Here is a 72,089-nt window from a genome sequence, read left to right on the forward strand (position 1 = left end):
GACTCCAGAGACAGTCTTTTCTAGGAGTCTAGCAGTGGCCCATGAGGCCACTGTTCTCCCAAATTGGTCTTGCTAAGTTTACAGAGGATCATTTCCAGAAAACTGACCATAACCCTGTACAGTAGTGGAATACCTAGTGTTAAATCTGGAGAAAGGAAATCACTGTAGAGACTTGAGGAACTTTGTGTTTCAAGGTTTTTTATCTTTGAACCAAATGAAACACTTGGATGTTTACCCAGAAAAAGAAGGAAAAATTATTCCAGAAAAGAACAACACCTAAGAAAGAGGGAGAATGCATACCAGTGAGATGCACAGAATCTCCTCTGAAGAGCATGCCATGTTTTAGAATATATCTATGATCATTTTTAATTAGTAATGCTCTTTTCAGATTTTCTGGTCTGTCTCATGTGGATCTTTTTCCTTACCTGGAAAATCTTAAATTTCTCTAACCCTTGATGTTGATTTTGTCCATATGTGTGATGAATATCTCTTATATAGGATATAAGATAGGTTCAAATCTCAAGTGTGAATTATTATCTCTGTGACTTTGTGGAAATCACTTAGTCTTTCTGGTTCTCAGTTTCCTCATTTGTAAAATGAGAATGTTGAACTAGATAAACATTAAGGATCCTTAAAACTCTCAGTGGTCCTTCTATGACATTGAGTGACAAATTATAGCTATCACAACTTACCAACTCAATCTACTAAGACATGGAAGGGTTGTGATCTGTTTGGTAGGAATATTTTACAGACTGAGAAAATCATATTCTTGAAGTATTAGAGACTTTGCTGGTCACACGGTAGATGTATGGGTCTTTTAGTTTTTGGTGATTGCAAGTGACAAGGGACCCCTAGCCTCAGAATGCCTGTACTGAGAAAGCAGTCAGTTAGTTCATTAGCTGGTGGTTGTCTCGTCCATTGACAATTTGAGATCACATCTGCCCAGTATCTTTGTATCAGACAGTCACATTCTTCCAAGCCATCTCCAGAGAAAAATGAAAATGTTATCTAGGTAATTGAAGAAATAAAGTACCCATTCATTTTATTGCATGGGAAACAGTGGTCCTGAATTATCCATATTGCCTATCTGCATTGTCCTAATTAACCAAGCTTCTGTGACCCTCCAAGTGACCAGTGCTCTCTCCCTTCTATCTGCTTTGTGTTATATATATGTGACCTGTATGTGTACATGTTATCTCCCCTGCTAGAATGTCAGTTCCTAGAAGACAGGGGGTATACCCCTAGTGTTTGGAGCACTGTGCCTGGGTCTTCCTTATCTATAAAAGGGGGATCATAAAAAAGTGTCATACTTATTTGACAAAGCAGTTGTGAGTCTTCTATGAGATAATGTTAACAAAGCAATTTATAAGTTTTAAAGTGCTAGATATATGCCGGATGCTCCTATGTCATTAATATTAACAATAACCAACATTTATATATTTCTTTAAGGTTTGCAGAGTACTTTACATTTGTTAACTTATTTGACCCTCTTAATAGCCCCATGAGGTAGGTGTAAAATTGTCCCCATTTTACAGATCATGAAACTGAGGCACAGAGAGGTTATGTAACTTGCCCAGAGTCACATAGTTAGTAAGTATCTGAGGTGGAATTTGAATTCAGGTCTTCCTGACCCAAAGTCCAGCTCTCTATCCACTGTACTTCTTATCTATATTATTATTTAGCCCCTAATTCTGTCTACATGCCCTTTCTTCTCAGAGAGTTATCTTTAAGGAACTCCAACAAATATCGAGAAAGAACATTGGTTTGAGACTTCTTTGTTCTGTCAACATAATTGATTTTTTGGTATTTGAACATTTTTCTTTAGAGTTTATAATTTCAGATTGAATCAGAACTGGAAGGTGCTGAATACCAATGTCTTTGCATATTGCAACCTCTTGCATATTCTGGTAAACATTACCCATGTGATTTGACTTAGACTTAACTCACCTCTTATGAAACAGACCTGGATTGTCACTCAGGTGCTCTCCGGTGGCAATCTTGCAGTGCCTTTCATTAACAAAGAAGAAGCATGCTTTTGAAATGACGCTAGGCCTCTCTAAAGGCCCTCGGAAAAAACTGTCTAACAGAGAAAACTACCACAGTGGCCATCCAAGTGTTTCCATTCAAGGAACTACCACAGTTAAAGGTAGTACAATAGTCAGTTTTCCCAGAAAAGTGAATTCCAATTTCCCCAAAGTCAAGAATTCATATCCCACTTCTATGGATGACATTGTGACTTTGAGTAAACAAATATGACTATTTCCTAAAAAGGTCCAGAAATACTCAGCTATGTTTATTGGATTGGGGAGAGGACTTTAGACAAAGGTAATTGTCCAGCCATTGGCATTTCAACAGAAACAATTATTGAAATGGAGAAGACACTAGGTGCACAGAGAATTTCATGCTCTCTATCATTAGATCATTGGAGCTTGTTGGTCTGGTTCTAGTTGCCCTTTCCTCCTAAGAGAAGCAAGATTGCTAAGCATTGCTGACTTTGCAAAAGTAAACATTACAGATGTGCTCATGCTTGTAAGCAAATCACAGTAGGGACTTGAAGAATTTTGTGTTGCAAAGTTTTATCTTTGAACCAAATGAAACTCTTGGAGGCTTAGCCAGAAAAAAAAGAATAAAAAATTATTCCAGAAAAAAACAACACCTAAGAAAGAAGGAGGATACATACCAGTGAGGTGTACAGAATCTTCTCTGAAGAACATGCCATATTTTAGAAAGTGCAACCTTGATGAAAATTTATTATCTTATTTTATAATATATATTATATAATTAAAATTTATTTTATAACAGTTTTATTTAGCGATGTTCTTTTTAGGTTTTCTGATCTATCTTATGTACATTTTTTCCCCATTACCTGGAAATATCTTAAATTTCTTTATTCTATGATGCTGATTTTGTCCATATGTATGTAATATATGTATGTCCATATGTAAGAGATGAGTATCTCTTAGGTAGGATATAAGAAGTAAAGTTAATCTCTGTGAGAGCAGAGATTGTTTATTGTTGTCTTTGCCATTATCTTCAAAATGTTTTGAGTGTAGTGGACACTTGATAAAAATAATAATTATAGCTAGTTAGCATTTGCATAGTGTTTTACATTTTGCAAAACATTTTACAAGAGTTACCTTTACATATGATTCTCATATCAGTCGTGTGAAGCAAGTGCCATTATTCCCATTTTAGAGAGAAGAAAACTGAGGCAGAGCGATTAAGCAACTTGGCCAGGGTCATACAAAGTAGTAAATATCTAAGGCATGAGATTTGAACTCAGGTCTTCCTGACACCAAGTCCAGGACCATTGGCTAAACTGCATTCATTTCAGTTAAAATCTTGTTCAAGAGAATCATTTGATTAAATTAAATAAAAATTGCATTTTATTAAATTTGTAGTTGTAATGTGCAGCTTTTGCTGACAAGAAATAAAGAAAACATTTATTTTCTAAATAAATAATAGATACTTTTAAATGACTCTGGGCAAATAACTTTCCCTGTCTGGACCTCAGTTTGCTCTTCTGTAAAATGAGGGCTTTGGATTAGATGGAATCTAAAATCCTTTCCAGGTTTCCCATTTTCTGTTTCTAGGTATTACCCTCGAAAAATGATGATTGGTATTTCAAATTTATTAAAGTTGGCTGGTGTTCAGCATGACATTAGGCCTTCTCAGATAGCGTTGTCAAAGTTTCAGGCTCCAAGTCTTCTATTCCGTCAAAAAAGAATTCTTTGAGCTTTCCCTATACTTGGATGGAGCCCATAAGAACTATCTTTGACTATAGAATCAAGGTAATTTTGAGGATAATTTATGGTTGAGTCTCTTCTGTACAAGCACATATATACGTATACAGGTAGACACTTTGCTTTATTTCAAAAGTTTATAGTTTCTTTAGTGTGGGCAATGTTACCACCAGGCCCAGTTGTAGCTGTTCTAGATTTCTGTAGGTAATATGGGAGAACTGCAATGAAAATATCTAACGTACTGGTGATGAGCCAGCTGAGGTGATTGACCTGAATAGACTAGTCTTCAGGCAGAGGACATAGAATTCATGATGAGACCTGTCATTGGAGCTAGGCCTGTGGTAGGGTTTGCTGGAGCTCACTCTCTATGAACTGCAATGGCATCAGAGGAGCTTTATTATTATCTATTCTAAAAACAGCCTTGCACTATGTCTCTTATTTAACCTTTGTAATGACCCAGTGAAATAGGTAGTATAATCTTGATACCAAGCAACAGCAACAGCAACCGCTGTTTTTGGTGGAAGGGGAGGAATGGAGCTCAGTTCTCTTCATCATCACTTAAATTCTTTACTTCACTAAACATTGAGGCTGTCTACCTTGTGCTAGAACATCCAGTTACCACAGTCAATAATTTAGTCAGTCATTACAAGCGGCACCCACGAAGAACACTTTTGGCAAGCATATGTCTCCCTGCTTTATGCCTCCCTTGATATTGGCCATCCAAAAATCACTGAACAAAATTATTTCTGTGGTTGAACCTACAAAGCAATCTATGGCTTAATATTTGCATGAGAGATTTTTTTTTATTAGAGGAGAGCTGTTAAGGGGGCTTTTTATATTTACAAATGACATTCTTCATAGCAACCCAGTGAGATAAATATTACAAATATTATTAGCTCTGTTTGACAGATTAGGAAACTAAGGCTTACGAAATGGCTTAATCAACAACACTCAGCTACAAACTCAGAACCCACTGAAGTTTTAGAGTTGGAAGTTAAACTAGGAACTCTGGGGGACTGGGGAGGTACAGGAGAAAACTGCTGGGTTTGGAGTCAGAAGACCTGGCTTTGAATCCTGGCCCTATCACTTATGGGTCTGGTTTGGGGTAAGTTAGTCAACCTCCCCAAGCTTGTTAGATGAGGGGTTTGGACTCAATGTTTAAGGTCCCTTCTAATTCTCACATTTCGTATCCATAACTCCAAAGCTAGTGCAGTTGCTGTTCTGCCATGTTGCTACCCGCCATATCTCTCAGTCCATTTGTGTGTTTGTGTGACTTTGAGGACATGGTCTGCTGCAGAGAACTCTCTACAAAGGCTTGCCTGTTTCCTGCTCATGCTTTCATCAAGATTACTCTCAAGGGTTTATAGATCATGCTGATAAAGATTGGATAGAGATAAAGAAGTAGGGGTATAGATAAGCACTTATTAATCTTGTTTTGTGTGTATAACTTTGGGAAATTTCTAGTCATCGAGTCATTATTTGAGAGTATATCTCTTCAAATAAGTGCTTAGGAAATTGAGTAGGGTAAGAAAAAGGATGCTATATTTGTTGCCAGAGACCCTGGGTTCAAAACCATGCTCTTATACTGAGTAGCTGTGCAAATTTTTTCACTTCCCCAGGCCTTGGTTTTCTCCTGCAAAAATGAGGCAGGAAGGGAGAAAGAAGCTGAACTACATCATCTTCAAGGTTCTGTCCATCTCTGACCTGTAGTCCAGGTGCTTCTTGGTGGTTTTTGATCAAACCTTCATAGTCATTCCAGTGGTGGAAACAGTATCTTTGAATGTACAAGAAAAAAAAAAATCCCGCGTGTTGACAGTCACCATATCAGTTTTTCTGAGAGGTTTTGTAATATGTCCAATTACAAGTTTTCATTTAATTACTGTTTTGAGTAGGACAATGTTCCTGCTTACCTGGTTCCTGACAAAAGCATGTACCTTATATAAAAGCCATCAGATATTTTTCCAATTAATTTCATTTCCTTGATGTTGTTCCAGAAGAATGACAAATGTGCCTGAAAAACAGAGAAGCTATGATAAAGTCATCACTCCAAGACTGGAGATATGGATCAATAAAATAACAGGATGTCATAACAATGCCATCATTTACAGCGATGCAATGAGAAGAAAAGAAAGAGCAGCTGCTCACCTCTGGAAAAAGGAAAGTGTTCATGACTGCATCCAGTAGAGTATATGAGCAACCTGTCTAGTGTCAACTCGCTTCCCTATTGAAATGCATCAAGAAAACATTCCAATCATTGTCTCATTACAGTGACAATAAATACGAATGAACTCATTTCAAAAATGTACATCCTGTCTCCTTCCAAAAGGATTGGCATCTTCCATGATTAAACAATAATGCAAATCAGGAAAATTAGAGATAAAATCAGGATAGACACCACCTAGAAGGAGCAGAGGGAATAGATATTATCAGGCACCTGAGAGGAGCTCTCCGAGGTACTTGGCAATAGGGATAGAAAGAAGAAACCCAGGGAAGGGTTACATAGCTTTGACTGCGTGACAAAAGGAAGCAGACAAATTCATCCGCTGAGATAAACCTCTTCCTGGAACTAAACTGGAGGAATGATTTATCATTTGAAGCTTTGGCTAACGGGTATTGGATCACATAGTGGATAATGTCTTGAACTCTGATTTGCCAAAGACACAGAAGCACTGCTCAGATGGGCCATTCTGGTATCGACCGTCTATAAAGGCTGAGGGCATAACATTAAATCGTAACTCAGTGAAGACATTTCTGCAGACAGTTGAGATGATGTGGCCCAGGTACTTGGCTTCCTAATAAGCTAATATAATAAGGCCAGAGATCTTGGAGAATCTAGAGAAATGACTAGTTAACATGGTTCAGATATCTCATGTATCAAAAGCAAGCTTTTTGCAGATGCTGAGTGTCAGTTCAGGAGTAGATTCTGGAAGGAGTAGGCACAGTACAGATAGGCTGTGTTGTGGATGAAAATGGGCTATAGGCTTTTTCCCCTCAACGTTTTTTTAAATTTTGGTTTTCCTCTGGACCTGTGATTTATTTGATGTAAGATCTTTCTGCTAAGGAAACCTCCTCAATCAACATACTTCAGTAACTACAATTTTCTTTCATTCTCTTTTCTTTTTGGAGGCAATTGGAATGAAATGATTTGCTCAGGGTCAAACAGCTAGTAAGTGTCTGAGGATGGATATGAGCTCAGGTTCTTCTGACTTCAGGGCCAGTACTCTATATACTGTGCCATACAGATGCCCCATTTTCTACAATTTTTAGTCTTAGAGAATTCCCTGGAGTCACTGAGAAGTTAAGTGACTTGTTCAGAGTCTTACAGCCAGTATGTTTCTGAGACTGACAATGAACTCAGGTGTTCTTGGCTTCAGACCCAATACTCTCTGTACTGTGCCACAACATGGCTCTGTAGAACTCATTTATCTAGGAAACTGAGGGACAGAGTGGTGACTCTTCTCATTCAGTAGTCCTATCTGTGGCTCTGAGAAAGTTGTAGGATACACAATAGCCACACCCTAGTAAACTGTCTCAGCAAAGGGGCTAAACCACGTTGAGGGTAATCAGTGGACCAGAGACCCATTGATGAGTTAAGGGGATGTCTACCCAATGCATGTGAAGACTTCCTGTGGTGGAATAGGCAGATGAGAACAATTTGTTCCAGTGGCTATGCGGGGGCTGAAGCAGGCCCTGTGGAGCATTTAGAGCAGACCTGTACAACATGCAGGCTTCTCCAGGCAGCAGATAGGTTAGACTAGAGACAGACTGACAATGATTGATTGCTACGCATCATATGACAAATGGGAGAGAGTGCGCAGTGGCAAATCTACATTTTTCACAAGGCACCGGAAATTCTTTGGCAAGTCACAAGTGACACATGGGCCGTATGTTGTGCAGGCCTTGTTTAGAGCTTTCTCAGACATTGAAAACACCGAGTTCATCTCCTGCATCCACAGCCATCGTCAATTGCCTAGAACTTTGTTTGCCACTGGACTTTGAGGATTCTGGAAGAGTGAGACTGACAACTTTGTTCAACTGTCTCAATTAAATCAGATTCATGCACAAGTCAAGACATTACCTCCTGATGTCATTGATCCTCTTTGAAAATGAAGGGCAAAGAACAAGAACAACTCTTTTCATTGTACCAAAAAGGTCTGAGTTTGAATCCTGCTTTTAACACTGACTATATTATCACGAACAAGTCTTTTAAATTATCTGGACTTGAAAATGAGGGGAGATGGTTAATAGTATCTGTAGTACCTCCCTCATTCATTGGTTGTATGTAGAGTGTTCTTTGTTTCCTGTAAAGCACCACACAAATGTCAGTTATCATCAAAAGTTTTACAGAAAATAAAGGACACCTAGAATTTTAGTTAAAGGATCTGATAGAGCCAACCCTACAAAATCCAAAGAATTTGACCTTTTGTGGAAGGTTTTAGAAATAAAATAAAGATCTGGCCCAGAGTCACAGCTTTCTGAAACTCAGGAAATAGTAACAGATTTACCCCATGTATGTGAGCTCCGTGTAAGATGGACAGTTTCTGTGATGAGTCAGAGCTACACCATCGGAAACTTACTAAATTATGAAAACCTTAAATTTCCCCAGGTACACACTCTTAGCTGGCTTAAATGACAAGAAACTGGCTTAAGGTCACCTTGCTAGGTTAGTGGTAATTGTTCTCAATTAACTTGGCTGCTATGTTTGTCAAAGACATTTTCCAAGTGGCATGAAACACTCAAAGAACCTTGAGTTGACTTGATGATGGAAACCAGAAATCTGGAACTGTGTGCTTTCAACTAAATTATGTCTAAGTTTCTGTTGAAAAGGGGCAGACTCATTTTTAGAAGGATAGTCTACACTGTCCTAGCTCTTTCTCAGAAGGAAAATGAAATGGAGATGACTCAACATAGTCACTGTCATCCAAAGGCAATTTTTTGTGATTGTTTCAGTTTGTACTGTTTTATACATTATGTAAAGCAAGTAATTATGCTTTAATCTTAGATAAGAAAAAACTGGTTTCTGAAAATGTAGTAGAATTAAGGCAACTGTTGTTTCCTGAACTCAAACTAGGACTTGCATTCAAGTAGAGAGCAACCTTGGCATATTCCATTGAAATATCAACCCAAGAGCTTTACTCCATTTCATTTCAATCACCATAGCTCACTTACATTTTGTTTGGTTCTGTATTGAGAGTCAGTGAAGGAAGTATATAGAAGGAGTAGGCATTCCATGGAGTCTACAAGTCCTGAGTTTTGGAATCCTATCTCTGATCCATACTGGATGTGTGAATCTGGACAAGTCAGGTTTAACCTTTCTATGTCCTAGAAAGCCTTCTAAGCCTTTGAGGTTCTAGATTTACATTGAAGGAAGGAGTTCCCTCTACCAGTGAAATCAGAAGTCTGTGTAAAATTACAATGTCTGTATTTGTGTGTATACACACACACACACACACACATAGAGATAACTAAATAGAATCCCACCAGCATTTGAGGGAATGGGTTCTGGAATTATTGGGCTAGAAGAAACCTTGGAGACCTAACCCAATCCCTGTATTTTACAGTATAGGAAACTGAGGCCCAGAGAAAGGATGTGACTTACTTAATATCACATGTGCACAAAGGACTTACTGCCAAAGTAGGGTCTAAAAATAAGGACAACTAACTCCTTAAAGTAGGGCTCATTCCATTTGACTACATTGACTCAGTTTCTGTATGGCCAACTCCTCTCATCCCGTGAAATAGCTCTAACCCCCAGAGGTTTTATTTTAAGAATTTCATCACATGATACTCACTGTGCATCTTGATGATGAGTTGGAAAGGCACACTGGGGCTATAGTGGCATCCTAGGATTATAGATTTAAAGTGGGAAGAGGCTTTAGAGACCATTGAGTCTAACTTTCTCATTTTACAGAGGAGGAAAAATGGGAAAAGAGTGACTTGCTCAGGGTCACAAAGCTATTAAGAGTCTGAGGTAGGATTTTAACTTGGTACACCTTCTTGAGTCCAGTTACTCCCTGTACACACCATGATTTGTATGCTGCTTCTGTCTTGGAGTTTAGTACTCAAATCAGGTTTACTGCATTGTCAGTCATAGTTATTAACTTTTCTCTTCAGATGTCCCTGTTTTATACAGTTTTCCATAATGATTATTAGCATGAAAAATATTTATAATTGATGGCATTTCAGATGTAAAGGATATTTTAGCCATAACCACACCAGTACAACTCAAACTCCCAGAGTACTATAGGTAAGCCATGTGTGTGTGTGTTTGTGTAGGTAGTACATTTCTACTATTCACCACTTTAAATCCTGAGCCCCCACCAGTGTGGGAGGTAATTTACGTAAATCAATTACAATAACACCATTGACCCTTAAGCATGAAGTATTTAATAAATGAGAAGGCAAACAATTAGAGTTATAACATTTATTCATTTGAAGTCATAAACAGAATAATCAGAATATCACAATCCACCTATAAACCTAGCTCATACTTTCCTACCAATGTATGCAGTATATGCTGGGGAGGAGTTGACATAAACTTACAGAAAGTTGGTGGAGAGGTACCCACATACCCTTGGGGCAGCTAGGTGGTGCTGTGGATAGAGCACCAGTGCAGGAGTCAGGAGGACCTGAATTCAAATCTCACCTCAGACACTTGACACTCACTAGCTGTGTGACCTTGGGCAAGTCACTTAACCCCAAGTGCCTCATCCTGGGTCATCTCCAGTCATCCTGATGAATATCTGGTCATTGGACTCAGATGGCTCTGGAGGAGAAGTGAGGCTGGTGACCTGCACAGCCCTCCCTCACTCAAAACAAAGTGAAGGGCAAGTCATGTCATTATTTCTCTGATGGCATGGTCTTCTTTGGCAACGGAGGATGAACACACACCCACATACCCATGGCAACTTACCCTTTTGAATTTCAGTCCTTCTTACCCTGATTTCTTTAAGGAACAGTCTATACCAATTACCACCTGTTGAGCCAAATTGCTTCTCTGCTAGTCCCTTTCCTTCTAATCTTTACAACTCTTTTACTGGCCAAAAGCTTGTGGGGCCACTGAAGCAGTGTTAAGCTCTTTTAGCACACAGCTTCCCTGGGCAGTGCACTGAGAATGTGTTACACTCTTTTAATACACACATACACACAAACAGACACACACACATATAGTTCTCAACAAGCCTGTCTTCCTTCTCTTTCTTACAATATAGAAGGCAATAAAGGGAAATACCATAAGAGGTTTTTCTTCTCTTACATTGTAGTTAATGCTAGAGGGAAATAAGTCTAGACAGGTTTTCAAATAACAAAGGATTCTCCTTACCTCCAATCAGCTTCTAACTGCCACAGTGCTCTATTCTAATCAAATAACTCCTCATTTTAGCTTCATAGCCTGCCTATAAGTTCTGCTGAGCTGCTATCAGCGTGTGTTCTATCTAATGTAGCCAGCTTTTCTCACCGAATTTTGTTTCCTGTCCCTAGCTTCTTCTTACTCCTTATGTAGTCAACTTTTCCAGTCATCATCCTCACCATCTCTCTGTATTCTACAGAGCCTTCTCATTCGTCTCTAACTTGTGATGTGAAACACCACCCTGCTGATAGGCCTAACCCCAATGTTAGAGGCAGCATGATATCCAACTCTAATATAAATGAGGGCCACTAAACCATATGTAAGGATTCCTGTGGGTTGCATATCAACTTAGAAAACCACATATTAATATTATCCATGTTCTATTGTATTTTTATTTATGACGGTAGTCAAATGTAAATGAATTGATGGACCACAATGAACTGCAGTCCTCTTTACCGTAGTCAGTATTCTGCTTTCAAACAGGTCCTCTCAGAACATTTATCTAATGGACAGCATTCTCTCAGCTACTCAAAACTACCTGCCTCTCCTCTAGCACTTTTTATCTGAAGGACTATGTTTCTTCTCAAGATGAATTTATCACTTTTCTTTATGCAAATATTCTTTTCTTCCACATTATAAAGGGGTAAGTACTTTAATTTGCTTAATTGCCATCTAGAGACTGAGAGGTGTATGGAGCTAGGGAAGGGATGAAATTCCGCCATTGGTTGATATAACTGTACCCAGTGTTTGGGCCATGAATTCAATTCAGTTTAAAAAGTGTTTAATAAGTGCTTTTATACAAGGCACTGAGTTGGAGTATAATTGGAATACGTGGGGGGGTTTCTTAAAACTGTGAGGAGCACACTTTGTCACAGGAAGAAAGAAACAAAGTCAAGAGGAGATTTCCATAGAGATGAGTTAAAGTTCACCTAGATCCTAAGAAGGGACTTGAAAGCTGGCTTTCAGGCAGCTGCAATGAGGGGAGCATCTCTGTATAGGCTGTCTAAGTCTCCTACCTTGGATATGGTTCTTGAGCATCAAAAGGAGTGGGGGTTAAGCTGAAGTTGAAGGTCTGGTAACAAAAGGATGTGAGGAAGATGATGCTCACCATACCATCACTAGACTTATGTATGGCCTTCCTCACTGGGAAGAGAATAGTTTACCAAAAGGGACAAGGACCTACAAAAGTTTAAGAAGCTTAAGAAGGGGAGACTGAGGGAGTCCCAGAAAAGAAAAGGGTCTTGAGCAAAGTCACACAAATAATGAGTATGAGAACATGTACTCCAATTCAGCCTTCCCCACTGTAGGCACAGGCTTCTTTCTCCAGTACCATGCTGTGAAGAGTTTCAGCCAGAGATCCTCCCCTAATTGAGACAGGGTGACCAGCAGCACTGAGTGCTGTGGCAACCTGCAAGAGATTTGCCAGAGAATTTATCAAATTAATTGATCATCTTAGCTTTTTTTTTTTTTAACAAAATGGTCATTACTAATAAATGTGGGGAGAGCTGTCCAGTTGAGAGATTCCTACCCTCTCCCAACCCCTACAATTTTTGGACTTGGAGTGTAAGCTAAGAGAAGTATAACAACCCCTCACTACACACCACACACATGCATACACACACACACACATATACACATGGTACAATTAACTTAGGACCCTTGTGCCAGAGGCATCTCTGACATAAAGGTTAGAATAGCTTGACAGGACACATCCAATACTTAACCAGTCAGTCCTGATGGATTTTATGCCATTTCTCCAGCAAGCTCCTGACTGTGGTATAATTAATCCAAAGTCTAGCCTTCTGCTCTCAAAACAGTGTGTGTATCCAACAGCTAAAGGGTGCCTGAAAAGTGATAGATGGCCCTCTGGTGACTCTGCATCTCTGAAAAGAGGCCATCGAAAGCTACATAAAATAGGACAGAAGGGAAAAAAATATCCATGTGCCTTCCTAGGAAAAGTGTAGGAAATGAGGCACATGAGCGTGTGCTGCAGGGGGAAATGGCTGAAGTGGGAGAGTCACTGATGAGCTGCATGACCTTGAAGCTGTCCCTTAACCTCTTTCCTTGTCTCTCAAATGAATGAGGCAGACTGAATGATCTCTAAACACTCATCCAGCTCAAATGTTCTATGAGTCAGGCTAGACTAATTTTTTTTTTTTTGGTGTTTTAAGCTTACATAGCTTAAGATCTCCTAAAGCAGAGAGAGACCAAGACACGGAGAGAGAGAGAGAGAGAGAGAGAGAGAGAGAGAGAGAGAGAGAGAGAGAGAGAGAGAGAGAGACAGACAGACAGACAGACAGACAGACAGACAGACATAGAGACAAAAGAGAGAGATGAGATGAGTGATTTGGGAGGAAAGTAGAGCAGAATTTTATGTATTTTCAGGTCCGGTCAGAGTTTTGCAGTTGTGGCTGCACCATTCAGATGATAGGTGGTACCCTAAGTTTGTGGTTGGAAAACAGCAAAATTCAGCTGGAGAGGCAGTGCTTAGGTAAAGGACTTGTCAGTACAATTTTTCCCTAGTGCAGTACTGTGAGAGAGATGGGCCTGAGATCAGGAAACCCTGGATTCAAATTCTACTTCATATACTTATCAGTTGTATGACCTTTAACAAGTCTCTTAGACTTCTGGGAGCGAAGGTGGTGGGGTAAGCTGTAAATTGCTGTTACTCTCCCAGATTCACTTCCAGACAACCATAAAATAGTGCCCCAAACAAATCCTGGAACAGTGGAACCAGCAAAAAGACAAGGCAAAAACAGTCTTTTAGCCCAAGAAACTTGGAAGATCAGCAAGAAAGGTCTGTCTCAGTCAGGTAAAAGGAGAGCACAGTCCAGGACAGGAAGCACTCCAGCAAGCCAGCAGGAGCTCCTGAATCCCAGTGTGGTAGAGTGGGGAAATGCAAATACCAGGACCCTCCCCCTACTCATGTGCCTCAACAATCCTGATTGCAGACAAAGCAAAAGCAAAACATAGACCTAATTAAAAGAGACAAGGAAGGAAACTACATTTTGCTCAAAGGTACCATAGACTATGAAGTAATATCAATAGTAAACATATATGTACCAAGTGGTATAGCATCCAAATTCTTAAAGAAGTTAAGTGAGTTACAGGTTCATGACCAAACAAGAGATAGAGAGTATTACAAAATGTAAAACTGATAATTTTGATTAAGTTAAATTAAAAAGCTTTTGCACAGACAAAACCAATGCAACTAAGATTAGAAGGAAAGGAGAAAGCTGGGAAACCATTTTTATAGCAAGAATCTTTGATATGGGCCTCATTTCTCAAACATATAAAGAAATGACTCAAATTTCTAAAAATATGTCATTTCCCAATTGATAAATGATCAAAGGATATGAACAGGTAGTTTTAAGATGAAGAAATCAAAGCTATCATAGGCATATGAAAAATGCTCTAAATCATTATTGATTAGAAAAATGCAAATTAAAATGACTCTGAGGTACCACCTCATACCTATCAGATTGCCTAATATGACAAAAAAAAGAGAAAATGATAAATGTTGGAGAGGATGTGGGAAAATTGGAAAGCCAGTGCACTGCTGGTGGAGTTGTGAATTGATCCAACCATTCTGGAGAGCAACTTGGAACTATGCCAAAAGGGTAATCAAACTGCGCATACCCTTTGATCCACTACTACCACTAGAAAGGGAAAAGGACCTACATGTGCAAAAATATTTATAGCAGTCCTTTTCATGGTGGCAAAATTTTGGAAACTGAGGGGATGCCCATCCATTGGGGAATGGCTGAACAAGTTGTGGTATATGAATGTAATGGAATACTACTACACAGTAAGAAATGATGAATAAGCAGAATTCACAAAAAAACCTAGAAAGACTTGTTCAAACTGAAACAAAATGAAATAAGCAGAACCAGCAAAATATTGTACACAATATCAGCAACATCTTGTGATGATCAATGAATGACTCTGCTCTTCTCAACAATACATTGATCCAAGACAAATACAAAGGACTCTTCAAGGAAAATGCTATCCTTGTCCAGATAGAGGACTAATAGACCCTGAATGCAGATTGAAGTATACTTTTTCAGTTACTTTATTCCTTTTTTGGGGTTATTTTCCTTTTTTGGGGGGAGGGGGCAACTAGGTGGTGCAGTGGATAGAGCACCAGTGCAGGAGTTAGGAGGACCTGAGTTCAAATCTCACCTCAGACACTTGACACTTACTAGCTGTGTGACCTTGAGCAAGTCACTTAACCCCAATTGCCTCATCCTGGGTCATCTCCAATCATCCTGATGAATATCTGGTCACTGGATTCAGATGGCTCTGGAGGAGAAGTGAGGCTGGTGACCTGCACAGCCCTCCCTCACTCAAATCAAAGACAAGTGCAAGTCGTGTCATCATTTCTCTGATGGCATGGTCTTCTTCAGCAATGAAGGATGGACACACACACACACACACACACACACACACACACATACTTATTTATTTTCCTTTTTATCCTTTTTACCTTTCACAACTATGACTAATATGGAAACGTTTTCTGTGATAGCATATGTATAACCTATATCAAGTTGCCAACCATTTTAGGAAAGGGGGAAGGAAGAAAGAGAAATTTGGATCTCAAAATCTTGTGAAAAATAATGCTGAACATTGTCTTAACATACAGTTGGAAGGAATAAAATACTATTAAAAGAAAACAAAAAAGGGACAGGTCACTTTAACCTTTTAAGAATTGGCTTTCTCATCTGTAATGTAGAAATGAAAATAACATCTACATAACGCGGCTGCTGTAACGATCAAATAGGCTAAAATGTATAAAGGACTTTGAAAACTTTAAGCCACTATGTAAATGCCAGTTTGTAGCTTCAGCATCATTAGTACTACTACTACTACTACTACTACTACTACTACTACTACTATTACTACTACTACTACTACTACTACTACTACTATTACTACTACTACTACTACTACTAGTGCTGCTGCTGCTGCAACTACCACTTCTACTACTCCTATACCTACTACTACTACTACTACTACTACTACTACTACTACTACTACTACTACTACGACTACTACGACTACTGCTATTACTATGACTACTGCTGCTGCTGCTATTACTACGACTACTAGTACTACTACCACCACCAATGCTATTTTATATACAGTGATAAGGCCAATAAGCTGAGCTGGGACATTTATGGCCTGCTATTTCTGTGAAAGTCCAAGATCTATGATGACAGGCAAGCAAGCTGTGATGCCACAAAGCATCAAGGAAATTCAAGGCATCCTCCTTTCTGAACTCTAGGTAGCCAAATAGAACATGAATTATCTCTTCTATTTTGGACCTGTCACAAAATATTTTTCCAGATTGTTAAAGAAATCTGACATAGAAGGGGCAACTCCCCCACTTCACTCACCCTGCCCACACAAGATCTTGGTTATGTTTTCTGACCCCTGAGGCTTGTACTCCAATACTATCATGCTATTTGTCAGTTATTACAGAGGTTTGAAAGCTGGCTCCCCAGGTGATTTGCTGGGGACCTCTTGAGTTCCTCGAGGTAGCCCGTGTGAGGGACAGAGCCTTTCTTCATGCTGCCTGTCTACTTTCTATTGCTACTTGCAAAGGTATATTCGCCACATTAATTTAATGCCCCAGAGCAATTCCCATTCTAATAGAAAGGAAGCCTGACCCCTTAGAATCCAGCACTCTGAAGACTTATATTGTACAAAATCCAATATATTTTCTCTAGTGCTTGCTGTTTTAACTTTTTCAGCAAAGCCCAGGGCTATGGAATATGAACCTTTAATACTTATGCCTAATATGAAAAATGTTCTAATGCGGTGTGATAGATGGGGAAAATATAAGTTTGCTATGAGAAATATCTTCAATTGCGCATATCAAAGGGAAGAAAGAAAACATGGGGTGATTTTTTTTTCACCTTTGGCCTGACAACTTGAAAGAATGCTTTTCTTATTCCAAAGAGACCATTTTGAAGCTTTTTTCTGAAAGTCAGTACTAGGTATTTTGGGGGAGAAAGGAAGATTACATGACTTAGAGCCCTTTTTACATGATTATTAGGGTCCTTTCCTTTTTCTCTTTTGAATTGACATGTACGGTAAGCTGTGAAATCAATGATTCTTAACCCACAGTAAAATAATCTGAATGAATTATTCTTACTTTCTCCTTTTAGCCCTGTATGTTCAGCCCTCACAAGGATTCCAAAGCGTTTTACAAATGTTTTGGTCTCGGTTGACATTGGAGTATCCCAGGGCAGGAGACTGAAAGATAGGATAGGGGTGATTGCTGAAAGACAGAGAGAAGCTGAGACCTCGTGGCTTGTGATTCCCCAAGAGCAGAGATTAATGATCTCTTTGACTGATGGGGTAGCCAGCAAATGGTTTTGTTTTGTTTTGTTTTGTCTTTTGCTTTTCTTGTAAATATGAACCCTCTTGACATTTTAAAATTGCTTCCATCAACCTCTGTGGCCTTATTTCAGTGATATATTTGAGAAAAGTACAACATCATAAAGTCCAAATGGAACACGATTATAAAAGACATTCTCTATCTCTTTTTATAGGATCTACCTTAATAACGAGTAGTAGGTGTTCTCCAAAATGACCTCTTTATTGTATTTTTCAAAAAGGTGACATGTATCATAGAAAAAAACAAACAACCCCCCTCCCCCACTAGTTTTGGAATATGAGGTCCTGAGTTCAAATTCCATCCTTGTCATTTTATTCTATATGGGCTCGTGGGCAAGTCACATTCACTCTGTGTGTCTCAGTTTCTTCCTCTGTAACATTAAGAATTTAGACTAGATGACCTCTGAGATCCCTTCCAATTCTAGTTCTAAGAAACTCCAATTCTACAAGTTTCCTTACTTTGACTCTACCCATAACCACTTTCAAAATCACAGCTTCACAGTTATGAACCACATTTATATATTCATCCTGGTGAAAGAATATTTCAGTGACCATTCTGGAAATAGAGAGACATTTGAGATTGAGTTAAAAAACTCAATGATGATTATATAATTTCTTTCCTCTCTTCTCCTCTTCCTTCCTTCCCCTTTCATTTTTTTTCCTTTTTCTTTATTTTCTTTTCACAGGTGATGGGACCAGGTCCAGACCTATGATTTGATTACTGTGAGAAACTTCCCGTGCATAAACTACATACACCAAAGCAGATGAGTCATTTGTCTAGAACTCATAGTGTTAGGATTGCCTAAGGGTACTAGGGGAACTGAGAGGTCTAATGACTATTTCATGGTCACATGGCTAGAATATGTAAAAGGCAAGAATTGAAGTCAAATCTCAATGACACCAAGGCTGGCTCTCTTATCCACCACACCATGCCGTTGCATTATTTTCCTGTTGTGATTGCATTCATATACTGTAAAGTTCTCAGGCTGTTTTAGGGTGGCCAAAGTCTAGCTTACTCACAGCCCCTGGGCAGCTGGAAGACCCACTACGTTCAGTTCTGTCAAGGTTAATATGTGATCAGGTCCTCTTACTTTTGACATAGCATGTACCATGTAGCAATACCTTTTGTAGAAAAAACAGTACTTGCCTGCATTTATATGTCCTCAGTTTCACTTTCATTCAGTTGTACTCACAAGGGCTATTTGAAGCAGTTTCAATTTGTTAAGTTTCACTATAAGATGAAAAATGCTTAAGGAGAGAAACTCTTTAGAACCAGTAATAGGACACACTGTATTGAAATCAACCTGATCATTAATAAAATATGATTTCAGTATGCATATTTGGTTTAAACACACATTTGCTTCTTATTTTGTTTATGTTCTCAGCATTCTACACATGGAAACAAACTTAAATTCTAGACAGGGTCTATTGCATCAAGTAGAACAACTCTTTGTAGATCAATCGCCAAGTCCCTGCTGCTCCAAGGAGTGGAGAGTGCGCATCTGGACCTGATGATGCCCTCAGAATACCAATAGGCCTGGTAGTGGAAATGGTGCTAGAGTTAAAGTCAAACAATGTGCGTTCCAATCCTCCCACTACTCGTTAATTGCTGCCTATATGAGCTTGGGCAAACTATCCATCCTCTCTTGGTCTCGGTTTCCTGTAGCACTGGCTGGCCTCTGGGGTCCCTTCCAGCTCCAGATCTGTGATCTGTAATGGTGTGATGATGTGGTTTTCTCTCCTCTTTGTTATGGGCACTCCAGAAGTAATGAACTTTTAAACTTCTCTGATCCTGTTGTTTCAACAAATGAAATAATCTGTTTTGGTCCTAAACATGCTGGAATCACATTGATTGATGTTTAGATGCTAGCAGTTTTCTGTCTTCAATCCTCCATTGTGTTATCTCCATAAGAGGAATCATATTGGAAATAAACAGAATTGCATTCAAGCTGAGGCCAGGCTGGACTCAAAAAATGCAAGTTGTTGCCTGACTACCTGAGTAATATGATATAGGAAAAATATAAACTGAGAGATATTCCTATCTATCTCGTCCTTATTGAGTACAGTGTTCTCATTCATGCTAGGAAGGTAATGTTCCCTGGGTGAGGTGAGAAAAACTTGCTCCATTGCCCTCTTGGGTAAAGTAAAAAATACAGATAACTTCTCCTGAGAGACTTACCAGAGTTCCATGGTTTCTGGAAACCACTGGCTCTCTGTGTTTTCTTTTAAAGAGTAAAAATAGAAGAATCTGGAGAGCACCTGGTGCTGACAGCTGGCAGATATCCAACCATAACTGCCCCTCTTTCTTCCCTACTACAGGCTGGCTTCGTTTGGGTCATGTACACCAAGGCTTGTTTTCTCTTCTATTGCTTTTTCCTCCCAATCATCTACCCTACTCTCTCATGGGTCTTCTGTTCTGAGAAGCAGAAACGAAGCGCAATTACTGTGTGGAGTAGGAAAGCCAATGCTGTTACTCCCAACCTGGATTAGGTCATAGGTCCATTTTTCCCTCTGATGTTACCTCTCAGTAGCCTATAAAAGCTGAGCCATCTCAGGTTTCTGGGCTAGTTTTCCTCAACTAGCCTTCATCTTCCTGAGCTAATTGTGTTGTCAGGAAGGACAGACAGCAAGCAAAGTGAAAACTCAGTAACAGAACTCTATTACTTTAGGGATTCTGATGAACTGGGCTACTTTTTCTCACATTGTTTGGAGGCCTTAAGGCATAGCTGAGCAGTAAGCAGGACAACCTGTAACCTTGGAATACTTTGTGACCTTGGGCAAGAGGCATGAAAGGTACCCTGATCTGAAGGAAGGTGGGGAGACATGGAGGCTTGAAGACACAGATTCAAAGCTGTTGTTTGAAAAGGGAATGGAGAGAGGAAAACCTCAGTGCATCCAAATGGTTCATTGATAGCCTCATGTTTGAACTGATTTTTCTTCTTAATTATATACTAGTTAGTTCTGTGTGGCAGAACCATGACACCCTGGGCATTCTGCTCACCTGAGTCACTTTCCTGAGGTTGTATAGGAGACCTAAGGTACAGAATAATGTTAGCCCTCTTCCTCTGCTGCTGAGTGAGGCCCACTCCCTCTGTGTACTCACATTGCTGCTTTGTGGAGGACAGGGCAGAATCTGGTGCTAAAAGCCGGCAACTGTCCAGTCATTCTCCCTTCACCACCGTCATTTCTTCCCTTCCTTTCACTGTCAGATTGCATAAAACGATCTTCACATCCTAGTCCCAACCCATCTTTCCAACCTCCTTATACTTTCTGCTTTCCATCTCCCATCTCTGCACCTCTGTCCTGGTCATTCCTTCCTTATACTCTCTCTTCATCTCTAACTAAGAATGCCCTTCTTCGTTCAAGCCACAACTTAAGCATCACCTTCTACACAAAACCACTCCTGATAGCCCCAACTTCTAGAGTCTTTCCTCCCTAACTGCCTTGTACTGAACTTCATTGTTGACTTCATTGCCTTTGTATCCTTAGTGACTAGCTCTGGGGTAAGCATACGATAGTCACCTAATAAGTGTTTATAGAGTCATTTGAGTCATTCCTGCTCCTTGCTGGTGCATTTCCTTTTGTTCTCATACTTGGAATCTGGTTTCCTCTCATGATGCCACAACATAGACCCTCTCCTCCAGGCTTTCCTGGTGTGGTCAGAATTTCATATTACTGCAACTGCTAAAAAGGATTTGGGTTTTGTTTTTGTTTGGTTGGTTTTTTTGGCTACTATGGCTTTAAATTATTCATTCATTATTTATTTGCTTATTTATTTACTTAACTATTTTATTTATGCAGACTGGGTCTCCCCATCTTGTCCAGGCTGGAAGTACATGGGCTACTCTCTGGTCGTATCTCACTCATCATTGGCATGCTCAATTTTTCTGACCTGGGCTCTTTTGCCCTTTCTCAGGCCACCTAGTGGTCTCTACCATCACCACCTTCTGGCTCTTGGGTGTTCACTATATTGATCCTGGACTTAGATATTTGATTGCTTTAGTCTACTGAGCTCCAGAGACTCAGCCTCTCCCAGGACAGGGATTATAGGCCTATAATGCCAGTTTCAGACTTTCTTAAAATTAAATTTATGTTATCATCACTTTAAAAGTGTTGTAATGATTTCTAATAGTAAATTATGTTTGAGATTTTCATGGTAAGATCACGGTTAAAAAAAGTATTGGAAGGGGGCAGAGTCAAGATGGCAAAGTAGAAGCAGAGACCAGCTAGAGCTCTGCTCGCAAAGCCCTCAAAAAACCTGTAAAAAACGACTCTAAACAAATTCTAGAGCAGCAGAAGTCACATAATGACAGACTGAAGCAAATTGCCAGCCCAACACAATCTAGAAGGTTGATGGGAAGGGTTTATTGCACCACATTTGGAGCAGAGTTCAATTTGGCATGGATCTGGTCATCATGGACAGACTGGGAGTAGGCCTTAAGGGACTAAATTTTGGGCTGCTGCTGTGGATTCCAGACTTTTCAATCCACAAAACCTAAAGAAAACGTCAACTTCAAAAGTCAGTGGGAAGGGTCTCTCAACTGTCTGAGAGGGGAGCATGATCCTGGACAGCTCCAGTCTCAGGGCAGCTGCAGCCACTGCTGAAGTGTAGGCTGCTTCTGGAGACCTCCACTTAACAAAGCTCAAAAGTCAGGGAATTGGCTGGGAAAATGAGCAAATGAGAGAAAAAGAAACAGACTACAGATTCTTACTTTCTCTGCGAAGAGGTATTTTCTTATGTCATTGGTGAGGAGGAAGATCAAGACATACAGTCAGAAGAAAACAACAAAGCCAAAATAGTTCCTGCATCCAAAGCCTCTAAAAAAATTTGAATTGATCTCAGGTAATGGAAAAGCTCAAAAAGGATTTTGAAAATCAAGTAAGAGAAATAGAGGAAAAATTGGGAAAAGAAATGAGAGCAATACAAGAAAATCATGAAAAATGAGTCAACAGCTTGGTAAAGGAAACCCCCCAAAATGCTGAATAAAATAACACCTTTAAAATTAGACTAGCCCAAATGGCAAAAGAGGTTCAAAAAGCCAATGAAAAGAAGAATGCCTTCAAAAATAATATGGTCCAAGTGGAAAAGGAGGTCCAAGAGCTCACTGAAGAAATTAATTCCTTAAAAATTAGAATGGAGTAGATAGAATCTAATGACTTTATGAGAAATCAAGAAATTATAAAACAAAACCAAAAGAATGAAAAAATAGAAGACAATGTGAAGTATCTTAATGGAAAAAAAACAATTGACCTAGAAAATGGATGCAGGAGATACAATTTTAAAATTATTGGACTACCTGAAAGCCATGATCAAAAAAGAGCCTAGACATCAGCTTCCAAGAAATTATCAAGGAAAACTGTCCTGATATTCTAGAACCAGAGGGCAAAATAGAAATGTAAAGAATCCACTGATCACCTCCTGAAAGAGACCCCAAAAGGAAAACTCCTAGGAATATTATAGCCAAATTCTAGAGTTCCCAGGTAAAGGAGAAAATATTACAAGCAGCGAGAAAGAAGCAATTCAAGTACTGTGGAAACACAATAAGGATAATACAGGATTTAGCAGCTTCTACACTAAGGGACTGAAAGGCTTAGAATATGATATTCCAGAGGTCAAAGGAGATAGGATTAAAAGCAAGAATCACTTACCCAGCAAAGCTGAGTATGATACTCCAGGGAGAAAAATCATTCAATGAAATAGAGGACTTTCAAGCATTCTGGATGAAAAGATCAAAGCTGAATAGAAAATCTGACTTTCAAATGCAAGAATTAAGAGAAACATGAAAAGGTGAACAGGAAAGAGAAACCATAAGGGACTTATTAAAGTTGAATTGTTTCTATTCCTATATGGAAAGATGATATTTATAACTCATGAGACCTTTCACAGTATTAGGATAGTTGGAGGGATATGTGTGTGTGTGTGTGTGTGAATATATATAAAATACATATAATACACACACACATATACATATATATATATATATATATATATATATATATATATATATATATATATATATATATATATATATATATATATATATATATAGTGAGAGACAGAGGGCACAGGGTGAGCTGAATATAAAGGGATGATATCTAAAAAAGAAAAGTAGGGGTGGAGAGGAATGTACTAGGAGAAAGAGAAAGAGAGAGGTAGAATGTAGTTAATCATCTTAGATAAAAGAGGCAAGAAAGAGCCTTTACAATGGTGGGTGAAAAGGGGAAGGTAAGAGAGAATAAGTGAGGTTTCCATCCATTGGATTTGGCTTCAGGAGGGAATGACATACACACTCAGTTGGGTATGGAAGTTTGTCCTACCCTACAAGAAAGGAGGGAGGAAGGGCATACAAGAGGGGGATATAGTAGAAGAGACAGTAAATTGGTGGAAGGGGTAATCAGAAGAACTTTTCTGTATCAAGATTCTTTTTTCATTATTAATTTATTTGTTTTCCGTTTTCAACTATCATTTCCATATGTTTTAAATTTTCTCCCCCTCCTTCCCCAAGATGGCATGCGAACTTATATGGGTTCTCCACATACATTCTTGTTAAACACATTTTCACATTAGTCATGCTGCATAGAAGAATTAAAATGATTGGGAGAAACCATGAGAAACACCAAAACATAGCAAAAGAGAAAATAGTCTGCTTCATTATGCATTCTGATTCTATAGTTCTTTCTCTGGATGTGGATGGCATTTTGCATCAAGTCCTTTGGAAATATTTTAGGTCCCCGCATTGCTGTGAAGGGCTAAGTCTATCAGAAACAGTCCTCACACACTATGGCTGTTACTTTGTATAATGTTCTCTTGGTTCTGCTCATTTCTCTCAGCATCAGTTCATATAAGTCTTTCCAGAATTTTTCTGAAGTATACCTGTTCATTTTTTATAGCACAATAGTATTCCATTACATTCATATGCCACAACTTGTTCAGCCATTCCCCAGTTGATGGGCATCCCCTTGATTTCCAGTTCTTGACCACCACAAAAAGAGCTGCTATCAATATTTTTGTATATATGGGTTCTTTTCCCATTTTTATGATCTCTTTGAGATACAGCCCTAGAAGTGATATTGCTGGGTCAAAGGGTATGCACATTTTTATAGCCCTTTTTGCATAGTGCTAAATTGCTCTCCAGAATAGTTGGATCAGTTCACAGCTCCACCATCAATGAATTAATGTTCCAACTATCCCACATCTTCAATATTTATCATGGAAGCAAACACTTTTTCAGAGGGACAGGTCAAAGGAGAGAATTGAATAAATAGAGGGCAGGACAGTATAGAGGAAAATAAAGTTAGTCTTTTACAACATGATTGTTATGGAGGTCTTTTGCATGACCACATATGTATAACCTATATTGAATTGCTAGCCTTCTCAGTGAGGGTGGGTAAGGAGGGGGAAAGAAGAGAATGTGGAACTCAAAGATTTAAAAATGAATGTTAGAAGTTGTTCTTACATGCAACTAGGAAATAAGATATATAGGCAATGGGGTATACAAATGTATCTTACCCTGCAGGAAAATAGAAGGGAAGGAGATAATGGGGGGGGGGTGTGTGACAGAAGGGAGGACAGATTGGAGGTAAGCACAATCACAATACATGCTGCCTTGTGGTGGGGGAAAGGGGAGATGGGGAGAAAATTTGAAATTCAAAATTTTATGGATGTGAATGTTGAAAACTGAAAATAAATAAATTTATTTATAAAAAGAAAGAACAGGACAAAGCTACCACAAAATGTATAGGACACTTCTCCTCATACTCCATCCCTTTATTTCCACCTCCATGGATTCCCAGGGGAAAAATGTTTTAGAATTATTCTTTTTTTTTAAAAAACTTTTCTCAATTTCCAGTTCATCCTTGCTTTGCAAACATTTATCTCATCACCACATAGACAAATTAAAAGTTGCACAAAAGATTGTTATAAAGCAGTTGAATGTCTCCTACAAGGACCAAAAGAATTTATTCTGAGAGGGGATAAGAGGGATGTTCTTTTAATGACATAAATTTTGTCTTGCTACATTTGTATCTGAGTGTGATCAGCTGACTTTATATAGATTTGTTTGTCTCACTTGCTTTTTGTTTTGATTCTGGGTATATTCTGGAATGAGTATGGCATAATCAGTGGTGTTAGTGAGTCATTTAAGTTGTGTCTGATTCTTTGTGACCCCACTTGTGGTTTTCTTGGCAATGATACTGAAATGGTTTGCCACTTTTCTTTTTTTCTTTCTTTCTTTCTTTCTTTATTTTTTATTTATTTATTTATTTATTTTTATTTAACTTTTAACATTTATTTTCACAAAATTTTGGGTTACAAATTTTCTCCCTTTTTGTCCCCTCCCCCCCCAAACCCAAGCATTCTAATTGCCCCTGTGACCAATCTACTCTCCTTTCTATCATCCCTCTCTGCCCTTGTCTCCGTCTTCTCTTTTGTCCTGTAGGGCCAGATAGCTTTCTTAACCCCTTAACCTGTATTTCTTATTTCCCAGTGGTAAGAACATTATATTTGATCCTAACACTTTGAGTTCCAACTTCTTTAGCTCCCTCCCTCTCCACCCCTTCCCCTTGGAAGACAAGCAATTCAATATAGGCCAAATCTGTGTAGTTATGCAAATGATTTCCATACTAGTTGTGTTGTATAGGACTATCTATATTTCCCTCCATCCTACCCTGTCCCCCATTACTTCTATTTTCTTATGGTCCTTTCCCTCCCCATGAGTGTCGACCTTGGATTGCATTCTCCTCCCCTACCCTCCCCTCTATCCTCCCCCCCACCCTGCTTATGCCCCTGTTCCCCACTCTCCTGTATTATGAGATAGGTTTTCCTATCAAAATGAGTGTGCATTTTATTCTTTCCTTTAGTGGAATGTGATGAGAGTAGACCTCATGTTTTTCTCTTGCCTCCCCTCTTTATCCCTCCACTAATAAGTCTTTTGCTTGCTTCTTTTATGAGAGATAATTTGCCCCATTCAACTTCTCCCTTTCTCCTCCCAATATTTCTCTCTCACTGCTTGATTTCATTTTTTTTAAGATATGATCCCATCCTCTTCAATTCACTCTGTGCACTCTGTCTCTATGTATGTGTGCGTGTGTGCATGTGCGTGTATGTACTCCCACCCAGTACCCAGATACTGAAATGTTTCAAGAGTTACAAATATTGTCTTTCCATGTAGGAATGTAAACAGTTCAACTTTAGTAAGTCCCTTATGACTTCTCTTTGCTGTTCACCTTTTCATGGTTCTCTTCATTCTTGTGTTTGAAAGTCAAATTTTCTTTTCAGCTCTGGTCTTTTCATCAGGAAAATTTGAAAATCCTCTATTTCATTGAAAGACCATTTTTTCTCCTGAAGTATTATACTCAGTTTTGCTGGGTAGGTGATTCTTGGTTTTAGTCCTAGTTCCTTTGACTTCTGGAATATCCTATTCCATTCCCTTCGATCCCTTAATGTAGAGGGAGCTAGATCTTGTGTTATCCTGATTGTATTTCCACAATACTTGAATTGTTTCTTTCTAGCTGCTTGCAGTATTTTCTCTTTCACCTGGGAATTCTGGAATTTGGCCACAATGTTCCTGGGAGTTTCTCTTTTTGGATCTCTTTCATGCGGTGTTCTGCGGATTCCTTGAATACTTATTTTGCCCTCTGGTTCTAGAATCTCAGGGCAGTTTTCCTTGATAATTTCATGGAAGATGATGTCTAGGCTCTTCTTTTGATCATGGTTTTCAGGTAGTCCCAGAATTTTTACATTGTCTCTCCTGATTCTATTTTCCAGGTCAGTTGTTTTTCCAATAAGATATTTCACATTATCTTCCATTTTTCGAATCTGCGCGGTATGTTCTGAGATATCTGTCTTTCTCGAAAAGTCCTTAGCATCCATCTGTACCATTCCAGTTTTGAAAGATCTATTTTCTTCAGTGAGCTTTTGAATCTCTTTTTCCATTTGGTTAATTCTGCTTTTGAAAGCATTCTTCTCCTCATTGGCCCCTTGCACCTCCCTTGCCAGCTGAGTTAGGCTAATTCTCAAGGTGCCAATTTCTTCAAGATTTTTTTTGGTTCTCCTTTAGCAGGGAGCTGATCTGCTTTTCATGCTTCTCCCTCATCCCTCTCATTTCCCTTCCCAGTCTTTCCTCCACCTCTCTAACTTGATTTTCAAAATTCTTTTTGAGCTCTTCCATGGCCTGAGCCCATTGGGTGGGCTGGGACACAGAATCCTTGATTTCTGTGTCTTTGCCTGATGGTAAGCATTGTTCTTCCTCATCAGAAAGGAAGGGAGGAAGTGTCTTTTCTCCGAGAAAGTACTCTTCAATAGTTTTATTTCTTTTCCCTTTTCTGGGCATTCTCCCCAGCCAGTGGCTTGACCTCTGAATATTCTCCTCACACCCACCTCACCTCCTGATCCTCCCAGCCAGCGTTTGGGGACTGAGATTCAAATGCTGCTTCCCGCCTTAGGGCTTTTAGCGGGGGCAGGGCTGCTATTCAGTGTGAAAATTAAGTTCAGATGGTCAGGTCGGGGCAGGGCTGCCTCTCAGGCACAGTTCCCTCAGGGGGTTTATGCACAGACCTTCCACAATGGATCCAGGCTCCCACCTGCTTGGGGAGGCCCTGTCTGCAGCCTCCTCTCAGCTTCTATCTCCCGGGGGGGCCCGAGCCATGGGGGCACCCCACTCCCCTCTCGACCCGCCAAAGAGACTCTTTCACCGACCCCCATCACCTGTGGGTGGGGGGGCTTGTGCTGCCGCTGGAGATGCCGTCCCTGAAGCCTGCTCGGATCTGTACCTCTTGGAGCTGTGGCTGCTGCAGGTCTGGGCTGGGCTCTGCGTCTGCAGCGCAACGGACCTTTTGCGAGAGGTTTGCAGGTCCCTCTGTGGGTGGAGGGACCCGCGTGGCCACTGGAGATCCCGTCCCCGTAGCCCGCTCGGATCTCCTCCTCACCGTGTTGTGGCCGCTGCGGGGCTGCACTCAGCTCCCAGTCCCGGCGCCCTGTCCACAGCGCGAAGGATCCCCCGCGAGAGGTTTGCAGGTCTCTCTGGAAATCTCCCTCGCTCCAATATTCCATGGCCTCTGGGTGCAGAATTCACCGTGAGTTGGTCCCCTCTAGCCGTTCTGTGGGTTGTGGTTTCAGAGCTATGTGTATGTGCGTCTTTCTACTCCGCCATCTTGGCTCCGCCCCCTTCGCCACTTTTCTTCTGCAGCTAATTTTACAGATGAAGAAACTGAGACAAACAGAATTAAGTGACTTGTCCCAGGGTAATGCAATTAATAAGTGTCTGAGACTGGATTTGAACTTAGATCCTCCAGACTCCAGTTCCAGCACTCTATCCATTGAGCAACCTCGCGGCTACTTATTTCTATGGAGGGAAAGCAACAAGGTCATCAGAAATGTCCTGGCACCATCTTTATGAAGATACTTCTCTAGTCTTTCCCACTGTTCCTCTCTATCTGCCTTCAACTCAGTATTTAGACGCAGCACCCAGAAACATTTATATGGCCTCAGTATAGAACATTCCTGTAAGTAGCCTGCTAACGTTGTCCTCTTGCTGATGGGGAATACTTATTTTTCAGCATGGCTACAACATCAGTAATAGCTTTTCCCACTACTTCAGTCCTCTAATTTAGTAGATGTGCTCAAATAGAAATGTTCAATACAGTGAATGACAACAGACCTATGCAAAATCAGTTGATCAAGATAGGATTCCAAGAAAATAGTAAGAAGGAACAATGAGCTCCACTGGGTTTCATCCTGCACATCAGGTGCCACCTTTTACAATTATTGAAGAAGATATTGAAGTCTCTACAAGAGTATTATGCAGCTGGTTAACTATTACCTTTTCATAAATCAATGTTAATCAGAGTTGAAATGATTCTGGACCAATTAAGCTTTTAACTAATCTCTCCAAAATTACTAGTTTCTTACCTTGTTCATATATAGCATATCATTATAATCACCATAATATAACTGGAATCAAACTAGGCAGTAATATAGAATGAAGAAAATGTTTGCAAAAAGCAGAATAGTCATATTATGAAGTATACTAATATTGAGAGGTTAAAGGGGTTTAAATCATTCCAACATAATAGAAATATTACAAATAACTCTCCAAGGAAAAGGAAGAAAGAAAAGACAAGAAAAATAAATGCTGTCACTGATATTCACCTCAAAGTTTGCAAAGCATTTTACGTAGATTATCTCCTTTAAATTCACAGCTCTATGATGTAGATATAGAAAAAAAATCCTCATTTTTCTGGTGAGGAAACTGAAGCCCAAGAAGCTCACTGACCTGCATATGGTCATCTACCTATCAAGCAGTAAAAACTGGATTCCAAACCCAATCTCATAGCAAAGCATAGTGACTTAGCTAATATTTATATGACTCTTTTAAATTTGGGGAGTACTTTAAGTAAATTATTCAATACTTACAAAAGCCTTAGGCAATAGATGATATTATTAGAGTCATTTTACAGATGAGGAAACTAGGGCTTAGAGAGGTGAAATTATTTGCTCAAGGATACATAGCCAGAAAGTGTCAGAAGCAGAAGTTGAACTCGTCTTCCTGACTCCAAGTCTAATACTTGGTCTACTGCAACTTTGGGCATTTTCAAAGAATGTTTGTTATCCAAGCTTATCTCATGGTCATATCGTGAATAATGTCTGTAAATCACCACAGCTAACTTAAAAGGCAAAAGTATTTGATAGCCGATAATCAGGTATGTGTCAGAGTCGTAAATGCCTGTTTTCTCTTTGCCTCAGATTCGATGCATTCAATTCCCCTGTCTGCATTGTACTCTTGTTACTTGTTGAAATAACGTGACTTTTCTCTGAGAAGCAGGTAAAACTTCTTCCTGCTTTCATCTCTTTGCACAGTTCAAATTGCAGTCTAGATGCAAAAATGCCAGATGTGAACAGGCCATAGTGGGTGAAAAACATCAAATTCAATGTCTTTAGACACAGATCTAAAGTTAGAAGGAACCCAGAGGTCATCTTGTCTAGCCCTTTCATTTTACAGAGGAGGAAAGTGAGGTACACAGAGGTAAAATGACTTGCCCAAGGTCATTTAGGTTTTAGATGATGAAGATAGGATTCCAGATACAGTATTCTTTTCATCATACCATGCTGTCTTCCATACTTGTTAAGTGCCCTTTACAGTTCTGTGTTAATGCCTTTTTAAAAAATTTATTTTCTTTTAGTTTTCAACATTAATTTCCACAAGATTTTGAGTTCCAAATTTTCTCCCCATCTCTCCCCTCCCCCACTCCAACACACCATGCATTCTGATTACCCCTTCCCCCAATCTGCCCTCTCTTCTATCACACCCCTCCCTTCCCTTATCCCCATCTTCTCTCTTTTCTTGTAGGGCATGGTAGATTTCTATACCCATTTGCCTGTGTTTCTTATTCCCAGTTGCATGCAAAAACAATTCTCAACAGTCGTTCCTAAATCTTTGAGTTCCAACTTCTCTCCCTTCCTCCCTCCCCACACATCTCTACTGTGAAGAAAAGCAATTCAATGTAGGCTATATATGTGTAGTTATGCAAAAGACTTCCATAATAGTCATGTTGCGAAAGACTAACTTTATTTCCCTCCATCCTATCCTGTCCCTCATTTATTCTATTCTCTATTTTGTCCTTGTCCCTCCCCAAAAGTGTTTACTTCTAATTACTCCTTCCTCTCATTTGCCTTCCATTCTATCATCCCCCCCACAGTCCACTTATCCTCTTCTCCCCTACTTTCCTGTAGTGTAAGATAGATTTTCATACCAAATAGTGTGTGCATGTTATTCCCTCCTTAAGCCAAATGTGATGAGAGTAAGCTTCACTTTTCAATCTCACCTCCCTGCTTTTCCCCTCCATTGAAAAAGATTTTTCTTGCCTCTTTTAAGAGAGATAATTTGCCCTGTTCCATTTCTCCCTTTCTCCTCCCAATATATTCCTCTCTCACTCCTTAATTTTATTTTTTTAGATGTCATTCCTTCCTATTCAACTCACCCTGTGCCCTCTGTCTATATGTTTATAATCCCTCCAACTACCCAGATACTGAGAAAAGTCTCAAGAGTTACAAATATTATCTTTCCACGTAGCAATGTAAACAATTCAACTTTAGTAAGACTCTTATGGTTTCTCTTTTCTGTTTACCTTTCCATACTTCTCTTGATTCTTGTGTCTGAAAGTCAAATTTCCTATTCAGCTCTGGTCTTTTCATCAAGAATGCTTGAAAGTCCTCTATTTCATTGAATGACCATTGTTTCCCCTGAAGTATTATACTCAATTTTGCTGGGTAGGTGATTCTTGGTTTTATTCCTAGTTCCTTTGACTTCTCCTGATTGTATTTCCACAATACTTGAATTGTTTCTTTCTGACTGCTTGCAATATTATCTTCTTAACCTGCAAACTATGGAATCTGGTTATAATATTCTTAGGAGTTTTTCTTTTCAGATCTTTTTCAGGAGGTGATAAGTGAATTCTTCCAATATTTATTTTTCCCTCTGGTTCTAGAATATCAGGGCAGTTTTTCTTGATAACTTCATGAAAGATAATGTCTAGGATCTTTTTTTCATCATGGCTTTCAGGTAGCCCCATAATTTTTAAATTTTCTCTCCTGGGTCTACTTTCTAGGTCAGTTGTTTTTCCAATGAGATATTTCACATTGTCTTCATTTTTTTCATTCTTTTGGTTTTGTTTTTAATTTCTTGGTTTCTCATAAAGTCATTAGCTTCCATCTGCTCCCTTCTATCTTTTAAAGAACTATTTTCTTCAGTGAGCTTTTGAACCTCCTTTTTCATTTGGCTAATTCTGCTTTTTAAAGCATTCTTCTTCTCATTGGCTTTTTGGACCTCTTTTGCCATTTTGGTTAGTCTATTTTTAAAGGTGTTATTTTCTTCAGCATTTTTTGGGTCTCCTTTAGCAAGCTGTTGACTCGCTTTTCATGATTTTCTTGTATAGCTCTCATTTCTCTTCCCAATTTTTTCTCTACCTCTCTTGCTTGATTCTCTTTTGAGCTCTTCCATGGCCTGGGACAATTGCATATTTATTTTGGAGGTTTTGCATGCAGAAGCCTTGACTTTTATGTCTTCCTCTGATGGTATGCATTGTTCTTCCTCATCAGAAAGGATGGGAGAAAATACCTGTTCACCAAGAAAGTAACCTTCTATGTTCTTATTTTTTTCCCTTTTTGGGGCATTTTCCCAGCCAGTTATTTGATTTCTGAGCCCTTTGTCAAGCAGAGGACATACTGTAGGGACCTGTAAGTTCTCAGTTCCTCCAAGGTGGCACAATCAAGGGAGAGGAGTTTATTCCTCTCCTGGCCTGCACTCTGATCTGGGAGCAATCACAAGCTTTTCTTCCCAGGATCTGCAAGTAGGGTTCCCTCTCCACAACTGCCTCCAGCTCCACCACACCTGCACTCTTCTTCACCCCAGGGCTGCCACTCAGGGCTGAGATTCAGATCAGCTGCTTGATTCCCCCAGAGTCTTTAGGCCAAGGGCTCCAAAAATGGAGGCTTCACCTGCCTGAGACTGGAGCTGGAGCAGGACCCTGCTCCCTTCTCACCCAGGTGAAATAGCTTTCTCATTGACCTTTGAAGCTGTCTTTGGCATTTGTGGGTTGAAGAATCTGGGAACTGCACCTGCTACCCAGGATTCTGCTCCCTGAAGCCTGCTCCTGTCCTGCCTCTACTGTGCTGCATGGCCAAGGCTGGGCAGCACTCCACTCTGTGCCTGGTGTCCCATTGTGATAGACGCTTCCTGTTGGCCTTCCAGGCTGCCTTGAGCTGGAAATCTCTTTCATTCTGTTGTTTTGTTGACTTCTGCTTCTCTGGAATTTTTTAGTCATTTTTACAGGTAATTTATGGGTTTTGGGGGTAGAGCTACAGAAGGTCTCTCCTTCTACTCCATCATCTTGGCTCCATCTCCCTGTTAATGCCTTTCTCAAGCATTTTCCCACTCTGATATTTTTCATCCTCCTCATTTTCATGTCTTATTCTCTCTACCATCTCCCCCTCCTTTGCCCCCAGCCACCATCTCTGCTGCTCTAGACTGTAAGCTCTTTGAGAACAGGAACCATATCTTAAGGCTTTTTGCAGTGAACATAGTAGGTGCTCCATAAGTAATTACTGAGTTAAATAGAATCAAATCTTCCATACTGTAACTTTGTTATGGGAGCACCCTTACTTGAATAATATAGATCCACATTAGTGGATTTGTGCAAGAGTATGATCAGATTTCCTGAGATTTTGGGGGGTTGTTCATATAGTTCACTGAATCAAATGAAGTCTACTGAGTCAGAAAAGGTGTGTATCTTTTTTCTACCCCATGAAGGTAAGAAGACGTTTTCACATAAGTGCTTAAACTTTAAGATAGATTGACTGTATCACAGACCTGAGAACTGCAACCTCACCATGGAATAATTTAACCTTCTATAGGTGTGCCTACTTCATTGTCTTCTGTGAGTCATGATGACAGCTCCTTAAAATGCTTGATATTGCATAATGTTTTTATATTTGTTTCATATGCACAGAGGAAATAGTCACATTTTACAGTGAAATGAGGAACTTAGAAATGAACCAAGTATTCTTGGGAACATACAAATCTTTAAGATTTTCACAATTGTTGAGTGTTTTAAAAAGTGTTTTATTGTAAACCTTATGCTTATATCAGCACAAATAATTATATTTGCTTAGTTTCTGTTTGCAATTGCATGAAATAATTGTAATATATAACATTGTTTTAGTCATTTTCTCTAAGCCTCCATCAGGATTTTTGTTCATTTGTTCTTATTCAGTTTTCCTCATATGATTGTATTTACTATGTACACCATTTTTCTAGGTCTGCATTTTTCACTCCATTATTTCAAAAAAGTATTTCCAAGATTTCTTTGTATCACACCCACTTAACTGTATTAATTGAATTACAGTCATATACCACAATTTATTTAACCCTTCCCTAATTTATAGTTGCTTGTATCTTTTTGCAATTATGTATATGTACGTATATATATTTACATATATGTACACATGTGTGCGTATACATATGTATGTATATGTAATACTACTGTGAAAGTTTTTGAACAGTTAGGTCATTTTGTTGTTGTTCTTATTGCTTTTACAACATTTGGGCGATTTAGTCCTAAGCATTCAATTATGAAGTCAAAGGGTATTATTTCTGTAACTTTTATTCTGTACTGCCACATTGCATTCCAAAGGATTCTATAGGTTTATAGTAAATATATGATGAAGAAATATACCTATTTTTTCCACATCTCTGCCAGCATCAGATTTCATTGCTCTTAATTATATTGGATAATTTGAAGGGTATGATGTGGTATCAAAATTGTTTCAGTTTTTAACTCTTTAAGATTGATCATTTTCAGATGATTTTTAATTATTTGTGCTTTCTCTTTGTGCATTTTCCATTTCTCCACCACAAATGGCCACCATGGCTTTTTTAAACAGTTTACATATATGTGTGTGTATGTCTAAGGTATTACCTTTTTACATATCATATTTGTTATAAGAATTTTTCCCCAATTTGTTTCTCTTTCGCTGGTACTGTATCTGATGTAAAGAATCTTTTTCAAGTATTGAAAATATTTTCCCTTCCCATTTCTTGAATTAAAAAAACATTTCATTTCTATAATGAAAATAATTATTTCATTTTATTTTCATCCTTTTTATGTTAAAGTCTCTTATCCATCTGGAATTGACTTGATTATGTAGTGTAAGATGTGGGTTTATATCCTTTTCTCTGCCAAATTGGAGACCAATTTTCTCAAGTCTATTTGTTAAATAATGAATCCTTTCCCTGGGCAGATAAGGTGGCACAGTAGAAAGAATGAATAGAGCTGGGCCTGGAGTCAGGAAGACCTGAGTTCAAATCTGGACTCAGACACTTACTGGTTGTGTGATCTGAGGGAAGTCATTTAACCACGTTTGCCTCAGTTTCCTCATCTATAAAATGAGTTGGAGAAGGAAAAGGCAAACCACTACCATATCCTTGGCAAGAAAACCCCAAATGGGGTCATGAAGAGTTGGAAACAACTGAACAACAAATCTTTCTTCAAATTTTATTTTTTAAAGATTTGTCTAACACTAATCTTTTCTTTCCATTTGGTTGTATGCCTGGCATATAACTTTATAACTTCCAAATAATATTCATGTAATGGTGTCTTGGCCAATAGAGCCCCATCTTCAGGGCACATATAGTATGTTCTGATTGCCTTTCCTCACGTGGAAGAGTCTAGAAAGCCTGCTTCCAGAAGTACATGCTGATATATAATGGAAGCGCCTTGTTCCCCTCTTTGGGAGCGCATATTTTGTAACTGAATCATTCTGCTCATTATACAGTAAAAGGATAGACTGTTTGACCACTGAGTCAGAACTGGAGTGCACCCAAAAGACGCTAATAATTCTAGGAGCCTTTTTCTCATTTTCTTTCCTGCTGGTTTTGATCAGGTGAGGAGACAAGAATTTCTGCAAGCCCTTGGTGGATCTAGAGGCTTCGAAATTTTATCAACCCACCAGTTCATGACCATGTGGCTTAGGAACACATGAAAACCCTGTTGATTCTATCTCTCTGTCTATTTTTCTGGCTTTGAAATAAAGGCATGTTGGAGATACTGGTGACCTTTTGAGGCATGAAATATTGGCAAAGCAAGACCCAGAAATCTGGGAGCTAGAATCCATGCTGGGATTTGTGAAAGATCAAGCATGACATTGAAGAGAGGCACAGCCCAGTGGTAGGAGAGACTCAAACTCATCCATTCATTGTCTATGCCATATTTGGAAATGAATTTGATTGGGAAAATGCTTTATAGTAAGTTTGTTGATTGTGATTTTACTCTGTTGAGGGAATGAGGTGCTGGAAGAATGTGATTTCCCCCATCCTCCAGCTCAGGGGTTGGGCAAGATGCTTTGTAACTTCTGTTCTTCTTATGTCTTTGCAATAAATATCCTTTCTATAAAAACAACAACAACAACAACAACAAAAACCTAAACTAATTGATATTAATTGTTTAAATTAGTCTAGGGAACTAATAACTGGTGGTTGATATTGAAAAGAATGCACTTAAATGGGGGCTTGAGCTGATAGTATGTCTCTTCTCTAGAAGATACCCCCATCCTCTAAGAGATACCCCTGGAATCCTGAGGGAGTTGTATAACTAGCCTTCTTGTGGACAGTTAACTTATCAGGAAGAGGGGGTTATGATAAAAATTATCAGAGCTTATAAGAGCTACATGAATATATGAGTTCATATAGGAGAAGGGAAGAAAATAAGCATTTATATAGCACCTACTATGTGCCAAGCACTATGTTAAGTGCTTTTATAAAACTATCTCATTTGAACCTCACAACAACCGTTCAAGGTAGGTGTTATTATTATTCCCATTTCATAGTTGAGGAAACTGAGGCAGATGAAGGTTAAGTGACTTACCTAGGGTCACACTTCTAGTGAATGAGTGAAGTCAGATATGACTGCAGGTCCTCCTGACTCCAGTCCCAGTGCTCTCTGAACTGTACCACCAGCTGCCTCTGGTGGACTAGAAGCTGCATTCTAACTTACCACTATAGTGAGAATACTATATCCTGTCAATAGCACAGCAAGGCTTTAAGCTTAATATTCCTACTAGGATAGACGGTATGGTATAGTTTAAAAAATATAGGACTCAGAAGAATTGAATCTAAATTCTAGGTTTGCCACTTAACAGCTTTATGACCTTGAGAAAGTCATTTCTATTGTCTAAGTCCTTTTTTACAGTAATAAAATGTTAGACCAAACAGTCTCTAAGATCCTTCCAGTTCTTAGATTTCACCAACAGCCTGCCCCAACTTGCCATTTCAACATCATCTGGAACTCTCCTATCTTTAACCTGGCATCTTCAGCCCCCCGCCCCAGTCAGAATCCCTAACCTCATCTACTTTAGGCACCCTTCGCCAAATGAGAATGAATGCCATCGAATGGGAAATCCTCTGTGTGATTGACAACTCCATCTGGAAGACCAAATCCAATCTCAATTGGGAAAAATGTTAATGAAAAAGGACAAGGAGGGAGTAGCCTCACTCTCTTGGGCAGGTGATATAATATTATAGGCGATTGTGACAAAACAGAGCTACTCAGATCATACTTTGTATCTGTCTTCTCTTAGAAGGAAAGGAGTCTTAAAATAGTGAAGACAGACTCAACAATATAAGCAGGAAATTGTAGTCCAAGGGAGATAAGATGGTAAGAACACACTTCAGTGGTTTACATTGCATCCCAGGTTACTGAAGGAACAATCAGAGGCGGTCTGGGAAAATTCTTGGAGCTCTGCCAAAGGTTCAAAAAAACTGGAGATAGTTAAATATTATTTGGTTTCTAAAAGGGGGCCTTGTAGATCTAGAGAATTAGAAAGTCAGCTTGACACCAATACTCAGTAACATTTTTGAATATGTCATTATAGAGATGTTTTTGACCATTTAAGAACAAACATGGTAATTGCTAAGAGTCAACGTGTTTTCTTGAAGAACAACTTTTATTTTTTGGTTCTTAATTTTTTTCATGATCTTTGGCAGTCTTGTGGAATATTATTCTACTGTGGTTTGGTGCCTACTTTCATTCCTGAAGGAAAAATTAAATTTCAGGTAGAGGTTTATGAAAGTAAAAAAGCATTTTCCCCTCATTCCAAGTTCATATACCTTCTGAAAGCTATTTAGGGACCCTCAGGATATGTGGATCTTGAGTTAGGAACCCTTGCTCTAGTGGAAATAACACTGGATTTGAAACCAGAGAAACTTGATTGAAATCCTGGCTCTGATGCTCACTTATTACCTCTGCAACCTCAGGCAGGTGGCCTTCACTCTTGGTGCCTCAGTTTCCCCCCATAAATGTAAAGATGGTTTCAGAGGCACCTTCAGCTCCCCTTCACATACCATGTTCCAACCAAAGTGGACTTCTAGCTTTCTCCTCAGCTTACCATTTAAACTCTCTGTGCTGTACCATCACACACATTATTTTCTTATGTCTGGAATGCTGACCCTCTCAACTCTGCCTCTCAGAATCCTTATTATCTTTCCAGGTTCAACTCAGTTGCCACTTTCCCTGTGAAGCTTCCCTATTCCACCCCGTTCATTGTTAGTCCTCCCTTCTTCTGCAAACTACCTTGAATTTTCTTGTCTGCATCCATACTATAATCCCCTTGTAGAAGGTAAGTTCCTTGAGGATGGGGACTTTATCTTGTACATAGTAGTGATGGTGGTACATAGTAGGGGTGGCAGCAAGCAATGAAACTGATTATTGGCATAGGGAATTCCTGGATATGGAAATTTCCTCTACCTGTGTAGGTCAGCATGTACTCTGCAATTTATAATCTTAACAATTTTCCTAGAGCACTAAGAAATTAAATGACTTGCGCAGGATCAAGAGATGTCCCAGACAACAGTAAGTGATTTTAGTAATCTACTGTTTGATAAATCCCCAAACTCCATCTTCTGGGATAAGACCTCAATATTTGATAAAAACTGCTGGGGAAACTGGAAAATGGAGTGGCAGAAACTAGGCATACACCAACACCTTACACCATATATTATGATAAGATCAAAATGGGTACATGATTTAGACATAAAGAGTGATAGCCTAAGCAAATTAGGAGAGCAAAGAATAGTTTACCTGTCAGATCTATAGAGGAGAGAAGAATTTCTGACCAAACAAGAGATAAAGAACATTATGAAATGCAAAATGGTTACTTTCGATTGCATTAAATTAAAAATGTATTGCGTAAACAAAACCAGTGCAGCCAAGATTAGAAGGAAAGCAGAAAGCTGGGAAACAATTTTTAAAGCCAGTCTTTCTGATAAAGACCTCATTTCTAAAATAAGTAGAGAATTCAGTCAAATTTATAAGACTTCAAGTCATTCTCCAACTGATAAATTGTCAAAGGATGTGAACAGGCAGTTCTCAGATGAAGAAGTTAAAGCTATCTATAGTTATATGAAAAAATGCTCTATATCACTATTGATAAGAGAAATGCAAATTACAACAACTCTGAGGCACCACATCACACCTATCAGATTGGCTAACATGACAAAAAAAAGAAAATGATAAATGTTGGAGATGTAGGAATATTGGAACACTGATGCATTGTTGGTAGAGTTGTGAACTGATCCAACCATTCTGGAGAACAATTTGGAACTATGCTCAAAGGCTTTAAAACTGTGCATACCCTTTGATCCAGTAATAACCCTAATAGGTCTGCATACCAAAGAAATCATGAAAAAGGGAAAAGGACTCCCATGTACAAAAATATTTATAGTAGCTCTTTTTGTGATAGCAAAGATTTGGAAACTGAGGGGATGCCCATTAATTGGGGAATAGCTGAAAAAGTTGTGGTACGTGAATGTCATGGAATGCTATTGTACTATAAGAACTAATGAGCAGGTGGATTTCAGACAAACCTGGAAAGACTTAATTGAACTGATGCTGAGTAAAGTGAGCAGAACCAGGAGAATATTGTATACAGCAACAGCAACATTGTGTGATGATTACTTATGATAGACTTAGCTCTCCTCAGTGATATAATGATACAAGACAATTCCAAAAGACCCATGATGGAAAATGATAACCATATCCATAGGAAGAACTATAGAGTATGAATGCAAATTGAAGCACACTATTTTCACTTTTATTTTTTTTTGTTTTTTCTTTCTTATTGTTTTTCCTTATTATTCTAGTTCTTCTTGACTAATGTGGAAATATCATGTTTAACATGATTGTACATGTATAATCTGTATCAGATTGCTTGCTGTCTTGGGAAGGGGGGAAGGAGAAAAATTTGGAACTCAAAATTTTACAAAATTGAATGTTGAGAACTATCTTTACATGTAATTAGAAAAAAAGAAAATACTATTAAGGAGAAAAAAGAAATGGTGAAAGGAATGTCTTCAGAGAAACCTAGGAAGACTGAATGAACCAGGATAACAGTTTATACACTAACAATAAGGACAAATTTAAAAGATTTAATAACTCTGATCAATCTTCAGTGGCCAACCATGATTCCACAGGACCAGTGATGAACCATGATGCCCACTTCCTGACGGAAAGGAAATAGACTCAAGTTGCAGAGCAGATATATCTATTTTTGACATGGGAATTTGTCTTCCTTGCCTATGTATAATTATTCCAAGGGTTTTGTTTTCCTTTTTTCTTTTCTTTTTTCCTAATGGGGAAGGGGTGAAGATTTAGGGATAGAAAATAGTTGTTTTGTCAATTGAAACAAAGTAAATTAAATTTTAAAAAGAGAATGAAACCCCCTCCCAAAAAAAGAGGTATCAGAAATGAGACTAGAACCCAGGTTTTCCTGAATCAGAGGCCAGCACTGGCTCTCTGCACAGTAGGTACTTAATAATACTTGTTGACTGATAGAAAGTAGGCATTTACATGGTTTTTAAATTGAATCAGTTAAAATCTATGTCATGCAAATTTATGCCAAACTAATTTCATATTCCTTTAACAGGATTATTTGGCTGGTAGAGCTTAGGAATGTCATAGACACAGTGTAATTTGAATTTAGCAAGTCATTTGACACAGATCTCTCTGTCCCCATGTAGGTAAAAGGGTGCATTGTGGTCTTCATGCTAGTTCTGTTAGGCACATTCATAGTTGGGCTGTAATAACTGGTGATCATTGATTAATGAGCCTGAGTCCCTTTGGATGGAGAGTTCTGAGTGGACATCACAAGGTTCTGCTATCCACCCTCTGCTGTTTGGCATTTGGATTGTTACCTTAGACACAGAAATAGCACTTATCAAATGTGTACTTGACACAGAGCTTGGAGACATCAGTAATCAGCCCCTGTGGAAATGTAGCCTGGCAGCTGTTCCTGCAGGGCCTATAGCCACAGCCCCCGAAGACCCAGAAAAGAAACTGCTGACCACTAAAGCCCTTGGTACTGTCAATTGGATTAACCTTAGAAAGTGATATGATTTTATGAGGAGAAATGACTTTAAAGAAGAGATGCTACCATCTGCTTTTCTGCTTCACCCTAAGGATCATGGGACTTCTCTGTCTGACTTGTAGCTGAAAAAGTATTTTCTGCCCCATAAAAAAGTGTTTCCTCCCAGAGATTAGCACCTTGCTGTGCGCATAGTAAGTGCTTAATAAATGCTTTATTTATTCAGTCAGTGAGTCTGGAAGAAGCAGATGAATTGAGATTCAAAATGATGTTGATAGGATGCAATGCTAAACCCAAACTCAACAAGAAGAAACTCAGTAGCAATAAATTTGATCGATAGAAAGTAAGCATTTACATGTTTTTTTGAATTGAATCAGTTGAAATCTCTGTCATGCAAACTTATGCCAAACTAATTTCATATACTCTTTTAACAGCATTATTTGGCTGGTAGGGCTTGGGAATGCCATAGACACAGTATAATTTGATTGTAGTGAATCATTTGTCAACAATCTCTCTATATCCACGTGGGAAAGAGGGTACATTGTGGCCTCGATGCTAGTTCCGATCTTTGGATTAAACCGATCAACAGGATGGAAGAGACCTGAGAAGGCACCAGTTCATTTGAAATATACCTGAGGCTCTAACTTACCACAAGTTCAGTGTCGTCAAGAGTAGAAATCTTGCCTAATGCATAAGATGCTGGATTTTGGGCATCTTGGGACCTGATTTCATATCTCCCTTTGTGTGATGATGGACAAGTGACTTAAGCTCTTAAATCCTCAGGGTTTTTTTATCTGTAAAATGGAGGCAATGTGACTTGTGCTAACCACCTAACACAGTTACTATCAGGAAAGTCTATCCAGTTGTGCGTTGTTATTAGTAATCAAAGAGCATGATATATAACTGCCAAAGGAAGTAATGTAACCCCAGGCATATGACATCCAGAACAAGGGAAATAACTCTTTGTTCTACAGTTGAGTTGTCTTCAGTTCTAGAGACTTTAAGGGGGGCATTGATCAGCTGGAGCTAGTCCAAACGAGGGATACAAGAATGATGAGAGAACTCAAAACTCACCACAGTACTTAAAAGTGTCTGGAATTTTGAATATTTGAGTGCTCCTTTCACCAATGCTAATTGCAACATCTCTGTGACCTAGTAGGGAGTCATCCTGAGCTTTTGTGCTAAAAAAAATCCCCTGTGGTTGTTCTGGAGATGAGGCTCTCCCAACATAGCTAAACCAGTATCAGATCCTCTCCTGCTTGGATAGGTTTTTCAGAGCTCATGTTTCACCATCATGTCTTTCAAGAAACAAGGATCACCTTCATGTCATGAGGAAGAGCTTAGTACTGGGGAGCTTATTTGAAGGCAGAGGGCCTAGAACAGAATCTTAGCTCTCCTACTGAATACTTGGGCTAGGGTGGTGATATATTTCACCTCTGGTCTTCAGTTTTCTCAGTTGTAAAATGAAGGGGTTGTGATGGATGACCTTCTAATCATTCTAGGAGGAATTAACAGGGCTTGGCGAGAGATTAAATATGTTGGCCTCGGTTTAGAACTCTTTTCTGAGCTGGCATGTATTCTGCTTGGTCCTTTCAGTTCTCTCTTGTCATTCCTCTCCTTGCTAACCCCTGCATTGCAGGAGCACCAATAATTGAGCATATAAGAACTTCTCCTTCCTTTCTCTCAGGTAGGAGGATAAAGAGGATGATTCCCTGATCCCCACTTGTCATCCTGCTTCTTGTATCATCTTTTGACTAGGTTCTGTCAACAGCAGCAGGCACCAGAGCTTCCTGAACAACAGCCAGGGTCCTTGGAAGACTGTAGACATCCAACAGTGGTTTCAGTGGTATTTGTGATGATGTGTTCTATCATTTGGAGAGTTCTTGAGGATCCATACTTTCTCAATTCTAGCTTGTACCCTACAAGGTAATTCATCTATTCCTTCTAGTGGACCAAGGGGAAGCATCCAGATCAATGCCTTAGGTGAAGTTGTTATAACACAGTTTGCTCAGACAAAGCTGAATGAGAGTACAGTTGGGTAGGAGACACATGAAATAAGACCTTTTTTCCTCAGAGGTGGTGAGAGCATGTAGCACTAAGTACTATAAAAAAGTACTGTATGTGTACATAGACATGTGTACATGTGCTGATCAATCAATTCATTTCAATTAAAAAAACCCTCTTCTTGATTTATACATCAGTACTTACTGGGCTGGACCATTGCTTAGATAATTTTCCTCATAAAATCCTTCCCACCAAGCTAATAGGTGACCTGATATAGTACACTTAGCAGAAGAAGTAGAGAAGTCAGACAGGAAATACCTTGGGATGGGGCAGAGATAATGAATTTGCTTTTGAATACAGTAGCATATTCCACTGGAAATTAGTGAGTAGTTGAGGAAATGTATTTTGTTCTTAGAAAGAAATTCAGATTAGAGACACAGGTTTGGGAGTTATCCACAAATATCTGATACCTAAAACTAAAAAAGTGAGTGAATTCTCTAAGGGCAGAATATTTGTTTTTCAAGAACAGAAGGGAATCATTGGATGAGAAGAGAAGGATGAGTCAAGGGATACAGAATTCCTATTCTGTTGAGAGAGGCAAAGGGGAAACCAGGAGAGTAGGGTGTTGCAGATGTCCAAGAATGGGAGAAACTCAATGGTTAGTGGCATGCAACATAAGAGAGTGAAGAAGAGGTCAAGGGGAATGAGGGCTGAGCTTCATGTCAAGATGAGAACATTGTTAACCATTAGAGCTATTTCAAAATAGAATGGGCTGCCTCAAGAGTGGTAGGTACGTAGAGAAAGCTAGGTGGCACAGTGTGTGAGTGCTGGACTTGGCATCAGGAAGACCTGCCTCAGACACGTGATGGTTAGGTGACCTTGTCCAAGTCACTTAACCTCTATCTGCCTCAGTGTTTTGATCGTAAAATGAGGATGACAATACCACGTACCTCACAGAATTTTTATGAGGATCAAATAAGATAATAGATGGAAAGTTCTCTGCAAAGACACAAATATGTAAATGTTTAGATATTATTATGATTACAATAGATATCCTCTGGAGCACTCCCCCCTCCCTTTACATGAATGTGTATAGAAACCCTTGAACCAAAATATTTCCAGAAATTCAATTCACACAATAAATCTTCATCAAAACCACCTCCATGTCTATGATAGTGGCTGAGATAATAAAGGCAGTTTTTAGACAGAGGGAGTTCAGAAGAAATAACTGCTTCCACTCATCTCCAGTTAAGCAAGGTACAAGGAGATGATATTCCAATGGAGCAGTGACTGGAAGGTAAACTTTTCTCCTTCCTACTTTACTGTGGACAGTCTCACAGATGGTTGCTGCTTTTGTTTGCCATGCTCAAAAGGTGTAAGTATTATTTAATTTCCACACGTTATTCATGAGATGAAATCTGAGTGTGGCATTTGCCAATGCAGTCATGTAAATTGCATTAGCAATAATGGGCTTGATGTAATTTTCGAAAGCTAAAGACAATTTTTGTCGGATGTATTCACGGTTTAAGAGATGGGCTTGATTTGAGATCGGTAATACAAAAGGGAGATATTCTAAACATATACACACAGGACAGACAAAGGCAAGCGTTGCTATAGCAACCAGAGCCATGTGAGAGCTCTAGGCAAACTTCTGCTCTCCACCATATCCTCTCCTCCTCCCACTCTTTTCCTGTCTGCCCAGGGTTTTTTTTTCTTCTCTCTCTCCTTCTCTCTCTCTCTCTCTCTCTCTCTCTCTCTCTCTCTCTCTCTTTCTCTTTCTCTTTCTCAGCGGTTTGCAAAGCTTTGAAAATCAGACAGCCAATCTTAGAATGTGCACCATGAAAAATAGATTTCCAAAGGCAAGCTCAAGGGCTGCTTAAGGTTGAAGCTGGTATCAATCACACCTTTGTCGATTTCAAGATGGCAGAGAAGGTCGATGATCGTGGAGGGTTAGGATGTTAGCTGTTTGTTATTTTAAATATTTGTCCAGGAAATCCTTGCAGTCTTTGAGAAATGAGAAACAAGCAGCTTTTCTGAGAACCTTGGGCCAGGTTTACCTAAGAAAAAATTTAAGTCCTGACAAACAGTGAAATAACCTGCAGAGGTGTAGGGCCCACAGAACTTTATGCCCTAAGGAAGTACTTCATCAAAACATTGGCTATGAACCATCTGTTCTAGGGTTTCTCTGCCCTCTTCTGTTCTGCTGATGTGATCTGTTTGGCCAGCAAGCAACATTACTTCCCCCCATCCTACCTGCCCCTCCAACTGGGAGAAGTTGTATAATAACTGTGCAGGGTATATCGAAAGAGAGAGCCTGCCGCTGAAGGCCTCTGGACCTAATGTTTTCTTTGTCTAAGGGGAGAAACCAGGGCAGAGAGAGGGTCTGTGTTTGCCATCAACTTATTTCACTGGCATGCAGTAAAGATGAAAAGTTCAGTGTAAAAAACTTTTCAAGGGATTTTTAGATTCTTTGTAAGTACTTAAAATGCACCTACCTATGATTTCATCTATGTGAGTCCTTCCTCCAGCAATGCAGATCGTGATCTATCTATTCCTCCCCACCCCATATATATATATATATATATATATATATATATATATATATATATATATATATATATATATATATATATATATATATATATATCGCCTTGTTTGTCTTAGGGGGTCCACCTAACATCCCAGGGATCTTCCTCAGTTTCTCTTGATGATGATGACAATGATGGCGTTTATAACACCCATAGCAACAATAATAATAATGGCTAGCATTTATATAACGCTTTAATTTTTAATTAATTTTTACTAATTCATCTATTCTTTATTAGTTTATAAATAAATTTATAAATAAAATTAGTTAATTGATTGATTTAATTTTAATTAATTAGTTTGAAAAGATGCCTTATATATATTATCTCATTTGAGCCATTGGACCACCCTGGAGAAAGGTGCCATTATTATCCTTGTTATACAGATAAGGAAACTAAGGCAGATAGAGATTGAAGAATTTGTCCAGGGCAATCCATTTAGTAAGTGTTGGAGGTAGTATTCGAACCCAGGTTTTCCTGATTCCAGTCTAGTGCTACCTCACTACCTCTTGACATCATGAGGATACCAACAGAGCACATTGGCTATCATTGGTTATTTCTGATTCTTGCCACAGGACTAGCCCATATTTTTTTAGATGGCAGCTCAGTAGTACAGTGGATAGAACACAGGACCTGGAATCAGAAATACATGAGTTCAAATTCAGCCTTAGGCACATAGTTGCTGGGTGACCCTGAGCAAGTCATTTCACCTCTGTCTGTCTCATTTTCCTTATTTATAAAAATGGGAATAATGACAGCACTTACATCCTAGGGTCATTATGAGGATAAATTGATTTATTTTTAAAAGATCTATACAAACATTAAAGTGTATATAAATGTTAGCTATTATATTTTTTTTGCCCAAACTTTTTGGATGATATCCTTGTTCCATTTCTCTCTAATTAGGTATTTGTCATGTGTGTTTTGTATTTGTATCTTCAGGGCCTATCACAGTGCCTGGCAAATAGTATGGAATGAATGCATGTAATTGATGTGTTTGCACCTTCTCATACCCACCATGTGCCTTTCCGTTGCCCTCAGTCTCACTTTCACTTCTTTGGAATTAGTAGCATTTGTTCCATGACTTACAGCCATATTACACAGAACAATATGGCTATTTAATGATGAGCCTACAGTTATTAGGATAGCTAGGCAACACGGTGGATGGAATGCCAGACCTGGAGTCAGAAAAACTTATCTTCCTCAGTTGAAATCTGGCCTCAGATACTTACTAACTATGTGATCCTGGGCCACTTAACTGGGTCACTTAACTTAGTTTCCCTCAGTTTCTCTATCTATAGAACGAGCTGGAAAAGGAAATGGTAAATCCGTCCAGTATCTTTGCCAAAAAAAATCCCAAATAAACCCAAAACCTTATATGGGGTCAATAAAAGTCAGACACAACTGGAAAAACAACTGAACAGCAAAACTATATTTCAGAAAGAAATTGGGAGTCATTGAAAAACTTCGTCATTTTCTAAAGGCAAACATATATTTACCTAAGAAGGTATATAGTCACCATATGATGGTTTGTCTTGGAACTTTACCATAAAGCCTTAGGGAATCATAATATTACAAGTGGTAAAAAAAAGTTCCCAACAGCAATAATAGTTCTTCCACTAATGTGTCTTCTTCTGGTGCCTTACTATAAGGCGGTGGTGGCCTCGTATGCTCAAAAGTGATGTCCAAAAAGTGGAAGGTGGAAAGGCTTCAAGTTCAGGCCTGATAACTGATATTCACATGAAGACAAGCCTAAGGATGATGGGTTTTGTCATTAGATGATTGGCCTTAGAGCATCGGGTTTTTTCAACTGTGGCAATCTATGAAGAGCTTCCACTAAGGCTGTGATGTGCTTCCATGGAGGAAGTACCAATGAAATCGTGGCTACTCTAAAGAATAATAATGAAAACAATATTAATAGCAGCAAAAGGTTAATAACTGAAGGCAGTGCGGAAACAGGAAAATCAAAGTAAATGTCTTGTCTCTATCTCTCTGTCTCTCAGTCTCTGTCCTCTCTCTTTTTCTCTCTCTCTTAGGGATACTGAGGTACTCTGACAGCAATTGTGAAGTTAACACTTCTAGAGTGTTGCCACATGACCAGATTTTTATTGATTTTTTAAAAAAAATATTGCTTATATTTCCCCTATCTGTCCCTTTCTCCTCCTAGAGAGTGATCACTTATAACAGAAATTAACAAAAAAGGATGGAGATAAAAATATACCCAAAGCAGTCAATACACATACATATCCAAATATGACATTATACATAATGTTTCATACCTTTGGCCCTTTACCTTTGCACAGGAGTGTGTCTTTGCATTTCTTTTCTTTATGGTCTACTATCTTTTTAAATTTCACAACAGTCATTTTGATTCCATGAAGTGGTGGTTGTTATTTCCATTCTTATCGTTGTACTCATTTTCTATATTGTTTTTCTGGATCTACTTTATATCAGTTCATATAATTCTTTCCATACTTCTCTAGATTTACCATGTTCATTTTTCTTACAACACAATAATGTTCCATTACATTCTTGTGCCACCACTTATTTCTATAATCACCTTGTTTCCATTTCTTTGCTACCACAAAAATGCTCCTGTATATATTTTGGTGAATATGGAGCCTTTTCTCCTGCAATGTCTTCCCTGAGTTATATACTTGTCAATGAAATATACATTGCCAGCTGTTCATCTCAACCATCAATTATTGTAATGTTCTTGGTCAGTGCTAGGCACATATTTCTGTGTGGGGTCTCGTGTTGATGTTCAAAATCTGAACTCATCTTCTGCCGGATTCTGGGGAAAACCTCTAATTTTCCTGTACAATCTTGAAATCACAATAGCTTCATCCACTATATAAAAATAAAACTTTATAGGTCCTAATTATAGCCCCTCCATTGTCTTTATTGCTTATGTCTTATATTCAATGGAATTCAGACAGAGATAGTCCTAAGATAAGTTTCAATCCTACTGCAATTCTTTTATTTTTAATGTTCAGCAGACTACTGCACAGGTCAATAAAATGGCAGCTTTTTGTAATTGATGAAAAGTGATAGGATGTGAGCTCATCTTCCATAGCCTCACTGATAGCATCTTCATGACAGTTCTAGTAACAAGACAATGACAAAGCTAATGCTTTTCCTGAAATAGCGGTCTGGCAGAGGCAGTCACTATATTGACTAAATTCTGTGCTCATTGTCCCTGTGCTTCTTATACTTAGGTGTCCTGTTTTTCTTACTGAAGTGCTAGTTGCTGAATTCCTTGCATTGTAAGGTTATACTCATGGTATTCTATTAGCAGCCACTCATGTATTATCATAACTTAGTCCTCCCATTCAGAGTTGAGAAACTCTGTTGTAACATTACCAGGAAAAGAAGATCAGGTACAAATGGGCCCCTCCGGAAGTAAACATACTCTAAACTCAGAGTAGGTTATCAAAGCATTTTAACAGTGCATTCATAAAACCTCACCACACCCTTGTGTTTTAAGGATTACAATCTCTTTTTTAAGCTGTAGGAATTTGAGAACAAGAGAGGCTCAATTATTTTACCTAAATCACAAAATGTGTGAGGAGAGAGAACAGTAATGTGTCAGCTCAGGACTGAGTCTCAATCCTGAGCTCAGACACCGAGACAACCTGCCTTTCTTTGAGCAACTGAATGTCTCTAGTACTCTGCTGTGCTCTAAAAGGAAATTAATGGTTAGGAGTTAGAATAAGGAGTGAATAGAATTCTCAAATGCCAAATAAAGTTTCTGAATCTTAATGAAATGTCAAAAGAGGCAGTTAAATCAGTCAAAAAATGGTTAATTTGGTGGGGAAAATAGTCTGACTATGATATTTTTCCCTGTCATATAAACCCTTAACTGGGGGAGTTCCCCCAAGGCCCTTTGCTCTTCTCTCTTGACATGTTTTCCCTCAGGGACTTTTCTGCTGTCAACCTTTAACTATTATGGGAATGATGCACAAATCTTTGTCTCCAGCCCTGACCTTCTGGCCAAACTCTAGTTCTATATCTTCAGTTGCCTACTTCAAATAACTACTCAAGTGGAAGAGGGATTAGCCTTATTCTTCTTGGCTAGAGAAGCTGGGGCAGGGCAGAATGCTAGGATTGGGTTAAGAATAAAGGCAGATTTTATCTCAGTAAGAAAATATTCTAAACAATTAGAGCTGTCCGAAGGTGAAATGAATTGCCTTAGAGGGTAGTAAATTTCCCATCACAGGATCTCTTCATTTGGTAACATTTGGTGATCAATTATTGTGGTTGTTATGAAAAGAAGTTGATTTTAAAGCCCTTTTCATTTTTGAGAAGATGTGATTCTCTATTGGCCATTTTCAATTGGATTTCGTACTATCATCTTAGGCTCAGCATATCTAAAGCCAGCTCAATAACATTTCTTCCTCAAATCAGCTGTACTCCCTGAATTCCCTGTATCTTAGATAAAATCAAGTATCCTCTACTACAATGCAAAATCCATGACTTCAGGAACTTGTCCTCCCTTCCTCCCTCCCTCCCTTCCTTCCTTCCTTCTTTCCTTCCTTCCTTCCTCCCTCTCTTCCTTCCTTCCTCCTTTCCTCTCTCCCTAGTGCCTAGCACAGAACCAAGCATATGGTGGGCACTTAATAAATGTTGATTGATTGATTTGAGCATTCTGCACTCCCAGCCGTCACAACAAAAGGGAGAGAGAGAAACACTCTCTCTCTGCCCCTCCACTCCTATCCCATATCTGAGATACCAATAGGATACCAAATCCTATTCATTATTCTTTTACAAGTTTTTCTCCTGAGTCCCACATCATGAACTTCCTGTTGAGTATTTCCAACCGGATATCATCTCAAATTCAAACTGTCAAAATCAGAACTCATTATCTTTTACCCTAAACTCACATGCTTTCTGAAATTCCACATTAGAGTCAAGGAAACTATTATCCTTCCAGTCACCCAAGTTCCCAACTGTGGTATCATAGTTGATTCCTCATTTTCACTCTACATATGTAATCAGATGCCAAACCTTGTCATTCCTAGCCCCACAACATTTTTCATATATCCATTTCTCTACACTGAAATCCTCATTATTCACCAAGTGGAGTATTGCCTCCTATCTGGTCTGTTTTCTCAAGCCTCTCCCCACTCCAATTCATCCTCCACATAGCCATCAAAGTTATTTTCCTAAAGCATGTCTGACCATATTACCCCCTCCCCCTCATTAAGTAAATTCCAGTAACTTCCTATCCCCTCTAGGTTTAAATTTAATCTCCCCCATCTGGCATTGAAAGCTCTTCACAACCTGGCCTCTTCCTACTTTTCTAATTTTCTTACACATTAGTCCCTTCCATAAACCATGTGATTCAGCCATACTGGCCTACATTCTTCACATAAAATGCTCCATCTCCCACTTTCATACTGCCTTTATATGATTATTCACCATGTATGAATGCTCAAATGTAACGTTTGTCCCCCTGAAATCCTTGGTTTCTTTCAAGATTTTAACTCAAGCATTACCTTCTGCAGGAATTCTTACTTGATCCCTCCCACCTGCTAGTGCCCTCCCCTATATGTATCTATGTAGCTTGTAGAGACCTAAATATATATGTATATGTATACATGTACATTTATATGTATACATGTACATATATATGCATATATATGGGTGTATATATATATATATATATATATATATATGTGTGTGTGTGTGTGTGTGTGTGTATACACACATTCACACACATTCCCTCTTGCCATTTAGAATGTAAGCTCCTAGAGGACAGCATTTTTTGTTTTCTTTGTGTCTCCAGCACTTAGTACAATACCTGACCCATAGAAGGTACTTTTTGTTTTGTTTTGTTTGACAGGAACTTACTACATTGGAAAGAGTACAGAATTTGGTTTCAGAAGACCCACATTACAAAACTATCACTAGCTATGTTACCCTGGACACTTAACATCATGAGCCTCGGTTTCTTCATCCGTAAAATGAGAGAGTTGGACTAGATGTTCTCTTGAGTCCCTTCCAGCTCAAAATCTACACATCTGTGATTGATTTAGAGTTTGAGGCAATGGCTATTAAATTTCTTCATCTGTCCTCTCCCCATACCCTCTACCATAGTATTACAGTGGATTTATTATTTCATTGGCATGAGGTCTTGCTACTAGAATAGATCATAACGCCTTTACCTTCTGTAAACTCTTCAAAAAGGATATATTCAACTCTCCAGCAGGCCTTCCTCTAGTTCTTTTCATACTTCAACTCAGCATTTAGTTTCACAGTTAAGCCCCTGTCTCTCTCTGGCCAGCCCATCTCCTTTCTTGATGTGTGTTTCTCACTACTTGTTTCCAAGTCATTATAATATTCTGCACTTTACCCAATATGAATCTTGCCATTGTACTTTGGGGTAAGCTGCCATTTTGATTCTTTGGAGATCACACAAAAACGGAGTTTGTAGCAGGGAGTGATTGAGATCATTGAAAGCCCTATGGAATTTAAAGATCATTTGATGAAATATTTAAGTACTTACTATCTGTCCATCACTCCGTTAAGTATTGGGGATTCAAATACAAGTAGACAGTTTTGACATCACGGAACCTACATTCTCATGGGGGAAGACAACACATAAAGGGGACTGGGAAAAGAAAGTGGGGAGAGCCTAACAGTCTGAAGAGAAGGAGATAAATCAGAGCTTGGCTTCTTGGACTTAGTCTACATTTTTCGTGGGGATGAAGGGCAGATGAGATGAAGGCTGGAGTGAAGGTGGGTGGTGAGGAAATAGGTAAGAAGTAGATCATAGATGTAGAACTAGAACGGTCCTTAGAAGGTATTTAGGTAAACCTCATTTTACATATGAAGAAATTGAGGTGCAGAAAGAGAAAGTGAATTTCCTACAGTCACATAGGTAGAATGTAACTGAACCAGGATTCAAAGTCAGGTCCTCTGATTCTAAATTAAGCATTCTTTCCACTGTACCACACTGCCCTCCCATCTAAATAGAACTGAGTCTAATACCTCCTTCCTATTTAGTTAAGGGCCAGCTCAGTTGTCCAATTGTATTATCCATCCAAGGTTCATGTGACTCTTAACAGGGACCATGGCTCCTAACCCAACTATATACCATTCTCTGGATTATATGTGGCTTTCATCCACTTTATTTTTCTAGTACGGATGGCAAGGCTGACAACTTTCAAATGTTTATAGATGTCTTTGAGGAGATAATGTAATGCTCTCCAGCTTGATACAATCTTTACATTGTCATCTGAAAATGCATCTAGAAAATCTTGTGGTCAGGGAATTTTTCCATTTGGAATCTGTGCAGGGCCTACTCTATTACAATGGTAAGCATCTTAAATGAGCAGCTCCCTCTTCTCATGCGTAGATATTTGCATTAATATGCTAAATGGTTCCCCTGCAGTTTCATCTCTTTCTCCTCCATTTTAGACATTGTCATCACATTAAATCACCTTTTCTATCAGGTTCTTAACCTGCTCAGAAAGGTCAGTGGTTCTCACTTCGACAGAATCAAGTTTAAATCCTAAGTTTACCATTTCATAATCTCTGATATTTTCCCAGTGTACCCTTTCAGTTTCATCTCCTGTTATTCCCCATTATGACCCCTAAACTCCAGCCAGTCTAAACTTTTCATTGTCCCTTGAATAGACTTTGTACACTGCCACCTTTGGGTCTTTGTACCTGCCCAACTCTTTGCTCTCATCTCTACTTCTCCAAATCTCACCGACCTTTTAAGGTCAGGTTTAAATTTTATCTCCTCTGTGAAGCCTTCTTTACAATTTTAAAGTAAATATCTCTGCTAGTCATTTGGCACTTGACCATATACTCCCTTTTACAGCTATTTCACTTCAGGTGAATGTTTCTCTCTAGAACTAGATTATAAGCTCCTGGTAAGAAGGTTCTTTGTCTTATTTCTCTTTCTGTTCCTGTAGCACTTACAAAGTGGCATGCACATAAAGGAAGCTTGACAAATTATTTGTTGAATTGACCTGGGAGGTGGGTAGAATAAATCTGATTGGTTGAATGTTGAATATTTTTATTGGTTTCATGTAAAGCTAACTTGAGTTTCACTGAGTACTCCTCGCTCATCCTTTGGGACAAGGGTGCCTGGGTGTAAGCTCATTCACACGTGTATGGGGTTCTACAACATTTTCCTCAGCCCTAGAATTCTTGTCTTATGCATAAGTAATTGAATTATGAAGGATACTTTCTACCCACATATACATTAACGTTTTTAACTTCTACCACAACTCAAAATGGAAAATCTAATTACTTAATGCATTAGAATATTAGGTGATCATAACTCTAAAAGGGAAGATTGTAAAACATAGTATGCTGCCAAGAAAGATATCTGGTGAAAAACATGAATACTAATATTCTTGATAACATCATATATTTGCATTCCACTTCCGTCATTCAACCTGAGACTGGGAGTGAGTGATTCCTTCCCAGCTGACAACTTGCTAAATACTTATTTGCTCTTTGGGTAACTCTTTAGAAAATAATTTCATGGTGGTCTAAAAGTCAGTTTTTCTTGCTTTGCTCTCAAATGAATATTTTTTTTCTCCTTCAATTGTCTACTGAGATCTGGAGTCCATGTGAATAATTAATAGTTAAATATGAAGATTGCATCTTGCAGGCTGATTTGTAATATTTCAGTGTCAGTCATCGAGAGGCTTTTTTTTGTCTGAAAAATTTTCCAGAGTGAGGCAAATAATCTCTGCTTGGTCAGCTGACACCATTTTGACTAGAAACTGAAATCAGATGGCAAGATGTGTTTGGTTCTTAAGACCCTATTATCAAATGAATTAATATTCTTTGTGTTATCTCCAGCAAAACTGGCATGTTTCTACGTAAACATGGCCATAGTCAGCAAGAAAACTTCAACACTGATCGATAATGTGTAGTGACTATGCCAGAGAAAGTTCAAGTGGGCTATTAACTTACTCCTCCAATGTATCTGTGATGTCATCATCAATTTGAATGGTCTCTCCAATGACATAGCCAGTGGGGCCAGACTCAAATAGAAACAAATCCCTGTGGCCATGTATTGACTTAGAAAATAATAAATGAGCATACTGTCTTTGATATTGATATTAAATAGAAAACGTAGTACTCACAACCCTTCCACTGAGAGACAACCATCTTGGTCATTGTTATCATCAATAGCACTTCTCTTCTTATTGGACCTTCTGTCCTATAGCAACTGTCTTCCAAAGAGATTAAAGCACTTAATTAATGTGATTGGTTTTCACAATATAATTAATCAAAGCCACTAGGGAAGTCATGTGGAAAATTCAATTTTTCACTCAACAGCTTTCATCCCTAAAATATTCTTTTGACTTTAATCAATGGCTGTAATTATGAGTCCAGTTCTCTGAAGGTGGCTATGCCTCTCTTCCAAGAATTTTTTGGAGAATCTGCTGAGACTATTGGGGTTTTCCCAAAGGGGACAATGTTTTCTCATGGAAGGAGCTCCCCTTCTGCCCTCCATTTTGATTTGAAATTTTAATGCCTTTCCAATAATGAAGGAATTAAAAGCTACTATAATGACAATTTCCTGACAATGTTGTTGCCTGAGGGGGCAGAATATCTTTGGGAATGGAGAACAACATGGTTGAATTATAAAGACTAGTAGTCTCAAAGACAAATCATAGGTTGACTTGAAGCTCATGGCACTTAACATTTTGTATCACTAGCTAATCCACAAAGATTTGTCAATACAACTCTGCATTCATCTGAACTAGGGGTCAAAAGATGGCATAACATACCTTGGCAGCTATGACAGCTAGGGGGGAACATCCCCCTTGGCCTGAGATGAGAACTCTAGATATCAGCGGCTGCCAGATATTTTAACCCTAAACAACCACTATGGGGCATTGTTTTTTATTTTGATTTGATTTTGATGAGGTGAGCATTCCATTTACTAGGAGCCTATATTGTAGCATTAGTAATCAGTGAACAAGAAAATTTTAATTTCAGGGATTTCCAGCAGTGGTACTCAACATGAAGTCCATCAAATCCTTTCCATGGTCTGTAGGCTATTCCTCAGGTTAATTTCTTCCAATAGTCATTGAGATAGGACATCATTTTTTTATTCTGATATGAATTAATAGTTTACTTAGGATTTGTAAAACTCAAGAAGCTGAAGACAAAAAGATACTGAACATTCCTTTAAATGTTATCTCATCCAAAACAGGACATGCTTAGGCCTGTTAGTATCCTTCTTTATTGAGCATAATCACTGTATAGGCACAACTTGTTCAAGGCCTCAGGGGCCAGTGACTTTTGCTATTCCATGTCCTTTACCTGCCCTCATGGCTTGCTCTGGGTTCACTGATGTGGGGTTGCCTGTCTCCTTAATAAGGAAATGAGGCTGCCAGGGTTTCAGTTCTCCCCCACCTCAGACTTCTGACAAATCATTCTATTTTTGGCTCTGGACTAGACCAAGGGATTTTTCCCACTGGACAGAGGGGGCAAGGGAGAGGAAATACAAAGATACCCAGAGTAGAAATGGAAATCAGGTATAGAACAGCCAGTTCTATTCTCACAGGACAGGCAATGCTAAGCAATAGCAAATCATCAAATCTTTGCAGTCATTTGAGAAGCTAGTATTCAAGCCTCTTTCAGACATTTGCAATGGGTGCTCATGAGATAGTTTGTTTCACCTCCACTCAATAAAGCCTGATCAGTGCTAAGTGAGCTCTTCTCTGCCATTTCTCTAAGAGTGACTCTTTCCCTCTCTGTTCTGCTTCTGCTACTTTTTTTTCTCCTGACACATGCTCCAGGATCTAGTACTTAGAAAGGGGAAGATACTATCTTTCTTTCAAGAGGCCACAAAGTCCTGTGCTCAAGGAAAGAAGAACTCAATGGGAGGTGGTCCTTTCCCAGTCACCGGGTCTGCCTGTGAGCTTGTACCTGGGAGGAGGAAGGGTATTCTCCTTCTGCTCACTAGAGCTCCATTATCCTTTTACTTGGAGAATGGCAGAAAGAAAGACTTGATGGGCCAGTGATTGCCACTTTAGAATATCGACAGAGTTCTAAATCAGCAGCTAATTAAAAGAGTCATGATGGCTGACAAGAAGTAGTCAGAGGATCTCTGTGCCTTCTCTGAATTGGGAGGAGTCTTCCATCACATATCCCCAAGGGAACATCTCCCTTGAATGTTACACCCAGAACTGTGCACCAGGGCATTGGAGCTATACCCTCCCTTATTCTGTACAAGGAATTACTCTTAATATAACCTTAGATTACATTAATGTATTTGTTTTCCACATCATACTGCTGACTCAAATATATTCATATATTCACCAAAATTTTCAGGTCTTTATTTTTATCATTTTTAATAATCTTTATGCATCTGATTTTTTTAACCTAAGTATAGGTTTTTACATTTATGGCTCCTAAATTTCCTCTTATTAGATTTGGTCCACAAGACCTTTTTGTTCCAGAATTACATTCTTTACCAAATTAGCTATCCCTTTCAGTTTAATTTCATTCACAAATTCATTAGGGATGCTACATATGTCATTGTCTAAGTGGACAACTTTTTTAAAATTAGCACAAGATCAAGGATTTTAGAACCCTCTGGCACTCTGCTAGAGACCTTACTCTAAAATTATAAGATCTTAGCATTATAGATTAAGAGCTGGAAGGGACTTCAGGAATTCATATTGTACAAATATGGAAAGTGAGACCTAGGGAGCTTAAATGATTAGCCCAAGGTTACAAAGGGAATAAGTGTCAGAGGGTGTTTTGAACAAATTTTGTCTGGTTGTTCAACTAGTTCTAATTCTCCTTAACTGAAAATCACCCAACCACCGCTCATTCATCTTATCCAAAATGAGCAACTTTGTGTAATCCCTTACTGAAATACAGCTGTACTCATAATACTACTCAAAGCATTGAGTGGCAGCACAAAACTTGTTGAACCTGGACTCCTGAGACTAGAGTTTGATTCCTGTCTCAGATGTTTATTAGCTTTGTGACCATGGTCAAGTCACTTAACCTCAGAAAGTCAAATTCCCTCATCTGTAAAATGGGCATGATATCATTTGTATTGCCTGCCTCACAGGACTATTGTGAAGACAGAACTTTGCAAACCTTAAGGTGATATATAAATGTGAGTTATTAATCCTTTTAACTTCTAGTCTAGCAAGACTGGCACAAACAGAAATGAACCTACTTTCATGTGACTTCATTTTGATCAATTTATGTTGGGTCATCACACATCTCTTCCCTTTCTAAGTACTCACAAGTCATCTTTATGTTAATGTATTCTAGAATCGTGCCAGGAATGGAAATTAATCTCACTGGTCTATTGCCTGAAGAATTTGCCTCCAGTGCTATTTTTTTTTTTAAATAGAGACAACATCTAGCCCTCTTTGGATCAGTGGTTTCTTTTCTATTGTGGAGGACGGTAGTTCATAGACAGATTCAAGAGGGTCCGAGTCCTTAAGTCCTGACTCTGTTTCCACTGATCTGGCACTTATGCTGAGCTCTTGATGTTACTCTAGAGAGAAGACAGGCATGTACATCCTGAGCTCCTATTTCCCACAATGTCAGTCTCTGCTATGCCATCCTAGTGAGGAATCCTTTACTGCTGCAACAAAATCACCAGTCCTAACCATGCATACATTTTCAGTGCTTTTCTTCCTTCCTTCCTTTTTTAATTGACAAATTCTGTTTCAGCACAGTGGAAAAACCCAAACAAACTCACCCACAAAGTACACTCCCAGAAAACAGTTAAGCAAAATCTTTTTTTTTAAATAATTATTTTATTTGTTTTCAGTGTTCTATAATCACTTCTATATATCTTAGATTTTCCCCCTCCTTCCCCCTTTCCCCCACTCCCTCCCTACTCCCTCCCTGAGATGACTTGCAATCTTATATAGGTTCTACACATACATTCCTATTAAATACAATTTCACCACAGTCATGTTGAGTAGAAGAATTAAAATGAATGGGAGAAACCATAAAACAAAACAAAACATAACACAAAAGAAAATGGTCTGCTTCATCCTGTGATTCAGTTCCACAGTTCTTTCTCTGGATGTGGAAGACATTTGGCCTCAAAAGTTCATTGGGAATTTTTTAGGTCCTTGCACTTCTATGAAGGACTAAGTCTACTAGAATTAAGCTAAACCTTATATAGGAGAGATCGTGACTAATTGTACATGTGTGCATTCTTACATTTTTGTAGTTAACTGTTTGTTAAAATCTTAATATTTTAATTTATTATATATAATTTTTTATAAATTTAATTACTTTATTTATATATTTGTCATATATTATCTTTATGTATTATCTAAATTTCCATAAATTTAATTTCTATAAATGAAATGTATATACTCCTTTAAAATTATAAGACTTTAAGTGTATTCTCATTTGAGTCTCCCAACAACCCAATGCTGTAGGCATTATCATAACAATCTTATAATGAGGAAACTGGCTAAAAATGTAAGTGACTTTCCCAGGTCACATGTCAAGGATGTGTTCTTTAATGTGAATCAGTTATTGTCAATATTTTTTTTGTTGTCTTTTAATATTGCCCTCATTTACAAAATTCTAGTTCTTTAGACTCTTCTTTAGAGAGTTTCCATTATATCATACAATTCTTCCTATATATCTTTGAATTGCTCATATTTATCATTCCTTATATTGTAATAATATCACATTTTATTCATATACCTCTCTTTCTTCAACTGTTGTCTAAAAATTTGTTTCCAGTTTTTTGCTATCATAAACAGCACTAATATCAATATCTTTGTACAGATGGATCTTTCATTCCTTTCAATAACCTCTATAGGTTATAAACTCAGTCAAAGGATTGGGTCAAAGGGTGTACCTAATTTTCTAACTTTTGGGGTTTAACTAAACTTAACTTCTTTGGTTTCAGAAACAATTTGAATAATTCAAGCTTCACCAGCATTGAATAATATAGTTCCTCCAACATGGGATTTTTCCATCTTTTATCTTCCTTTTCAAATTATTAGATCATCTCAGAGTTGTTTTAATTTACATTTCTCTCATTCTGAGCAATTTTGAGCACTTTTTTAGATGGTTGTGGTTTTTGTTGTTTTTTCTCAAAACATTTATTTCTTTTGATCACTTATTTATTGGGGAATGGCTTTTAACCCTATAGATTACTATCAATTCCCTATATATTCTTTATGTTGCTTTTTATCAGTGATGTTGAACATAACAATTTTCCCCATTCCATTTCTTTTCATCTTATTTTAGTTTTGTTGCTTAATTTATGCAAAATATATTTTTATTTTTATATAATTAAAATAATCTTCATCAGTGGTGTCAAACACATGGTATGGCCCAAATCAGATTAAAATGTAATATTTGACAAAATAAATAAAAATACAGTAGAACATAGAAAAAGTGAATATGTAGTTTTCTAAGTCAGTATGTTATTGTAACAATCTTTATGTAGTCTAGTGGCCCTTGATTATAGAATCATATAGTCTGAGTCTGACACCACTGCTCTGCATTATCTTTTATAAATTCCTCCATATTCTAGCTAGTCAAGAATTTTCCCATATTCATATCTCTGAATCTCTTCCCATTTGTTTTCGTGGCATAACTTTAGATCATTAATCCATTTGAAATTTATTGTGACATCTGATATGAAAGGTATTCTAACCTCACTTATGCCATAATTCTTTCCAATTTTCTTAGCACATCTTTTTTAAAAGTTTAAATAAGTTTTTTGATACCTTTCCTTTTTACTACAGTCATTTTTTTAATATTCCACTCTGCACATCACCCAACCAACCCCCAGAATTCTCCCTTTCTAACAAAGACATTTAAGCAAAATCAATGCACGTAGTGATTGTCAGAGAGCATATTCTGTATTTCACCTTTGCGGTCCAAGACTTCTCTACTGAGATATGAGAAGTGTGTTTTGTTGTCGTTCCTCTAGAATCAAAAGTGGTTATTGCATTTAATTTGAATTCTGGTGTGTTTTATTATTGTTTCATTTGTAAAATTTTAGTTATTGTACATATTGTTCTCCTAGTTCTGCTTTCTTTGCTCTGAATCAGTTCATACAAGTCTTTGTATGTTTCTCTGAATTCTTCATAATTGCCCTAATCATATTTTATCACATTTATAGACCATAACGTGTTCAGTCATTACCAATTTGATGGGCAGCCCTTTAGGTCCCAGTTTATTACTACCTCAAAAAATGCTGCTATGCATGTTTTCATATTTATGGAGTCTTTCTTTATGTTATTGACCTATGTGTTCATAGTATATGAACATATATGTTATATGTTCATAGAAGGAATCCCCAGCAGGCCTTGTGGAATAAAAAGTCCTTGGGTTTATCATATACTAGTCCTATTTTCTTCTAAGTTTTGCTATCTAATTTATTCTGTGAATCAAGTTTGTGATTTTTTATTCAGCATTAGCCTTTTTAAAATAACCATTGCTTTTATATTACAATTTGAGATACGCTAATGGCAACACCTCTTCTTACCTATTCATTTTCTGTGGTTTCTCTTGATAGTCTTAACCTTTTGTTCCTTTATTCAAATTTTCTTATTTTGTCTAATTATATGAAGCAATTTGGTAATTTGATTGGTACAACATTAAATCAGTAGATTAATTTGGATAGTCATGAACGCTGAGATTCATTAGTGCTTTTTCTACCCATTTCTTTTTTAAAATAAAAAAAGAACTTTCAACATCAGAGAAAGTCAGGTCACTCAGCTCTGGGTCATTTTCTCATATTACACAGAAGCCTTGTACTTGAACAAACCAGATGTATACTGTATACTTAGGAATTCTGGAGTCTGGAGTGACCATAATGTTGATAAGCTATTTTGATAATCCTCCATATACTTCTAATAGTTCTCACTTAAAGCTATAACCATGAATCTGAGCTCTTCACAGAGTCACTTCCTGGACCTCTAGCCTAGATATAAACCCTAACCTCCTTGGGCTGTTGCTACTACAACTTTTCCAAGATATCCTTCAGTGGCACAGTAGGCAACCTGCAAATTCTTTAAATCCCCTGAGATGCCCTTCACTGGGACCTAGTGAATCGAACTCATCCCAGGTAGTTAGGTGTTATTTTCCTTTCTCTCTGATCATCTTGGGCTTTAATTACCTGTTAATCATTTTAATATGCTACTTCTCAGTATGGCACAGATAACAAGCAAAATAAAGGTTGAATAATTCTGCCTTCTCTCTTTTGTTCTTTCTGCTTTTTCATCTTCCCCAATGTTTCCTTTGATCTTCTTCTGACTCCCAGCTCAGCAAAACAGCCCATATCCCTTAGAATTCATTGTATGCCTCATGCTATTTGGGTGCTATGGTAATGCAGGGGTTCTTAACCTGGAGCCTGTGAACCTTTAAAAAAATTGGGGAGTGGGGGCAGAGCCAAGATGGCAGAGTGGAGGCAGGAATTCAACTTTCCCAAATTTTTCTCCAGACAACTTGAAAATTATGCCTCAAATCAAATTCTGGAGTGTCAGAGCTAACAAAAGAACAAAGTGAAATAATTTTCCATCCCAAGACAACTTAGGAGGTCATCTGGAAAGGTCTGTCACATTAGTGTGATAATCAGGGCCAGTGTGAAGTACAATTCATGCCACAATGCAAGCAGCAGACCTTGGAGGTGACTGCAACAGTGGTGGCAGCAGCTTTGGGAACTCTTGATCATAGGCAGTGGGGGTGGGGGTCAAGCAATTGGTTGGAAAGGGATTACATGGTTCCCCTTGGTGGCACTGGGTGCAGGATATCATTGCATTGTCTACATGCATTTCCAGGATGAAGAGGAACATTAGTGCTTGGGGCCATAAGGAAATAAGGGCCTGGTCAGAGTTCCAAGGCAGAGAAGAGTCCTGGTCTCAGTTACAAGACAGAAAGGAGTATTAGTGCTGCTGGTTTCAGGAGAGTAAGGGACCCTAGATCACAGATCTAGGGAAAAGAGTAGCACTAGCACTTGCTGCTAGAGGGGAACAAAGTCCCTTCCTAGGTGAAGACCAGAACACAGTCCAGGAGAACAGTGACCACACTTCTCCTTAAATCATACAACCTTGGAAAGACCAAAACAGCAGCATGAAAAGCCTGAAGCTTGGGACAATGCCCCCTCCACTCTGGGAGCAAAGTTCAGCTTGAATATAAAGTTAAAAGTCAAGAAATAGGCTGGAAAATGGGCGTGCAACAACAAAAGAACCTGACCATAAAACATTGCTATGGTGACAGGGGAGATCAAGATACAAACTGAAAGAAAAAAAGAATCTTAAAACAGCTGCAAGCAAAGCTTCAGAGAAAAATACATATTGAATATATGTCTCAAAAGATTTCTTTGAAGAGCTTTAAAATTATTTTTAAACTCAAACAAGAGAGGGAGGAAAAACTGAGAAAATAGATGAGAGTAATGCCAGATAATTATGAAAAGACAGTCAACAGCTTGGTAAAAGAGGCACAAAAACTATTGAAGAAATTAACACCTTATACAACAAAGTTGGCCACATGATAAAAGAGGCTAAAAATCCACTGAAGATAACCCCTTAAAAAGCACAGTTCGCCAAATGGAAAAAGAGGTACAAAAGCTCATTGAAGAAAATCATTCCTTAAAAATAGGAAGTGGGCAAGTGGAAGCTAATAACTCCACAAGACATTGGGAAACAATGTGTTTGTCCTTAGTTACCAAAGAAGACCATGCCATCAGAGAAATAATGACATGACTTGCACTTGACTTTGTTTCGAGTGAGGGAGGGCTGTGCAGGTCACCAGTCTCACTTCTCCTCCAGAGCCATCTGAATCCAGTGACCAGATATTCATCAGGATGACTGGAGATGACCCAGGATGAGGTAATTGGGGTTAAGTGACTTGCCCAAGGTCACACAGCTAGTGAATGTCAAGTGTCTGAGGTAAGATGTGAACTCAGATCCTCATGACTCCTGCACTGGTGCTCTATCCACTGCGCCACCTAGCCACCCCTTGGTAAACAATAAAACAAAGTCAAAAGAATGAAAAAAAATTAGAAGAAATGAAATCTCTAATTGGAAAAACAACTGACCTGGAAAAGAGATCCAGGAGATATAACTGAAGAATTGTTGGACTACCTAAAGACTATGATTAAAAAAAGAGTCAGACATCATCTTTCAAGATACTGTCAAGGAACCAGATCTATTAAATTATAGATTGTTGGTAGGGGAACATCCAAGGTTAGGTCTAAAATTAAGCTATTAGGCTTAGGACTTTAGACCAACAACAATAAGTTAGGGTCCTTTAATTCTTAGTAATACTGTGGAGACAATTAGGTCAAGGGCTTGTGAAGTTAGCATACGTAATTATTATTTATGTCTCAGTTGGTTAATGTTAAAAAAAATTCGTTTTTGGTCTATATTGTAAATGCTTTAAAAGAAGTATCACTGGACCAAAAGTTTTATGTGATATGAACTATGTTAAAAATGCAAAATAAAAAAAATAGTAAAAAAGAAAGATATCATCAAGGAAAACTGTCCAAATATCCTAGAAGCAGAGGGTAAAATAGAAATTGAAAGAATCCACTAATCACCTCCTAAATGAAATCCCAAAACATAAACTCCCAGGAATATTATAGCCAAATTCCAGAGCTCCCAGGTCAAGGAGAAAAATATTGCAAGCAGCCAGAAAGAAACAATTGAAATATTGTAAAGCTATATATAGTTAGGACCACACATGATTTAGCAGCTTCTACATTAAAAGTCAGAAAGTTTGAGATATATTATGGAAAGCAAAGGAGTTAGAATTTAAATGAAGAATAACTTACCCAAGAAAACTAAGTATAATCCTTCAGGGGATAAAATAGGTACTTAATGAAATAGAAGACTTTGAAGCATTCCTGATGAAAATACCAGGAATGAATAGAAAATTTGACTTTCAAATACAAGACTCAAGGGAAGCATAAAAAGGTAAAGAGGAAAGAGATATCATAAGGGATTCAACAAGGTTAAACTTTTTACATTCATACATGGGAAGATGATACTTGTAACTCCTAAGAACTTCATTGTTATTAGGGCATGGATGTGAATTGACTGCGATGGGATGATTTAAAAAAAAAAAATCTAGTGAAGGGGTAAGAAAGAAGGATGCCCTGGAAGTAGGGGGAAGAAAGAGGAAGAATGGGGGAATTTTTGTCACATACACGAGGTGCAAAAGGAAGAACTTATATAATGGAGAGAAAATGAGGGGAGTAGCAAATAATGCTCGAATCTTATTCTCATTGGAATTGGCTTAAAGAAGGAATTATACACATACTCAGTTGGGTATAGAAATCTATCTTACACTACAGGGAAGCAGGAAGGGATGGTGATAAGAGAAGGGGGAGTCTGATAGAAGGGAGATTGGATGAGGTGAGGCACTGGTCAGAGGCAAAACAGACTTTTGAGGAGGGATATGATAAAAAGAGAGAAGGATAAACAGGGAAAAAATAGGATGGAGGGAAATATACCCTTAGTAATCATTACTATGAATATGAATGGGATGAACTTACCCATAAAATGAAAGCTGATAGCTGAATGGATTAAAAAACAGAATCCAACAATATGTTGTTTGCAAGAAACACACTTGAGACAGAGAGATACACAGAGTAAAAATAAGAGACTGAAGCAGAATCTATTATGCTTTAGCTGAGATAAAAAAGCAGGGGTAGAAATCATGATCTCAGAAAATGCAAAAGCAACAATAGACCTAAATAAAAGATATAGACAGGGATGCTCCTTTCTGAATATCCATTATTATAACTTACTATCCCTTATTAAACTCCCACTCTCACTGAGAAGCAAGGTTAGCTGTATGAACCCCCTCATGATTCTAGGATGAGGGAATCTTTTAGAGAAGAGACACACTATCAGCTCAAACTCCTATTTGAGTGTGTTCTCTTCAATATCAAGAGAACCGTACCTTAAACCAAATCACTCTGGCAATCACTGATTGGCCAACAATAGATCTCAGCTCCAGCCTCACTTGATCATTGTTTGGGCTCTTACAGCTCTGCCTCAGTAAAAATATCTCTGTTTTGGTCAGAAACCCTGAGAGTCTCCCCCTCCCACATTGCAACATACATACATAGTCAAGCAATACAATTTCCTCCATCGGCCATGCCCCTAAATGAAAGAAACTGTTTCAGAGAACCCTGAGAAGACTTATATGAATAGATATAGAGTCAAATGAGCAGAAACAGAGTAACAGTTGTATACAATGACATTATAAAGACAAACAACTTTGAAAGACTCCAGCACTCTTGTAATGATTTACAAACTACAATTCCATAGGGCCCATGCCAAAATACAATACCTATCTCCTGACAGAGAGGTGATGAACTCATGCAGAATCAAACTTCCACTCTTTAGAACCTACCATCTCACTTGAACTGACTTATTGTGTGAAATCTTAGGCCTTAAGATCACTCTTTTCTTCTTCTGAAAACTCTTTGAAGTTCAAGTTACCTAAATTGAGGGTGGACATCATGTTGTAACTGGCATTCTCCTCCTTACCTTTTGTGAGTGCCAACATGACAAGTTTCCTGTCATTTATTCCTCATTGTTTAGAATTAGGTTGCAATTTCTCTTATCTCTTTTCCCCCGTTATCAGATGGTTTGCTTTTACCAAAAAGAGATGTATGGTAAATGGTTAGGAAGATGAAGTTCTTGATTGTTGAAATTTCAGATCATGTCTCTATGCCAGTCTTGTTATCTGCTTAAAGAATTCAGGCATCTCCAGTTCCTGCTCAGGTGATCTATAACCTATGCCCAACAGAATATCTTGTTTGTACCATTTCAATGCTCTTCATCATGTTCCCCACTGACTACCAGGTCATGAATTCTCTCAAATATACAGTGCTCTTCTAGCTAGGTGGCCAATTGAAGTCAGAAAAACCCAAGTTCAAATCCAGCCTCAGACACTTAGAACCTGTGTAATCCTGGACAAGTCATTTATGTCTGCCTGGGTTTCCTTATCTGTAAAATGCAGATCACAATAGCATGTACCTCCTAGGATTGTTACAAGGATTAAATAAGATGTTTGTAAAGCTCTTAGCACAGTGTCTGGCACCATAGTAACTGCTTAATAAATGCTTATTCCCATTCCAATGAGACAACTAAGTGGCCTAATGGATACAGTGCTAGCCCTAGAGTCAGGAAGTCCTGAGTTCAAATCCAACCTCATACATTTACTAGCTGTGTGACCTTGGGCAAGTCATTTAGTTTCAGTTTGCCTTAGTTTTCTCAATGGTAAATTGGGGATTATAATAGCACCTACCTGGCACATAGTAAGTGCTTTTAAAATGTTACCTATGATTATGAATTCTATGTTCCTATGATCTAGTACTCCTTTTATCTAATATATTCCTTTAAATAAGTTAAGCCCTCCTGTTGCTGTATTTCAGTCATGAATCACATCCTCTAAGTCTCAGTGATTGCTTGGAAGCTTAATTTGCCTCCATGGGTTAAGACCTCTACCTGACTGTGTATATTGTCCATACTTTGCACATCGACACCTGAGGCTCTCTTTTTTTTTTCTTCCTCAATGTAGTCTCCTGTTAATTGTAGCATCTTTCCACTGATGTTCTTACACTGTATCTGCCACTCTCTGTTGAATCTGATCGAACAGATGCACGAGGGTATTTCCGCTCCTCCAGTTACTTTGTCATTTTAAAATCTTCAATTATATCCACTAGTCCCCAAGCAAATCTGTTCTTCTCAGCCCTCTTTAGGTGTAATCCATTTCTCTAAGAGTTTATCATTTCTTTATCTTAATCCTGGGTTGAGAAATCCAAGTCCCATTTTCAGATTCTATCTTCATCAGCCAGTCACTGAGCCAGATACTAAGTGATTCAAAGACAAAAATGCAACAGTTCTTGCTCTTAAGTAGCGTATATTCTAATGGTGTGAGGACAACATATACACATATAAAAATATACAAAAGAAATGCATGGCCATGCAGGGGCACTCCCTTCTGGAGGTGTCATGAAAGCCTTCATACAGAAAGTGGCTCTTGAGCTGATTTTTAAAGGAAATGGGATTATAAGAGGTGTATGTGAGGAGGAGCGTGGGACAGTATGGACATTGCAAAGGGTTTCTAAGCTCAGTCTTTCCATTTGCAGGTGGGGCAGGAGGGGCTTTCTTAACATTCCTGATGTTATCTGGAACCACTTGCATAGGCGTATTTGATCTGAAATTGATAGACTCCTGTCAACAAGGTAATGCAAATAATAAGGATAGCAATAATAATAATAGCTTACAGGAATGTAGCACTTATTATTCATTAGGCATTGTGCTAAGGGCTTTACAATTATTTTCTCATTTGATCCTCAAGAAAACCCTGGGAAGTCGGTGTTATTATTCCTATTTTACAGATGAGGGAAACTGGAGCAAACAGAGGTTAAGTGGCCTGCCCAATGTCACACAGCTTGAACTCAGATCTTCCTGACATGAGATTTGGTACTCTCTCCACTGAGCCACCTAGGTGCCCTAAACTGCCATGTGAGAGTTCTTAAAGAGGGCAACTTCCTGCCAGTTTTTCCCTTTTCTTTCCCTCCTCTCCTCTTGCCACTATTCCAAGGCATCATGGTATGGTGGCTGAATTCTAACCACTCAGGAGAACATGGGTTCACATCCTACTTCTGACTCTTACTCTATGACTGTGGGCAAGTTACTTGCCATCTCTGAGTCTTAGACTCCAATTCTGTAAATTGGGGATAGCAATGACACCTACCTCACAGGGTTGGTGTGGAGGATCATATAATATATGTTCAAAGCACTTTGTAAGCCTTCAAGCCTGATATACATTTCAGCTTTTATGACTATACTGACATCAGACACTTTCCACTTGTATCTTGTCTATCTTACAATGTGGCCATTGTCTTCTGATATAAAAAAAATAGCTAAAATGGTGAAGTCAATAGTGTAAAACTTTCCCTTTGTTTGTATGTGTTCTCCCCTTCCTAAAATTACTTTGTCTTTATTTATCTATTTATAGAATGGATACTTCAGTAGAGTGAAAGCTTTACATTTTTATCTCAGGATATCTAGTCCCCAACATACACTTTTCAGGTCTTTAATAAGTTTCTGTTGAATTAAATTGAACTCCCTTGGGAATCTCTTCTTAGACAAAGGCTGTTTTGCTAACAAGACAACAGAAGTAAACTTAGACCATCTACACCAGGGATTTCTTATCATTTTTGCATCCCCTGGATCCCTCCAGAAGTCTGATGATACCTATGGACCCTTTCTAAGAATCAGGTTTTCAAATTCACACAACAGAATACATAGGATTACAAAGAAAATCGATTATATTGGAAGATAGTTCTTAAAATTTATACAAAACAAAGTCACATACCCTGACACCCACTGTCAAAACAATTGAGTCAGTTTATGGAAGAGACCCTAGAGATGGTTCCTTCTTTATTTCATAGGGGACCCAGCTAGCTAGGTAACTCAGCTCCTCTTCTCCTGTCTGTCTGTCCTTCCTTCCTTCCTTCCTTCCTTCCTTCCTTCCTTCCTTCCTTCCTTCCTTCCTTCCTTCCTTCCTTCCTTCCTTCCTTCCTCCCTTCCCTTCCCTTCCCTTCCCTTCCCTTCCCTTCCCTTCCTTTCCCTTTCTTCCCCTTCCCTTCCTTTCTCAAAACCTTAAACCTACTACACTCTGAAGCTCATACATTGGAGGATGCTAGGCCCCTGACTGAGGGCTGGCTTCTGAACCCTCCTGGCTTAAGAGTGATTATCAATAGTAACTGTTGCTGTTTCCCTCCCAACCTGATGTCTTTTCATTTTCTATGCCTCATTAAAGGGGCCATCCCCTAGCTACTTCTTAAAGAGACCTATTCACTGAATGAGAATTGCCTCACCCTAAGTGAGTAGTACCTGAATAGACCTTGGCCTAAAGGGGCCAAGGTGTCCCATTGAATGCTGAGCCATCTCCAGTCATCCCGATGAATATCTGGTCACTGGATCCAGATAGTTCTGGAGGAGAAGTGAGGCTGGTGACCTTGCACAGCCCTCCTGCACTCAAAACAAAGTCAAGTGTAAGTCATGTCATCACTTTTCTGATGGCATGGTCTTCTTTGGCAACAAAGGATGAGCACAACAAGGGATCTGAGAGGACAAGTATCTTTTCTTATATATTGGAAGAGTACTTGAAGCCAGATTCCCTGACTCTCAGAACAGTTTTCTTTCTGCAACTCATTGTTTAACTGACTAATGAGAACATAGAATTTATCAAATCACTTTGGCTCCAGGAACAAAGTTTAAGTAGTATAGATAGCTTTTGGTACTTGGTTTACTTGAAGGAAGGCCTTGAAAAGGAGAAAAAGTTGAAAGCATTTGTTAAATAGCTTCATAGAAGGAATGAGGTACAGGAGGAAGGGAGAAGAGGTATAATGTGTCCTTATTTTGCTTTGCAACAGTGCTTTAGGGAAACAGCATATCATAAAGAAAGCTTCAGGCTTTATTGGCTGCATTTCAAAGCTTGCTTTTTGAGCAAAGCCCTCAACATATACACAAGGGTGATGAGGACTTTTCCAATACAGAGTAATGAGATGACTGGAAGGCAATGCCAGTTCTACATTGTGGCCCCGAACTGACATTCAGCAATAAATGATCCCCATGACCAAACCCTCTGGGGAAATCTCAAGCCCTGCCTACCCACCAGAGCACACTCAGGAGAGACCCACAGCCCTGAGATTTGGGCCAATGACAAGACAGCTACAGATGGCCCTTATGCATTGTGACCTTGTTGCTACTGTTTGTCAAATGATGTGTCTGTGTGTATGTGTCTGTGTGCTTGAGCACACATGTCAATGGGAGTCCTTTCTGACAGGAATTTGCTATTTCTACTCTTAGGTTGCCCAGCAATCACACTTGCTCACAGTGGCATTTATTTGTGGCATCTCCAGGAAAGAGGTTAACAAATCCCCTGTTTTTAGCATGCTTGCTTGCAGCATTTAGGGAAATGGGGAAAAAAGCTGAGGACAGTGGAGTAGTCAAGAACAGTCCTTTGGTTCATGTGTGGCTGTACATTTAGATTCTAAGACTGGAGAGCCCCCCACACATATCCCCAACTTGTCTACTCTGATTGCACCCATGTAAACAGACTATGTGGCTCCATTTCACCTGGACATATTCTACCCTACTGATTGGCATATTGTACCTATCAGAGCTGTAACTAGAACTTTTTGTGCCTGGGGCAAGTACCACAAACTATGCTAATGGCAAGGAGTATAAAGTGTGCCTTCAGTTAAAGGAGGCATGACAGCGCCCTGTGGAGGTGTGTGTAGGGGGGAGAAAATATATGTGGTTGTTGCTACCGCATAGGCTGCTGTGGAGTAGGAAAAAAATATTCTGTGAGAAAGAGACAGGGACCTGGGGACACTGGACAAAGGATGCTGCTGAGGGTAGAAATGGGGGAGGTGAACATAATAGGGTAAAATAGAAGATTGCTTCAACTAACCATCTGGTTGATTCCTATATTGACTGATTATTCTTACTCACTAGTTACTAAATTCTATTGTTTCTGCATTGCTGAAGAATTGCAGTTGCTGTTAGCACCCTCTAAGATCAGTGCCATGGGGTAAAACCCCATAATTCTGTCCCTGTTATAGCTCTGATACTTGTAATGTTGTATTGTGACTCCAAACTTATCTCAACAGCCATTCCAAATGAGTGCTTTGCCATCTAAGAAAGTGCCCCCAAATCTTGAACCTATTTACACATACTTCTAAGGGAGCTAACACCATCTTAGGGACTAAATCTTGGGCCATTGCTGATAAAGCAAGTCATAGTTTGGCATCTCTTAATTATAGACATAATGGAGGTGGTGGTAGCAGTTTGGAAACTCTTACGTGACTAGTGTTTCACCCTGCCCACAGACTGGACATATTGAATGTCTGCTATGTAAAAGGGTTTGGTTTTGGGGAAGGAGAGGATGATGTAAAGAATGAGTCATATTTGGTCCTGCCCTCAAAAACAGAGCTTAAAGTATAATAAAGTATACAGATATAAATGAGTTTAATATTATGAATTAAATTGAAAGTGCCTAAGAGATAAGTAAGAGAGTTGAGAGAGTGGCTTGCCACAGAGTTGGATACTTGAGAGTGGTGA

Source organism: Notamacropus eugenii, chromosome X (genome assembly GCF_028372415.1).
Source record: "Notamacropus eugenii isolate mMacEug1 chromosome X, mMacEug1.pri_v2, whole genome shotgun sequence".
In the NCBI taxonomy this organism is placed as follows: domain Eukaryota; kingdom Metazoa; phylum Chordata; class Mammalia; order Diprotodontia; family Macropodidae; genus Notamacropus; species Notamacropus eugenii.